This window comes from Gorilla gorilla, chromosome 4, assembly GCF_029281585.2.
Source record: "Gorilla gorilla gorilla isolate KB3781 chromosome 4, NHGRI_mGorGor1-v2.1_pri, whole genome shotgun sequence".
NCBI classification, from domain to species: Eukaryota; Metazoa; Chordata; class Mammalia; order Primates; family Hominidae; genus Gorilla; species Gorilla gorilla.
The window spans coordinates 38,269,460-38,341,548 of record NC_073228.2 but is presented as its reverse complement, the minus strand read 5'-3'; the positions used below and the strand labels follow the sequence as shown (position 1 = coordinate 38,341,548).

The window sequence follows — 72,089 nt, the reverse complement described above, 5'->3', positions numbered from 1 at the left end:
AGACGTGATGGCTGGAGCACAAGCAACCATTCTGGAGCATGGAAGCTTTGTGTTAATGGTAACAGAAGTCCAGCATAAAAAGAACCTGAAGGCCTGATGCTTTTGGGACGCTCCCTAACCAGTGTCTGCTTCTTTGAACTTATTTTACATGAAAGCTTCTGTCAGGTTTAATTCAGATTTTCATTTGTTTGGTTGGTTTTTCATTTGTTGTTATATACATCCATATTCAATGCTAAATAATACAGAAGAATGAGATGTTTCCAGATAGTAATATTCAAGTTTAACATTTTTGAAGGATACAATTATTGATAAATATAAAGGTCAAAAGTTATAACCATAAAATGGAAGAAAACATATCACTGAGCATGAAAAGGTCATGGAAAGGTCACAGGCTTTTTAGCCCAGGTATGAGGAAGATAATTCCAGTAGATGAGGAAATCACAGACTTAGAATTTAAGCAGAGAGGGCAAAATAATAAACTAGGTGCTAAAATCATCAATGAATGATGGAAAATGAGCCAGAATTTGTAGAGGGCAAAAAGAGAGGTGGTAGGTGATGGTTTGAGAGAAAAGTGGTTTATTGAAAAAAAAAAGTGGGGACCTAGAAGAGAAAAGTTTCTACAGGGTGCTTCCCATTTGAAGGAAGAGGTATTTGGTTCAAGCTGTAAAGTCAGAATGCAGAGCTACAATATTGATTACCACTTTCGAGTTAAGAACATTAGCAAAGGCCAGGCGCGGTGGCTCACGCCTGTAATCCCAACACTTTGGGAGGCCGAGGTGGGCGGATCACCTGAGGTCAGGAGATTAGGACCATTCTGGCTAACACAGTGAAACCCTGTCTCTACTAAAATACAAAAAATTAGCCGGGCGTGGTGGCGGGCGCCTGCAGTCCCAGGTACTAGGGAGGCTGAGGCAGGGGAATGGTGTGAACGCGGGAGGTGGAGCTTGCAGTGAGCCGAGATCTAGATGGCGCCACTGCACTCCAGCCTGGGTGACAGAGCAATACTCCGTTTCAAAATAAAATAAAATAAAATAAAAACCTTAGTCAAGTCATTTAACCTATCTATGCTTCAGTTTTATCATTGGTACAATGCAGATAATATTTTGTAAAAACAAGATTGTTTAAGAATTAAATGAGATAATTCATGTGAAGTTGTTAGTATATTATCTTACAAATTTTTAACACACAGCATATTAGCTGTGGTTTTGGTTGTTCTGCTCAAAACATACCAATTACATACCAATTCTAAAATATAACACAATAGATGAATGCTTAGCTCTTAGTCTTTAAGTTTCTAAATGGGGTCAGTTGCTTAATACACCTCATCTCAATGAGGAGCAGTGTTGTAGACACACAATGTGATACTTTGGACCCCTTCCTTGCTATTTCTTATGGAGTGTCTTATTTGATTAGTGAAAATAGAGAAATGTCTGAGCATACGCCATCCCATTTTAGACTCTTTATCTGTTAGAGACTTAACAACATGTGTTTCCTCCTCTTGCTCTCACTTCCATGAAAAACACAAACATCAGTGTAGGCCTGGGTTAAGCCTGGAGACTTGGGTGTACTCCTGGGGTCTGGGTCCTAATGCACTTGATGGGATTAATCCAGGCTGCAGTTTTCTTGTCTTTCTTTCTTTTTTTTTTTTGAGATGGAGTTTCATTCTTGTTGCCCAGGCTGGAGTGCAATGGAGCAATCTTGGCTCACCGGCTGCAGTTTTCTGGAAAAAATCACTGATAAGTATCTGCTCTCAAAATCCAACAATCCCCCAGGGCAGATGCCAAAGTGAATACGGGGAGTATCAAGAAGCCAAGAAGGCTGGGCGCGGTGGCTCATGCCTGTAATCCCAGCTCTTTGAGAGGCTGAGGCAGGTGGATCATCTGTGGTCAGGAGTTCGAGACCAGCCTTGCCAAGATGGCAAATCCCCGTCTCTACTAAAAATACAAAAATTGGCTAGCCATGGTGGTGCACACCTGTAATCCCAGCTACTCGGGAGGCTGAGGGAGGCAGAATTGCTTGAACTCGGGAGACAGAGGCTGCAGTGAGCCCAAATCGTGCCACTGTACTCCAACCTGGGTGACAGAGTGAGGCTTCATCTCAAAACAAAACAAAACAAAAAAAATAAATAAATAAACAAGAAGTTCTTCTAACACAATCTATTTAATAACAAAGCTCTTACTTAGCTATAACAGATACTTATAGCTATCTTTGATTGTTTTAAAATTTTGGGGGAAAGTGATTTATCACTTGAAATGTTCACTATACAAGAATCCCCACAGAGGAAGAGGCTTACACGGTTTGGACATTCAGAGGTGAGAGATGATGAGTCTCTCAAAACATGAAAGAGAAAAAGAGATACACAATCAGCAGTAAAAGAAAACTCTACAATGTGGAACCAGAAAAAAAAAAATCTGTGATAAAGTTCTCAAATGTAAATGACAGTCTACAAAGACTGAACTTTACTGTAATAAAATTAAAAAAACAAAACAAACCAATGAGCCAGGAATGCCAAGACAGATCACAGATAGGAAATGAACATTTACAAATGTTTGACATAACCTTGCTGAAGGGGGTGGAGAGGAAAAGACAAACTAAATAACTTTGGAAAAGTGTTTGACTAGATATTTAAAGGTTGATAATAAAAGTAACTTTCTCTAGTTGGAAAATTTGTTTCCCACAGAGTTAGCAATTCTGAAACTACTTTAAATGTATATAAGTTTAAATAAATAAGTAAATAAGTTATACAGAAGAGCCAGGTTTCTCACTGTAAGAGAACTAAATTATTAAATGAAGAAGGGTGGAAATGACAATGAAACTTTGTGGTGGCTGTAATATAATTGGAGATAGCAGTATGAACAATCATGTAAAGAAATAAAGATTTGTGTATATACATGGGTTAGTAGCGATGCACTTATTTTTGACCTCTGTCTACTGAAAGGGCCTAAAAACAATGATACCTCAGTAGTAACAAGCATATTCGGCAACTTAATTCTGGCTTCTAAATATTATTTCTCTGAGAACAGGAACTTAGACTTTTTGGAGAAATGGCTGATTCTAGAGTTGAGACAGGGAAAATACAAGATGAATCTGTCATATCTTTTAATTCCAGAAAGTGAACAACTGGGAAAAAAAAATGAGGACTTACTAAAAGGTGCAGAACCCAACCTGAAAGAGCACCCAAAGTCTAAAGTTGGAACAATTTGAGCAACAAGATAAGTAACAGTAATGTTGGATTATTAACCAAAGAATAAAAAAAAAATCACAAGATCATACTCATATAATTAAATAATTAAAGAAAGAAAGAAATGGGGCAGGGAGGAGAAAGGACAAATCTCCCATAAAGAAGAAGAATTTTAAATAATAAAAGTAGAAAGAATAAGGGAAAAGAAAATCACCATTGTAACAACAGTTCTAACTGTGGCAGGCAAAACCCATTGATAAATGCTGAATTTAATGGGTGACTCTTGAAGGAAAATAGGATGGTTACATAGCCTCTAAGCGTCTCTCTCTCTCAAGATATTAATTACTTCGAGGTTTTTAACATGCTTACAAATTCTTGATATTCCTTCTTTCAGAAGTAACAGAGTAATTATGATTCTCTTAAGTGTGGACTAGACATAATGACTCACTTTTAACACACAGAATATGAAAAGATTATAAAAGTAACTTTGCAATGGAAAAATAGGAAGATACTACTTTCCCCATATCACTAATTATAAAGATTAATATCACTAGTAATTGGTCATGTTGGTATCTTGTATCTCCTGATAAAATGCAATGAAAAGGTATTTCATCTCTTTGTTATTTTCCAGAAATATTCATAATTTCAGTCTAATCATAAAAAATCAGATAAACTCAAATTGAGAGTTGTTGTATAATATGCGTGCACAGTGCTTTTCTAACATGACACTAAAAATAAAGACAAACTGAAAAACTATTATAAATTGCAGGAGAAAAGGAGACATTGTTACTAAATGTAACATGGTATCCTGAATTGGATGCTGGAACAAAAAAAAACTATATTACTGGAAATACTAATAAAATCCAAATAAGGTCTGCAGCTTAATTAATAAAAATAAACCCCAATGTTAATTTTTTACTTTTTCTAATACTATCAAGATGATGTACATTGTCAGTATTAGAGGACGCTGGGGTACGGGCATATGGACATTCTCTGCACTATCTTTTCAACTCTACAATAAAATTAAAATTGTATATATAAATATTTTATGAGTAAGATATATCTTTTGTCTAGGCACCATATGACATAAAGATGTTGGAGATTTGAATCTGTGGCCATTCACCATGTTGGTTATTTTATTATGTCTTGGGCCATTTTCAAATTTGGTTTAGTGATTAAGAGTTCGGACCCTGGAGTTAGACTAATGAGTTGTGTAACCATGCATACATAACTAATTTCTCCAAAACTCAGAGGATAATGATAGTAACAATAATAATACCTAACTCATACAATTATGGTAAGGAAGCAATGAGACTGTACCTATAAATCAACTAGTACCGTAACTTTTTTTTTTTTTTTGACAGTCTCGCTCTGTGGCCCAGGCTGGAGTGCAGTGGCATGATCTCGGCTCACTGCAAGCTCCACCTCCCAGGTTCACGCCGTTCTCCTGCCTCAGCCTCCCAAGTAGCTGAGACTACAGGCGCCTTCCACCACGCTCGGCTAATTTTTTTGTATTTTTAGTAGAGACGGGATTTCACCGTGTTGGCCAGGATGGTCTCCATCTCCCGACCTCGTGATCTGCCCACCTCGTCCTCCCAAAGTGCTGGGATTACAAGCGTGAGCCACCCCGCCCGGCTGTAACTTTTACATGTGAAACATCAAAGGCATTTTAGCTACTATGAATATTGTTATGGCTATTATCATAATACTTACTGTTGTCAGGATTTAGTAGTAAAACCCCTTAAATACATAGGACCTCTATGCTTGTTTGGGTGACACTGAAATTTAGATTTCAGGGAAGTAAAGAAATCAAGAAATGGGAAAGTGGTGATGACTTTAAATCACAGTAAGTGGTAGAACACTTTCATCACTGGGGCCTGTGTAAAGGAAGACAAAGGTGTGTGTGGGTATAGAAGTTGAGGTGGAGCAAGAAGCACTGCCTCTGGTAGCAGGTGCGGCTTCCGTCATTTACTCAGCAAGCATTTATCATTCATTTTTTGATGTTTGCCTTCTATTAATTAAGTAAAAGAAAACTTATTAAATGTTCGGCGTCTTATTAGGTGCATAATAGATCCGTAAACTGGTAGCGGCCTCCCTTCCTTCTACTTTATCATTTTTAGAAGGAAATATTTATGAAAGTCTTCTTATGCATCATGCATGGATGTTGGTGGGAAAGAGGCCAAGCTGAAGAAGATATAGACCTTGTTAACAAGAAAGTTATGAACTTCTGTATGTGACCATACTAATAAGGGAAAGTACAGAAATCAACAGATATATTCCCCACCATTAGAGAACTAACAATTTATAAACCAGCCTGAAAAAAGATCAATTATTTCTTATTATTAACCCTTTTCAAATTAAACAAAAAAGACTAGCAATTAAACATGTAACTTTTTTCAAAGTATCCTTTGGGGTAAAGAGAAGGCCTGGGAAGATGATTTGACATGAGCTTTATTTAGAAAACTATCATCCCGGGTGTTAGGTTTTTATTCTATGACTACACATAAATATTTTATAAATATAAATAAAGTTTGCTAACCTGGAGTTTCCTTACCTAGTAGAGTCTGCACAAAAATCTTTTTGCTGTTCGGCAGTAAAGAGGGAGCTGCCAAAAGGGTCAGATTTTAGACTGGATATGGTAAGTCTTAATTGGGGCTTCCATGTGGGAAAGCTCACAGAAGAAAGGTATTATCATGTAAATACAGGGTCTTGAAGCCTCCATGATAATTCAAAATGTATTTGCCACATGTTAGTAATGGATGAGGTGTACCAATTTTGAAATTTAATCAACACTAACACTAACAATTGGTATTACTGATAACTTACTGTTAACTAGCAATTCATGATATGCTTTATCTGCAGTATCTCGTTGAACTCTGCCAACCACGTTTAACTTCATTATCTCCATTTAGAATGTGAAAACTGAGCTTTGAGAGGCAAAGTGTGTAGTAGACTCTGCTAATATCAATTCTTCCTTTCTTATTTATAATTGGAAGCCCAAATGATTAAGGAAAATAATGTTTACAGACCAAAAAAAATCACTTTTTTTGAATTGAACTTCCTTGTGTGGGTGACACTGCAATTTAGATTTCAGGGAAGTAAAGAAATCAATAAATGGGAAAGTGATGATGACTTTAAATCACAGTAAGTGGTAGAACACTGTCATCATTGGGGCCTGTGTAAAGGAAGACAAAGGTGTGTTTAGGCATGACCATGTCACTCATTTCTACCCAGTAAGGTGTAAGCAAAAGTTGCTTGGAGGGGCTTCCAGGAAAGCTTAAAAGAAAAAAGGATTCGGCTAATATATTTTCCTCAGTTTTTTGCCTTTTACCCTTTACCATTCCTTTTATTCTTGTCTGAAATATGGCTGTAATGCCTGAATATCCAGCAGCTACCTGATGATCATGAGAATAATGACCACATAATAAATATTGAGGAAAATCAAAATAAAAGAAACAATTTTTTAAATCATTTATGCTTTGTTTCATTGGTACTTTTACATAATATATGCAGGTACTGTTACTTTTATAATGTATTTTAAAAATTGTGCCAAGGTTATTTAAAGGAGAGTTTTCTTTCCTTTATTCTTCATTGGCAGATTGTGTCTTCTATGGTTGAGATTATTTTCTGGTTTTATGTGATTGTGTGTAGGAATATTGCACCTTCCCTTTTATTTCTTTTTTATTTTTACTTTGTTTTGTAAATCTTCAAAGATATTTATCGATAGCCTCTTTTTTGAACATCATATAATTTACATCAGGAAATGATAAAAAATAGGAGCTCCTTTGTCATCTTTCTAACAGGACTGTCAGGAAAATCATATTTGTGAATTTAATTTTAGTTCCTAATGTGTCCATCATTTAATTTTTAACTTAAGTTTTTTTCACTTTTATTTTAGGTTTAGGGGTTCATGTGCAAGTTTGTTATATACATAAATTGAGCATTCTGGGGGTTTGGTGTGCAGATTATTTTGTCCTGCAGGTAATCAGCATAGTACCCAAAGGTGGTGTTTCAGTCCTTATCCTCTTCCCACTCTCTACCCTCGAGTAGGACCTGACATCTGTTGCTCCCTTCTTTGTGCCCATATGTACTAAATGTTTAGCTCCCACTTATAAGTGAGAATATGTAATATTTGGTTTTCTGTTTCTATATGAGTTTGCTTAGTATAATGGCCTCCAGCTCCATCCATGTTGCTGCAAAGAACATGATCTCATTCTTTTTTATAGCTGCATAGTATTCCATGGTGCATATGTAACACAATTCCTTTATCCAGTCTACTGTTGATGGCATTTAGGTTTATTCCATGTCTTTACTATCGTGAAGAGTGCTGCGAACATACAAATGCCCATGTCTCTATGGTAGAACAATTAATATTTCTTTAATTATATACCCAATAATGGAATTGCTGGGTTAAATGGCAATTTCTGTTTTAAGTTCTTTGAGAAATCACAAAACCACTTTCCACAATGGCTGAACTAATTTACATTGCCACCAGCAGTGTATAACCATTCTTTTTTTCTCCACAACCTTGCCAGCATTTGTTAGTTTTTGACTTTTAAATAATAGCCATTCTGACTAATGTGAGATGGTATCTGTTTTAGTCCGTTCTGACACTGCTATAAAGGAATATCTGAGACTGGGTAATATATGAAGAAAAGAGATTTAATTGACTCACAATTCCACAGGCTATACAAGAAGCATGCCTGGGAGGCCTCAGGACTTTTAAAATCATGGTGGAAGATGAAGGTGAAGCAAGCACATCTTATCATGGTGGAGCAGGAGAGAGAGAATGAAGGAGTCGTGCTACACACTCTTAAACAATTAGATCTCATGAGAGCTCACTCACTATCATGAGAACAGCAAGAGGAAATCTGCCCCCCTGATCCAATCACCTCCCACCAGGCCCCACCTCCAACCCTCAGGATCACAATTCAACATGAGATTTGAGCTGGGACACAGAGCCAAACCACATCAGTATTTCATTTTGGTTTTTGATTTGCATTGTTCTAATGATTAGTGGTGTTGAGCATGTTTTCATATGCTTGTTGGCTGCATGTATGTCTTCTTTTGAAAAGTGTCTGTTCAATGTCCTTTGCTCACTTTTTAATGGGGTTGTGTTTTGCTTATAAATTTATTTAAATTCCTATGGATTCTGGATATCAGAACTTTGTCAGATGCATAATTTGCAAATATTTTCTTCCATTCTGTAGAGTGTCTACTCTGTTGATAATTTCTTTTGCTGTGTAAAAGTCTTTAATTGAATTAAGTCCCTTTTGTCAATATTTGCTTTTGTTGCAATTGATTTTGGAATCATCATCATGAAATCTTTGCCAGGTCGTATGTACAGAATGGTATCTCTTAGGTTATCTTCCAGAGTTTTCATAGTTTTAGGTTTTACATTTAAGTCTATCATCCTTTGTTAATTAATTTATATATATATAGTTTAAGGAAGGGGTCTGAATTGATTTTCATATATAGTTTAAGGAAGGGGTCCAGTTTCAATCTTCTGAATATGGCTAGCCAGTAATTTTTGCACCAATTATTTAATAGGGAGTCCTTTCCCCATTGCTTGTTTTTGTCAGATTTGTGGAGATCAGATGATTTTTGGGGGTGGCATTATTTCTGGGCTCTCTATTACATGGGTCTATGTGTCTGTTTTTATACCAGTACCATGCTGCTTTTGTTACTGTAGCCTTCTAGTATAGTTTAAAGTTTGGTAATGTGATTCCTCCAGCTTTGGTCTTTTTGCTTAGAATTGCCTTGGCTATCAGAGCTCCTTTTTGGTTCCATGTAAATTTTGAAATTTTTTTTCTAAATCTGTGAAGAATGTAATTGATAATTTTATAGGAATAGCATTGAGTCTGTAAATTGCTTTTGGACAGTATTCCCATTTTAACAATGTTGATTCTATTCATGAATATGAAATGTTTTTCCCTTTCTTCGTGTCATCTCTGATTTCTTTGAGCAGTGTTTTGTAGTTCTCATTGTAGAGATCTTTCACCTGTCTGGTTAGCTGTTAATAAAGTACCCGGTTAGGTATTTTATTCTTTTTTGTGGCTATTGTGAATGGGATTGCATTCTTGCTTTGGCTCTCAGATTAGATGTTGGTGTACAGGAATGCTAGTGATTTTTGTACAATGCTTTTATATCCTGAAACTTTGGGGAAGTTGTTTATCAGATCAAAGAGCTTTTGCACAAAGACTGACTACAGAATTTTCTAGGTAATAGTATCATATTGTCTACAAACAGAGATAGTTTGACTTCCTCTCTTCCTATTTGGGTGCCTTTTCTTTCTTTCTTTTGCCTGATTGCTCTGGCTAGGACTTCTAGTACTATGTTGAACAGGAGTGGTGAGAAAGGGTATCCTGTGTTGTGCTGGTTTTCAAGGGGAATGCTTCCAGCTTTTGCACATTCAGCATGATGCTGGCTGTGGGTTTTTTATAGATGGCTCTTATTATTTTGAAGTATGTTCCTACAATGCCTATTTTTTTGAGGGTTTTTATATGAAGGGATATTGAATTTTACATGAAGGGATGTTGAAATCCCTTTCTGCAGAAGCTACATTTCTTGATAACATTAGACTGTTTACCCTTGTTCTTTTTCTTGCATAGAACAAATAGGCATCTTATACATTAAAACCTCTGTGCTTATAGCCTTATAAAATCTTGCAAAAATCAGATATCTAGCACATGGAGATGACAGGATTAGAAGCCAGGCCTGTCTCACTCAAAGCCCACACAAATACGAAGCTACCTTGCCAATTTAGTTTGTTTTGTTGTTGTGTGCTTTCTCACTCTATTTTGACCAGTCCAACAAATCTTAAATTATTGAAGTTCTAATATGTTCAGACAATTTTAGAAACTCTCATTATTTCACAGCATGAATTTGGTTTGGAATTTCAATTATCTTAAAACAGAATGATTTGCATGTACAATTCCTGATTAAAATGGCATGAGATTATCAAATAGAGAAATGGAGAATATTTATAAGCATTCAAAAATTGATTGCTACAGTCTCTTTCTTTTCTAAGAATCAATGTCTTTGAGCTATTGTGAGAAAAAAGTTTGGGACTACAGTGTCCCCTACCAAACTGGGAAGAAGCCAAGAGACCAAACTATGATTCAGAAAAGTCTAACTTGATGAGTAGATGAATTTATTAAGACTTACATACACTCTTGGATAACATCAGTACAGCTGTAGAGATCTGTGCCACTTCCTGTCTCTAAATTGCTTTTAAGCTAATTTTCTGTGTCTGTCTCTGTCTCTTTGCCTACTGTGTTTGAGTGATGAGACTGTTTTCCTTGGTAGGTTCTCATATATTTTCTGGAATGTTTAGGTTCTCAGGGAAACCTGCTCCTCTATTGGACACCATGGCCTTGGCTCACTGCCAAGTCTTCAGGGTTCAGACAGCAGACATTCACTCGTAAGTAACCTGGTGGGAGACCCATCACACTACAATCCACCCTGTTCCCCAGCTCTTATATTTTTTTGCCAATCTTATGTGAGTGTCCCTGAACAGCATACAAGGGGAAGAACTATATGTGCCTATAATGTATACCCATGGCTTTTGTGTATAGGCTATACCTATATTCTATATAACAGCATTAAAAGCTGAAAATAACTACAATTATGATGCCTGTTAGCAAAACATAACTCCAATGAATAGGTAAGATGTGTAACTAATTTGAGAATGAGTCAAAGAGACCTAATTGGTTGTATCATGGATCTGAGTTGACAAATGATTTAAAGCATTTATGACATTATAATTTTCTTTATCTGGGATACAGGCACAACAGGTAGCACCTATAAGGGCACATGTTGTTTGTTCTCCATTGAGTTGCCTATCAGGCCTCCAGGTGGAAACAATCCCCAGTGAGCCCAGGTTGTATTTTAGGTGTTGTTTATCCAGTTATTCTAGCTCTGTAGAGAGAACGGCAGAATATTCTAAGGCATACCATCATCATTTGATAGGGGAAGGTATCTATATATGCAACAATCATACTGGTTGTTGACTGCTGCCATATTTGCAACCCAGTCCAGAAAAGGTGCTACCAGCTGCCATGAGTACCAGGAACAACAGCCTATGGGTATAAACCAAGTGTTTAGTGAGGACCATCATGGATATATTTATTTTAGCATCATTAGCATTGAATTTGTATCCATTGGCCCTATTAGGTGGCCACTGTGGGCTTGAGGCCTGGCTTACAGTACTAGCTTCCCTCCATAGAAGTGGGATAATAGCCAATTGATAAGTTTTGGGCCTTGTCCATGCTACCCGCATGATGATCACTCCCGCTGGTATTGGTACTGCTGCAAGTTGATAGTGTAAGGCTGTTGGATCTCCATCAATAAGCACAACTGGGGCCAGGTGTGGTGGCTCATGCTTGTAATCCCAGCACTTTGGGAGGCCAAGGTGGGTGGATCACCTGAGGTCTGGAGTTCAAGACCAGCTTGGCCAACATGGTGAAATCTCATCTCTACTAAAAATACAAAAATTAGCTGAGCGTGGTGGGGGGTGCCTGTAATCTCAGCTACTTGGGAAGCCGAGGCAGGAGAATTGCTGGATCCTGGGAGGCAGAGGTTTCAGTGAGCTGAGATTGTGCCATTGCACTCCAGCCCAGCTGATAACAGCGAGACTCCATCTAAAAAACAAACAAAAAAGAAGCACAACTGGGACCAGCTGCCCTCTGGCAGGCTTCACGGTACCCTCTGGTGCAACCATACCATGACAGATGGTGGGGCTGTACAGGTACCCTTGTGGTAGCACCTGGAAAGCCTATTGTTGGACCTTTTAAGTAAAAGCAAACTGGTCCTGTTACCTTTTTGCTAAAGGAAAACTGGAAAAGGCATTAGCCAAGACTTTCACAGTGTGGATATTATCCACCTTAAGGATCACCTGCTCTGTATTTTCCATTAATGATTTCAGAAGTGTCACCAATGCCCCATATCATAACCTTTTTAAAATTTGAAATGACCCAGACAGTTAATTAGTACTTAAAACAATTTTAAGATTTTTAAACCATACAAAAGTTCTACCTACTGGCATTTGTCTCATTTATATTTACTCAATTTATTTATATTTAGAAGTTTACCTCGATTACTCATGAGAACCAAGACAATGGACAAAGCTAGTCATCATTTCAAGTGATTTTACAGTTAGCCATTTTCATAGCCTGTGAATATCAGGTGTTTATTTAAGCAAGGTCCTTAAAGTTAAACACACAGGCATTTTGGCAGTAACTCAGAAACTTTAGCTAATTTAATTGGACTAAAAATATTGAATTAGTTTTACTTATCAAAAAATCACAAAAACGAAGACTATTCTGGTCTTGGATAATTATATTCATAACCTTTATTTCAAACTTTGACACTTTATAATATTTAGCTGAGGCTAATATAAAACTCTAATCAGTAAACCCAGAAAAAATTATGTTGACAATTCTAAAGACATTTTTCTTTTACTAATAATTTTAAAGCCAGATTATTTATTAAAAATTACTTAACATGTACTTTAAAAATTTGGACATAATTTATAGATACTCATGTACTTATAAGTCATTTGGTACCATGATAGATACAATATAGAACATAATACACATACAAAAACATAAAAATGTAATACTTGTATACAGACGCACAAACAAAAATCCAATAGCTTTTACCTTGGAACTCTAGACATGAGACACCACCACAAACTCTTTATTTTACAAAGATTTCTAGATCCAAATTATTTCTAACAAAATTGAGATCCGAAAATATGGTTAAACTTTGTTTGCTCTGATAGGTAATTCAATGAAGTCTGTGGACCAAAATTTTGGATAGAGCAGTTTCTATAGAAGTTTGATTATGAAAACCTGTTTTACTTTTTGTTTCCCTCGATTTCAAATGATTTTTAATGTCTACATTTCAGTGAGAATTGGCCAAACTGTATAAGAAAAATGAAATCCCAAAATGGCGTTGAATTAGTGAGTTTTTTCTCCACACAAGTAGCTTAATAATAGCATATTCAAATAAGGCAGGAAATGAAAGAGAGAAATAGAGAACTTTAGAAGAATCTACTTAACTCTATAGTTGCAGCTTAACCATTTGAGCTCCGAACTTTTCTTTTGCAATTTGCTCATCAGTTTTCAAATGTACACAAAAATGAGCCATAATATGTAACCAGCTGGAGTCCTAGAAAACCCGGCATGCCTTTGATCTTCTGCTGGAGTTTCAATCCTTTCTCCCATTTCTGCTCTGCTCTATTTCTCGGTAGCCAGACTAACTGCAACAACAGTGTGCTTGCTGTTCTTATCATACTTTAATATATTAGCTATTAAATATTTATAATACATGCTCAGTCCCCACTGGCATTTTCTGAGCATTCCCATACTCACATATCAGCTCACAGCAGTTGAGCAGTTGGGCGACTCATTTCACATGCATGTTGCTGACCACCTCAGGATTCCCTCCACACTGACTCATCTGTGGTTCTATTCGTGATGCCAGTTGTTACAAGAAAAGCTTAAGACTGTAATGTTCCCCACCAAACTGGGAAGGAGCCAAGAGACCAAAGACTGACTCAGACAAGTTCAGCTTGATGCATAGATGAGTTTATTAGGACTTACATTTGGGCACTCCTGGATGGTCACAGGACAGTTGTAGAGATCCACACTGACTCCCATCTCAAAATTGCTTTTAAGCTAATTTTCTAGATGTTTGCCTACTGTGTTTGACTGATGAGGCTGTTTTTTTGGTAGGTTCTCATATATTTTCTGGGATGTTTGGGTTCTCATGCATACCTGCTCCTTGGTTGAATAGCATAGCCTTAGCTCACTGCCCAAGCTTCAGAGTTCAAGGAGTGGACATACACCCTTAAGTAACCTAGTGGGTATCTTGCCACAATATAGGAGCTTAAGTAACATACATACACCCTTAAGTAACCTAGTAAGTATCATGCCACAATACATGAGCTTCAGATTTTTCTGTGTTATTTGACATGATACTAGAGGAAAAAGAAGCTCTTGGATAGAATGGCAATGATAACATTTCTCCAACCCTACATAAATCCTACAAAAAGTTAAGTGAGAAAGGTCCAGTTTCACACTCATTCCTAATACAAAGCCTGCTGAGTGAAAATGGTCATGAGAAGCTTGTTCACAGTAAAGACTATGGACAACAGTCAGTCTACCTCCATTAATAAAATATAGACTACCTTGGCCGTGAGCGGTGGCTCATGCCTGTAATCCCAGCACTTTGGGAGGCTGAGGCGGGCGGATCAGGAGGTCAGCAGATTGAGACCATCCTGGCTAACACGGTGAAACCCCGTCTCTACTAAAAATACAAAAATTAGCCAGGCGTGGTGGTGGGCGCCTGTAGTCCCAGCTACTCGGGAGGCTGAGGCAGGAGAATGGCGGGTGAACCCAGGAGGCAGAGCTTGCAGTGAGCCGAAATCATGCCACTGCACTCCAGGCTGGGTGACAGAGTCTCAAAATAAATAAATAAATAAAAATAAAAATGAAATAAATAAAATAAAATATAGACTACCTTGCAGTTTGGCCTATGTGCAGAGGACAGATGATAGCAGCTATTGTACATTTCTACAATTGGAAGAATGTGAGTGAGAAGGGGAAAAATTAATGCATCAACCATATCTTAAGCTCAAACTTATATGTAAGAAGTCCTCAATATAATGGTGGCCATAACCACGTTTTCAGAAAAAAAAAAATATGTCCAGTGAAAATGATTCTGAGAGCATCTACTTATTTTAGAAAATACATATTAAAAAGGGGGTATTTATACCTAAATTCAGGTCTTTTACTAATTTTTTTGTGTTTTTAAAAAATCATTATTGGATAATACATTCACAGGGTTCAAAATTCAAAAAGTACTACAGAATTTGCAGTGAAAAGCTTTTTTTCAGGTAATTTGTGTTAGCATTGACTTGTGTATCTTTTCAGAGATACCTGTGTATATTCAAGCACATAAGCACTAACTCTACTACCTCCACACTTTTTCGAGACTGGCATATTTTAATCCTTTTTTTTGCATTCTGGAATTATCATGTAAAACTTATTGTGGAGATTGCTCCATATTAGTACATTAAACATTCGCTCATTTTTATAACAACTTTTTGAAAATTTTAAAATGTAGCATATAGAGGTAAGACTACTTAACACATAAATTTATAGTTTCAAGAATAATAATAACACAAGCACTTACCACCCAGGTGAGTAAAATAGTAACCCAGGTTAAGAAATAGTATAATTCTAGGGATTTAGAACCCCCGGGTGATCCTCCTTAGTAGCATCTGTCTCCATTTGAAACCTCTCAGAGGCATTCACTGTCTTGAATTTTGTTACTTAATTTTTAAAATAAATTTGCCACCCACATATATATCCTTAAATAATATATTAAGAGGATGTCACCAAGATGGCAGAATAGGTCACATGCTCATATCCCCTCACAACAACAAGAATCCCGCACTCATCCACAGATGGAAGTCTCTCTGAGGGAGCTTGGAGATTCGGGTATGAGGCTGTGAAATCCCAGTGGAGCCCAAAACTTAGGAAGGCCATTTTGAGTGTGCAGACCAGCCCACGGGTAGCAGACCTGCTGATCTTGCTCCTGAGTTCAAACCCATAAATTTGCCCTGCTCCCTAAAGGGCATGGCTACAGTCATGTTTGGCCCTTAACCTGAAATCAAAACCATCTGCCAAAAGGTCCAGGAAGAATCTTTCACACTAGTGCCTTGGCAGAAAGGCTTGTCTGCCTGCTGACATCAGTCTCAGCAACAGACCTGAAAGTTACTCAGTAACTCAACCTCTGCTCCCCTCAGCCATGGTCCCAGCTTATTACTGCTCACGCAAGAATTTAGAGGAAGACTCACTCATATCTTGTAGCCTGGAAATTATTTACCCATCTGAGACTCCATGATAGGCACAGCAGCCTCTATCTCAAAGCAGATTATGAGAGGCTTCAGTCTCATCTCTGGCCTCTCTTGCTTCAGTTAGGAAGCTGTACCACCTATGTAGGGAGTTGCTAGGGATGCACCCCTGCTGGGGACACAGGAGTGTGCTTGCTGATCCCCATCCTACAGCAGATTCTGAGAGGGCCCAGTCCCAGCTCCAGCCTCTCTCACTACAGTTGGGGAACTGCTCCATCTTTGCAGAAAACTGCTTAGAAGTGCACACATCTAGGCTACTGAGAAGTCTCACCAACTTCTATCCCGCTGCATGTTCTGAGAAAGTCCAATCTTGACTACAACCCCTGTGACTTCAGTCAGAGGATTATCTTACCTGGGAAGAGAACTGCTGGGAAAATTACTTGTCTTTGCCAACAGGACAACCTTCCAGGCTCAGTTCCCTAGCCAGCTTTTCACACAGCCCAAGTATAACCCTGCCTTGGGTCTTCTCCAAGTACATACAGCCCAGGTCATCACACTAACCTTGGAGTTCTCACAAGATTTAAGGTGAATCTGGGTTTAGGTTTCCTTCTAGGGCTGAGAAAGTGGCAGCAGTCATGGGATTTGACAATATTCAGCCTCTGAGATTTCTGGACAAGCCCACAGAAGAAAGACAGGCACAAACAAACCAGACTGCATAGATTGGAGTAAATACCTAATTCTTCAACGCACCGACATCAGTGTATGGCTACAAGTATTACGAATAATTGGGAAATTATGACCTCATGAAAGGGACAAAATAAGTTGCCAGTGATTGAAGCTAAATAGATGGAGATGTGTTATATTCCAGATAAGAAATTTAAAACAATTCCATTAAGGAAGCTGTATTAGTCCGTTCTCACCCTGCTAATAAAGATGGACCCAAGACTGGGTAATTTATAAAGAAAAGAGGTTTAATTGATTCACAGTTCAGCAGGGCTGTAGAAGCCTCAGGAAACTTACAATCATGGTGGAAGCGGAAGCAAACATACCCTTCTTCACATGTTGGCAAGAGAGAGAGGTGCTGAACAAAGTGGGAAAAGCCCCTTATAAAACCATCAGATCTCATGAGAACTCACTCCCTACCATGAGAACAGCATAAGGGTAACTGCCCTCATGATTCAATTACTTCCCACCAGGTCCCTTCCACAACATGTGAGGATTATGGGAACTAAAATTCAAGATGAGATTTTGGTGGGGACACAGCCAAACCATATTGTTCTGATGCTGGCCCCTCCCAAATCTCATGTTCTCATATATTAAAACACAATAATGCCTTCCCAATAGTCCCCCAAAGTCTGAACTCATTCCATTATTAACTCACAAGTCTCCAAAGTGTCATCTGAGACAAGGAAAATTCCTTCTACCTATGAGCCTGTAAAATTGAAAGCAAGTTAGTTACTTCCTAGATACAACGAGGGTAATAGCATTGGGTAAATACACCCATTTCAAATGGGAGACATTGGCCGAAACAAAGGGGCTACCAGCCACATGCAAGTCCAAAATCCAATTGGGCAGCCATTAAACCTTAAAGTTCCAAAATGATCTCCTTTGACTCCATGTCTCACATCTAGGGTATGCTGATGCAAAAGATAGGCTCTCATGGCTTTGTGCAGCTCTGAGTATGTGGATTTGCAAGGTACAGCCACACTCCTAGCTGCTTTCACGGTCTGGCATTGAGTGTCTGGAGGCTTTTCCAGGTGCACAGTGCAGGCTTTCAGTGGATCTACCATTCTGGGATCTGGAGGATGGTGGCCCTCTTCTCACAGCTCCACTAGGCAGTACCCCAGTGGAGACTCAGTGTAGGGGCTCCCATCCCACATTTTCTTTCCACACTGCACTGGCAGAGGTTCTCCATGAAGGCTCCACCCCTGCAGCAAACTTCTGCCTGGGCATCCAGGCATTTCCGTACATCCTCTGAAATCTAGGCAGAGGTTTCCAAACCTCAATTCCGGACTTCTCTGCACTCGCAGGCCCAACACCATGTCTAAGCTACCAATGCTTGGGGCTTCCACCCTCTGAAGAAATGGTGTGAGCTGTAAGTTGGCTTGATTAAGCCACAGCTGGAGATGAAGCAGCTGGGATATAGAGCACTACGTCCCAAGGCTGCATAGAGCAGAAGGCTGTGGGCCCAGACCACAAAGCCATTTTTTTTCCTCTGAGGCCTCTGGACCTGTGATGGGAGGGGCTGCCATGAAGGTCTCTGACATGCCCTGGAGACATTTTCCCCATTGTCTTGGCAATTAACATTTGGCTCACTAGTTATGCAAATTTCTGCAGCCAGGTTGAACATCTCAGAAAATGGGTTTTTCTTTTTTATTGCATTGTCAGGCTCCAAGTTTTCCAAATTTTTATGCTCTGCTTCCTCTTGAATGCTTTGCCGCTTAGAAATTTCTTCCTCCAGATACCCTAAATCATCTCTCTCAAGTTCAAAGTTTCAAAGATTTCTAGGTCAGAGGCAAAATGCTGCCAGTCTCTTTGCTGAAGCATAACAAGAGTCACCTTTGCTCCAGTTCCCAAATTCTTCATCTCCATGTGATACCACCTCAGCTTGGACTTCATTGTTCATATTACTATCAGCATTTTACTGATATTACTATCAGACTTGTCAAAGCAATTTAACAAGTCTCTGGGAAGTTCAAAACTTTCCACATCTTCCTGTCTTCTGAGCCTTCCAAGTCTCTAGAAATTTCCAAACTTTTCCACATTTTTCTATCTCCTTCTGAGCCCTCCAAGCCATTCCACCCTCTTCCTGTTACCCAGTTCCAAAGTCATTTCCACATTTTGAGGTATTTTTACAGCAGCACCCCAGTCCCTGTGGTACCAATTTACTATTAGTCCATTCTCATGCTGCTAATAAAGGTGTACTCGAGACTGAGTAATTTTATAAAGAAAAGAGGTTTAATTGACTCATAGTTTAGCATGGCTAGGGAGGCCTCAGGAAACTTACAGTCATGGTAGAAGCATAAGCAAACATGTCCTTCATCACATGGCAGCAGGAAGGAGAAATGCCAAGTGAAGAAGGCAAAAGCCCCCTATAAAACCAACACATCTTGTGAGAACTCACTATCACTAGAACAGCATGGGGGTAACTGCCCCCATGATTCAATCACTTCCCACCGTCTCCCTCCCATGACACATGAGGATTTGGGGAACTCCAAATCAAGATGAGATTTGGGTGGGGACACAGATAAACCATATCAGAATCTCAGTGAACTTCAGTAAAACACAGAGAAACAATTCAGAAATTTATAAAAGAAATTACACAAATTTAAAAAATGAAAATAATCAAACAGATATTGTGGAGCTACAAAACACAATGAATAAAGTGAAAAATGCAGTAGAGAGAATCAACAGCAGAATTAATCAAGCAGAAGACAAAATCAGTAAGCTTGAAGTTGAGTTATTTGAAAATATACAGTCAGAGGAGGAAAAAGAAATATTAATGAAAAAGAATGAAGAAAACTTGTGAGATCTGGAGTATAGCATCAAGCAAGCAAATATTCAGGTCCCTGGAGTTCAAGAGGAAGTAAAAAAAAGAATAAGGAGTAGACAGATTATTGAAACAAATAATAACAGAAAACCAATCAAAAATGAAAAAAAAAGATGTAAATATTTAGGAAGAGGAAGGTCAAAGTTCACCAATCAAAATCAGCCCAAATATGATTATCCCAACACATTTTATAATTAAATTCTCAAGTTTCAAAAACAAGGAGAACCCTGAAGGCAACAAGAGAAATTAAATAACATCTGAGGCAGATCCAATATGCCTGGCAACAGGGTTCTCAGCAGAAAAATAGAGAAAAATTCAGGATACTATAGTACTGTAATCACGGTGTATAAACCACTTACAATTTTAATATGAGGACTAAAAGAAAACTATTTAAAAAATAGCTACAATAATTTAAGAAATAATATAAAAAGATGTAAATTATGACATCAAGAATTCAAAATGTGAGGAGAAGATTCAGTTAAGTGTACAGGTTTTTTTGTTTATTTTCTTTGGTAAGTTGTAATCAAGTTAAAATAACTTCTTCAAACTATAAGATACTATTGTAAGCTTCATGGCAATCACAAAGCAAAAATCTGTAAGAGATACATTAAAAATAAAAATAAAAAAATCAAAACATATTACCAGGGAAAATTACTTAACTATAAGTGAGGACAGTGAGAGAGGAAGAAAGGAGGAAAGGATCTAGAAAATAACTAGAAAACAAATGGCAAAATAGCAGTTGTAATTTCTTATCTACATATAATTACATTGAGTGTAAGCTGATTAAATTCTCCCATTAACAGACGTAGATTGGCTGAATGTTTTTCTGTTCTATTTTGTTTTGTTATATTTTAGAAAAAACAGTACCCAACTATATGCTGCCTAAAAAAGGCTCACTTTACCTGTAAGGACACAGATATATTGAAAGTTAAAGATTGAAAAAAGACAGTCTATGCACAAGAAAACCAAAAAGAGCGGGAGTGGCTATACCCATATTACGTAAAATGGACTTTATGTCATAAACTGTAATAAAAGAAAAAAGGCCATTATATAATGATAAAGGTGTCAATGTAGCAAGAGGATATAATAAATTTAAATATAAATGGATTCCACATCAGAGCACCTACATATATAAAGCAAATATTAATAGACATAGTGGGAGAGACAGACCATGATACAATAATAGTAGGGAATTTTGACATCCCAATTTCGGCAATAAACAGCTCATACAGACAGAAAATCAACAGAAAAAAAATTAAACTGTACTCTAGACCAAATAGGCCTAACAAACATTGCAGAACATTCTATCCAACAGCTGAAGAATACACATTCTTCTCAACAACATGTGGAACATTCTCTAGGATAGATCATATGCTAGGTTGCAAAATAAATCTTAACAATTTTTTAAAAATTAAAATCATATCAAGTATTTGTTATATCCACAATAAAATAAAATTAGAAATCAGTAACAGCAGGAACTTTGTGAACTGTACAAATACATGAAAATTAAACATCATGCTCATGAACAACCAACAGATCAATAAATATAGTTTTTAAAAAATTAAAAATTTTAGACACAATAAAAATGGAAACACAATTTATCAAAACCTGTGCAATATAGCCAAAGCAGTTCTAAGATGAGAATTTATATCAAACTAAATAAAAAAAGTAGAAAGATCTTAAACAATAACCTAACGCTTACCATTATCACTACTATTCAACACAATTCTGGAACTCCTAGCCAGAGAAATTAGGCAAGAGAAATAAATAAAGGGCATACAAATTGGAAAGGAGGAAGTTAAATTGTCCTCTAAAGATTCTACAAGAATTATTAAAACTAGTAAACAAATTCAGTAAAGTTGTAGGATATAAAATTAAAATACAAAGACCAGCAGTGTTTCTACACCCGGACAGCAACATATTTTTAAAGATCAAGAAAACGATGCCATTTATAATAGCTAGTGAATGAATGAATGAATGAATAAAATACTTAGGAATACATTTAAGCAAGGAGGTAAAAATATCTCTACAATGAAAACTATAAAACATTGATGAAAGAAATTGAAGAGAATACAAGTAAATGGAAAGATATCTCATGTTCATGAAGGAGGAGGATTAAGGTTAAAATGTCCATACTGCCCAAAGCAGTCAATACAGTCAATGCAATCTCTATCAATAGATGAATGACATTCTACACAGAAATAAAAGAAACAATCCTAAAATTTGCATAGAACCAGAAAAGACCCTGAATAGTCAACATAGTCTGGAGCAAAATGAGCAAAACTGGAGTCATCACATTATCTGACTTCAAAATAGACTATGAAGTTATAATAATCAAACCATTGTGGCATAGCCATTAAAACAGACACATAGACCAAGTGAACATATCAGAAAACCCAGAAATAGATCCATACATTTATATTACACTACTTTTCAACAAAGGTGCCAAAAACACATGTTGGAAAAGAGCAGTATCTTCAATGAATTATGCTGAGATAACTGGATGTTCACGTGCAGAAGAATAAAACTAGACTTCTGGCTTCCATCATATGCAAATATCAACTCAAAATAACTTAAAGCTCTAAATGTAAGACCTGAAACTACTAGAAGAAAATAGGTAAATACTTTATAACATTTGTCTGAGCAAGGAATTTTTGTATAAGACCTCAAAAGCACTGGCAACAAAAGCAAAAATAGAAAAATAGAATTCCACTAAACTAAAAAGCTTTTGTACAGCAAAGGAAACAATTAAGAGAGTGAAGAGATAACCTACAGAATGGGAGAAAATAATTACAAACTATGTGTCTGACAAGAGGTTAATATCCAAAATATATAAGAAACTCAAACAATTCAAAAGCAAACAAGCAGTCCCATTTTATAAATGGGGAAAATACCTTAGACATTTTTAGAAGAAGATATACAAATGGGCCAACAGTTATATTTCTTAAAATGCTCAAATCACTAATTATCACAGAAATGCAAATCAAAACCATAGAGAGATATTATCTCACCCCAGTTAAAATTGTTATTACCAAAAAAAAAAGACTGAAAATAACAAATGCCGACCAGAATATGGAAAGAGCGGAACTCACACACTGTTGGTGGGAATGTAAATTACTGCAGTCATCATGTACAACAGTATATGGGTTCCTCAAAAAATTAAAAATAAAACTACCATATGATTCTCTAATCCCAATGTTGGATACACATTCAAAGGAAATCAGTATGTAAAAGATATATCCATATTCCCATATTTATTGAAGCCCTATTCACAATAACCAAGACCTGGAATCAGTGTCCATTGATGGATAAATAGATACAAAAAAATGTGGTATCTATGCACAGTGGAAAACTAGTCATATAAAAGAATGAAATTCTGTTTTTACAACATGGAAGAGGCTAGAGATCATTATTACAAGTGAAATAAAACAAGCACAGAAGGACAAATACCACATGATATTGCTTGCGGAATTTGAAAAAGTTGATCTAATAAGAATTAAGTGCAAAATAGTATAACTTAGCAAAGTTACAGTTAAATAGGAGAAATAAGTTCTGGTATTCTATTACACAGTACAGTGACTGCAATTAATAATAATGTATTATATATTTCAAAATATCTAGAAAAGAGAATTTCAAATGTTCTCATCACAAAGAAATGACCAGTGTTTGAAGTGATGGATATGCTAATTACCCTGATTTGATCATTACACAATGTATAAATATATCAAAGCATCACACTGTACTATATAAATATGTACAAGTATGTGACAATTAAAAATAAAACAAAACAAAATAAAAAATAAAGAGTATGTTATTAGTTTTGAAACCCTAAGTGGTAAACACAGATTATCTTTGTAAGAAAAGGGCATCTCACAACTTTTTAGATGTGGACTCACAGGAGACTAGAATCTTTTAGGGGACGTCAGTGGCACCATCATGAGAGTCTTGAAAAATACGTAACTGACCACAGTCTAAGCATCTAGTGAGGCTGAAGGGTAAAACACGTACCGAGCCATCTGGCAGATACTTGATCAAAGAGAGTGAGCCGCTCTTATTTTTATATCCCGAGTTCAACACAGCCTATCTTGAGTGCTCAGAAGTTCTCAAAGAACACATCTGTGGGATGAAATAAGTGACCTAAACTGATTCAGCCTGCCTAACGTTGAAAAGGGGATCAGGAACTTCATCCGTACATTGTCAATAAGCACAGGTCAGTATTAAAGGCACTTAGTGCTACTGGCTTTTGAGCTTGTTGAGGATTCTGCCATTCTCAGATTTCTAGCTGGAGATTTCATTTTTGGGTGCCTGCTATATGGGTTATCCTTTGCCTGTCTGCTGTTCAGCTTCCAAAATTTTATGATCGTTATCTTCTCTCCCACCATCCTTATTCCTTTGTATTTTATATCTTTTTAAAAATGTCTTTATGGTAATTCTATTGAGTATTTGACTGATAGCAAGGTCAAACTGGAACATTTAATTTATAGGCTTTGCCAAGCAACCTATAAAACCTCTTTAAAGAAAATAGTACTGACATATTTATCAATAAATTTAACCTATGTATTGTGTAACATACCATTTTATAAAGTTGGTAAAATACAGCAAGTTAACATTGTAGTCAAATATACCCCAAACCATATTCAAAAGTATTTTATTCTTACCATAACTGTTTTTCTTGTTTTTGCTTTATTCTTTTTAAAATAAATCAAAAGGGTAAGTCAAATAAAAAATTTGATTTTTATTACAAAAATCATGGGATTGAGAAAGATTGCTTTGGGGAGATTTTGGGAGACTCATGAAGAGATTTGGTGTAACTCTGACTTCGTCAAAGAAACTCGAGGATATTTGCTCCCCTGACTGATTTTTTTCTCTTAATTGTAAATTTCTTCTAAAACAAGCAATAGTCTTAAAATACACCTCCCTAATTGTGAGTATGTAGTAGATAACTCTCAGGGGTATCACCCCAGCCCATGCCTCTCTTCTCCATGAACTGTTTCTGTAACTACAATGTCAAGTATATACGGATGTATTTTCTTGCCACTTCTCTGATCTAAAGGAAATGAGTATTCATCAAAACTATTCTGTTTGCAGGAATCTAGAAGCAGAAATCCCCTTCATAGTTCCTGAAAGTGTATGCTCTCAGTTCTGAAATTAGGACAAAATCAATGGCCTCACACTTTCTGAATGTCTGGGAGAATTTCTTTGTTCTCACTTGTGCCATTTACCCACCCTTGGTGAATGATTGTACTACAATATTAGGGGCCTCCCGCCAAGCCCCATGTTTATAGAACATTGAAAATTATAGAATACAGGATTCATTATAATTGAAAGACTTTCATTATTCAAAATGTAAATAAATAGTGAAAAACTGTGCTTATGGTCAGAAAGCTGGAATAATAATACATTGAAGTCACAGGAAAATAAATTTACAGGATGGGTTGATTGATAGTGTCAAAGAGCATAAAGGAAAATCAATTTGTTTGTTTATTTTCAAATGTGTAGTTTCGGGAGTTTGAAGAGAGCCTGAAATAATTATAGTATGTAAATAACAAACTAGGAGAGAAAGCATTTATAAACCAGAGGCCACAAGTTTACACTTTGCATTTTATACATTTGGCAGTGAAAGAAGGTAGAAAAAGAATTATGACCCATTTGTAAAATACTTCTTGTTTTCAGTGTTGCAAACATTAATACTCCGATGGATTTTTAATGTGTTTTAAAATCAACAGTAAAATTATTAAAGACTTATCATTTTTGAGGAAAACTGCATTATAACATCATCCATGTAGAAGGGTTTGGTAAAATGCAGATCCAATGCTTGCTCACGCTTATGAAGGATTACCAAAAGGCTCTCACATATAAAATGATGCCAGAGAGAACTGGATGAATAATGTAATTAGATTTGTTGAATACCTCCAAGTGGGTTAGCTTCTTTCTTACATTTAAGGTTAAGTCAGAGTCAAAATGAGATTTAAGATAGATTGCTGTTAGGAATTAACTGTGGCACAGATCAGAATGACTGCATTATTATGTGTTGAGTGTCTCAGGCGTCTTTGATTGTAAACATCAGAAATGAGCTCTGGCTTATTCGAATAAAAGTTTACTTGTTAGAAGGATAGTAAGGTAATTCACAGAATCAAAGGAAAGCTGAACTAGCTAATGGAAGCCTTAAGAGCTAGACTGGCTTTGAGAGACTCAGCAGCAGAAACCCAGGGACCATCTTTCCAGAGGCTCACTGTATGGTAATCTGCCCCGACAGCCTTACATTCCTCCTTTCCATTTAAGACTTTTACTTCCTGGGAGATAAAATTGAATTGACTAAGTCTGGATCAGGAGTCTCTCTCTATGTCAGGATTAGTATCTCACGGCCAGAAGATACTGTAAGAACAATTGTAGGTTTGAAGCCCCTTCTGTCTTTCAGAGCTTTCAATTTTCTATCCAGCCTGTTGGCTAAGACAGACCCTTTCCGTTGGAATCTTGGTACATACAGGACATCTATGTTTGGCCTATGCTGTGGAAGAATAAGGGTTCAAAAAACAGCAAGTCTCTGCTAATTCCCTGCTTGTAAGATCATCTCCCATAAGCTCCATATCTGTGCCATGTGGCACTAGTGGTATGTCAGTGATCCTCTTGTTTGACAGATTCCTTCCTGTCTCTTATATTCTTCACCTTATCTGTAGGCAAATTGTATCAGCTCTGCCTTTAACATAGATTCGGAATTTGACCACTTCTCATCATGTCCCCTATTACCACAGACTAGGTGGCTTAGACAACAGTAATTTATTTTCTCACAGTTCTGAAGGCTAGAAGTTTGAGGTCAAGGTTTCAGTATAGGATTAGGGCCCAGCCTAATAAACTCATTTATACTTAACTAACTCTTTAAAGACCTTGTTTCCAAATAAAGTGGCACTCTGACATACTGGGTGTTAAAATATCACCATATGAATTTATGGAGGGACAAAATTTAGCCTGTAACATTCACTCTGCCCAGGCCCACTGGCCTCTATGCAGGTCCCAGGACTTAAGCCTGGCTGGAGGGTTCCTGCATGAGGGCAAGAACTGGATGTTTCTATCTGCTTGGACAATGCTTCCTCCAGATATCTCCATGTCTCTATTATTAACTTCGGTAAGGCTTTATAAATATACCACCTTCTCCGCATGGATTTGTCTGCCCAACGTGTTTAAAGATGCAACCATTAAGCTCAGCACCTCTGTCACACTCCCTCATTCATTTCCCTGCATAACACATTATTTTGTTTATTGTCTATCTCCCCATTAGAACATAAGCTCTATGAGGAGCTGTTTTAACTGCTGAATCTTAGCAGTCTATAATAATAGTGCCTAACACATAGCCAGCATTCAGTAAATATTAATTATAATTTAATTCATCAATGTCTGAATTAGTTGGTTTTTGAATATGACCTAGATGTGCAAAAGTCACTCATTTCCAAACCCAATTAAAAATAAGTTATTTCTAAAAATTCTGAGTTCCCATAGATATATGATGCCATTAAAAATTAAAAAAATGTTTCATGTAGAAATGTATAGTATAACATAGAATGATAAATTGAAACTTCCATTACATTTTATCTTTTCAAACCCAGTTTCTATGGAATGCTATAAAAGTAAGCTTGAATTAACGTTATCATTTCCTAAGCTTAAAAAAGGATTTTCTCTCCAAATGGGTAAGTACTAATACTACTACTTAAAAAAAAAAAAAAGGCTTCTTTGCAAACAGCAAGCACTGTTGACCAGGCATGAGAGCAGGTGTGGGAATCCTGAATCAAGATTCTGAATCACCTCTCTGCTTAAGCCAGGGAGAAGGCGCTGCTGGAAAGACAGAGCCCACAGTCCTGCCAACGGCAAGTGCAGAGGCAATTCCCTGTTGAGTTTTGCTTCTGCCTTATGCTTCTAGGAAGCAGAGTGTGGTTGTTAATACATCAGAAAGACTGGGGACTGCAAAAAGGAAGAAGAGCTGGAGCACTACTCAGTAAATACTTTAAAGTACCCCCGGGATTGAAGTAAGTGTTTGGAGTGAGTGAGACTGTTTACCAAAGAAAGCTTATATTATCACATTTCATATTTTGCCTGGCTCCAATGATGTGAGCCACATAAAAATGCATTCAACTGTGGCATTCCCCTGCTTCGCTGGCTTTAATTAAACTTGCTTTGTGCTTAGGAAATTTGCAAACTCTTTGCAGTGGAGGAAAGAAAAACACGGGTTATTCACATGGGTAGGTTTTTCCCTTTAACTCACACAGCTCAGAAGTTTTGTCATATTCAGTGACTCTGGTGGTTACAGCACAGTGCCAAAATTCATTAACAGACTCTGCTCACCATTCCTGGGAATGGAATTGCCACCTAACTCTAGTACACATGATTGATAGCATCAGAGAAGAAGGTCACTAGATTCTGGCCCTTATCAGAGATCTGTCACTCTGTGAAATGGCTTCACAGAAATGAACAGAAAACGATGGAGCTCCTTGCTGTGCCAGCAGAGGCATCGGCTTGGGTATTTCCTGGACTTTCTAGCACACACTACTCCACTTCACCTGGGAATGACTGGCTGGTGGTGAAGGGCTAAGCCCATAGCAAACTACCTTTCAGTTGTTACAAAGAAATAACTATATGACAAATCTTCAGGCAAGAAAAATTAATTCTTTAGTAGCAACAGTGCTCAGTATTTCAGCTGAGAGGTAACAGAAATCTGGGAGTGAAAAGAAAGCAAAGCTCTTCTTGCAGTAATTGGGGGATAATTTCACTTTATTTCAGGGGGAAACACAAAACTGTTAAGAAGTAATTAAGGCAAATAAAATTGATCCTAGAGAAAAAATTTGAAAATTCCATAAGCCTCAAATTTGTTTGAGGTCAAAAATGATATGGTATGGTGACATATGTCCTTAAAGCCACAGAAACTACGAATTGTCCTTATGCTGCCCGATAGATTTGCCCATGACCACTGAAGATAATAGTCCACTTAATGGAATTCCAAAGCTTCCAGAAAAAAACAACCATCCCTTAATGCTTTCCTTTTCATGTACTGCTTCTTGGATTCCTTGAATAATGTTAATTATACTCTCTCCTCTCGAGTCTCCTCTTCCTGGAATGTTCCAATGCCTTCCTGCCTTTGCATGTGCTACTTCTCATAGAAGGTTTCCCAAGCTGGGAAGCAAGCCCCTTTGTGGTATTTGGAGACTTCAAATGAGCCTCATTCTATACTCATGTAAAACCACTGTTTTCCATACCTAGAAATAAATCAAGCAGTTTAGGGTGCATCATAGACCTGATTGATTAATACATCATATCGTTCATCTTGGAGGTTCATAGAGTAGTACCTAGAAGGTGCTGGACTCAGGGTACAAGTTCTGACATTCCAGTTTGAATTCACTTACATGCCTTGACTTTGTATTGATCTTCCTACTATTTGACATGTTCATTTCCTTACATCTGGACTCCAGTTCCTGAGAAGGTGATGTGTTGTATTCCCAATTTTGGGAACAGACGACACAAAAAATGTCATACTTTACCTCCCCTCAAAGCTCCGGTAAGAGACAGATATTCAACTTTGAGGTGGATGCAAACTGCCCCTCTCCAAGGAAGGGATTTATGGCCTTAGACACACACTTATGAGAAATGAATGCAGGCTGGTATTCATTGTTCAAGAGGCTCTTATCTCAATTGTTGCTATGCCTTAAATGTGCTTCTCTCTATCCTTCATACCCTCCTTCACCTGAAGAACATTTATATCCGTTTTAACTCACAACCTAAGTATTACTTCCTCAAGATGGCGTTCTCTGGCTACTATGTCAAGAATAGGATTCCACCCCCATCACCCACTGCTAAATTTGACTAGCCTTAAGAGAAAAAAATTGAAAGAAACTCATATTGTTTCCTTTTATATTACTTTGATTTTTTCCCCTTTGTAGTCTTCTCTTTTGTGGTTTTTTCCTCTATTGTCATTGTGGATTTTCAACACTTAACATGGGCAAAAACCTGCCTGTTTTGTTTACTGGTATACTCCTGCAGCTGTGATGGTAGGTTTTCATGATGAACGAAAAATGTTTGCTGCATAAACAAACTAAAAGAGTAAAATATAACTATCAAAAAAATAAAACCATCTCTTACAGGGAACACATAGATATTTAAAGCAATATTAGCACTTACCCTAAGACCAGGTTATGATGGAAAGAAAGTACTATCTCTAAGCATGGAGGATGAGAACCATGCTCAGTGGCCAACTCGAGCTCAGTGGCTAGAGTTGTACACCCCTAAGACTACCTATTTATCTATTAACTATGGTTTTTAGAAAATTGATGTTAACAAATGTGTGAAGTATTGTACATTGTCATGAATCCGTTGTTATTAGGGTGCCTCTTTACTTTGACTATTGGCTCTTATTTCCCCAAAGTGCTGGGGTCTGAATGATTAGCCTCCAAAGACTAATACAGGTATCAAAGGATCGTAGAAGCTACAAGGAGACAGGTTGCAAAATATAAGCGTCCTTCTCTATGATTGTCTGAATTCAATATACGGGAGGTCTCTAATTGAGAGTGGGGAGCTAAATGTGCCATCACTGAAAATGGTTGAAGTTGATGTCACGAGGGAAATAGTTCCTAAGAAGTAAAGACATTGAAAGTTTGACCACAAAACCTTGAAAAGATGAAGCTAAAAAAAAGCTTGAATCCAAAGTTAGGTATGCGATAAAGAAGCAGAGAGCAGCAATTCATCAGAAAGGCAGGCAGAACGCAATCAACTTTTAGAGCATTTCTGTTGTGCCGCAGAAAATGTTTCTGAGGTCCAGGTCACAAGGTGTCCTTGTTAAAATGATAGATACCCTGTCCCAGGCTGCAAGCAGTTTACCTAGTCCTTATTCCCAATGGCTCAAAACCTGCACTTAACTGCCTGGGGAGGGGGCATCTCAATACCAAATATTAAGATAAAGAACTAACAAGAATGAGGAATGCCTTCTAATGCTTTTCCTCAGATTTCATCAAATTAAACATTCAATTCTCACTGCTGAAACTAACCTAAGCTGGCTTTCAGGTTATGGCCACCACATTTATTTCTGTGTTCCTAAAACTTGATTTGAAATTGTATAGAATAGGGCCAGATCTTACTGGAGACAAGGGTGATATAGAGGCTAACAGTGTAAGGTTACTCTGAAACTTTGGACCACAATTTGTTAAGTATTTGACTGAGTTTTGTTCATATATATTTGGTGAACAGACTGAGTTGAGGAATCTCTGCAAACAACGCAAGTCAATCATTTACCAGTCAAGAGCTGGACAATAGATTTTTCCAGGAATCTCATAGTTCTCCTTAAGGCTGTTAATATTGGCATTTCCACACTATGTCAAAAGGGATTATATTCTTCTATTAAGATTATTTATTTTTGACTTGATTTTCATATATATTAAGGTAATTTAGAATAATTAGTGAAAATACATGTAATTAACTAACAATAGTATAATACGTATAAGTGAAGAAGAGCAGAATGGTAATATTCTTGCTGGAAGAATGGAATATTACCATTTAGTTTCATCCTTTTAAGTTGCCACTCATACTTGTTATACTAGAGCTCCATCTTTAAAAAATCAAAATCAGTGTAAGAAAGATGACTCATCAAATGTAGTTTTATTTTTAAAAAAAAGAAAGAGAAAAGTGTTGGCTCCCCTGCATTCTCTCCTTTGATGGCTACCCCCAAGCTCAACACTTAGAGTTCTCACTTGCCTTTAAAAAGCTTCCTGTGGTCATGATTAGTTGACATTGTAGATGTTTTCTTTCATTTTCCTTTCCTATCTTTTCCATCAAATCCTGTCTCTCAAGTATATCCCCTTTCCACTCCTCTTATTCATAGAAACCCAACTTCCTAGAGACACCCTGCTATTAATTAATGGTTACATTTCAACCAGGTACCTTTGCGGAACAACTCAGAGGAATAGATAAATCAGTAAATACAATAAGTAAATTGAAGTTGTATAGAAAGATGGTGTATTCATAATGCTATTTTTCTTCAATTGCAATTAACAAATATGATTAAAGTGTAAAAATGGGATTCTGAGCCAAAACAAATAAAAAAAGAAAATGTGTTATCTGTAGAATACTTCCAAGGCGGCAACAAGTTGTAATCATGGAAAAGAGAGCTCTGGAATTAGATAGACCTGGGTTTGATTCTCACACTACCATTACTGCTGTTACCTTTAGCAAATTTAAAAATTCTCTGAGCCTTAGCACTCTAACTTACAAAATGGGAATAGTAATGATTACCTCCAAAGCTATATGCAAAAATTAAATGAGATTTAATGTGCAGTGTGCATTTATTCAGTGTTACATTTTTTTCAGCCCTACTACATAAAGACCCAACTTTAGAGCCCCTTCCAAGTCTTAGATATAGGAAACACAATCTGATGCACTTAGAAGCAGCTGTTTCTATAGCTCCTGTCCTTCCTTTACCATTTTATCCCATGGAAAGGAAGCAGATTAAGAGCAGCCATAATAAGCATCAAGGAAAGAACAGTGGACCATGCCAGGAGTCAAATAAGATAATGAAGAAAACACAGGTATTGGCATCTCATCTGTGCTCAAGTCCTATTGTAACCATTTGATGGATTCTGACCTTCATTCAATCCTTCAATCATTTATCAAATATGTGTTAAGTTATTGCTAGATACTGGACATTTTGGTAGATACTGGAGGAATAGGCGAAGCAGACATTTGCTGTTTTAGGAAGGAGGAAGGGGTAAAGACAACTTTGTAATCTCTATAATGGGGAATGCAGAGTATACCCTAGGGGGAAATCAGTAAATTGCCTAATATAGCCTTAAGGGATTGAGGGAATAGTGATGTATATGCTGGGCCTGATGCATGTGTTGGAGTTATGGGGGAAAGAAGGGTAATTTCATTCAAAAACATGTACTAACCAACTATGTACATACATCTGAAAGTACTAAAAACACAGAGGTGAAATATCAGAGAGATTTCTGTCTTCAAGGAGCTTAGCTTCTGCAAATGTTAGATAAACAAATAGGTAAGTAAAATAGAGTACATGTCAGCGGTAAGGAGACAAGAAAGAGGAGTGGAGAGTGCTTAGGGGAGATCTGAACAGCGTGTTCAGTGTAAACCTCACAGAGGTGACATTTATTTGAGTGGAAGGATCCCTAAGCCAGGAAAACACAATGTGCAAAAACACAAGCATGAGGCCCCCAGATTTAGGTCTAAATGGAGCAGAGTTCAGTGAGAGGGGAAGAGATGGAGAATGATGAGTCTAGAAAGATAAAGTCCTCATAGGAATGTATAAAAGGGATTATGTTTTAAAATATCCACTCCAAAATATTGACACCCAGAATCAAATAAATAATAACTGAAAGCACTTTGCAAAGCAACAAGAATGTTCAGTATGATTATTATTATTATTTGAGACGGAGTCTTGCTCTTGTTGCCTAGGCTGGAGTGCAATGGCATGATCTCGTCTCACTGCAACCTTTGCCTCCTGGGTTCAAGCCATTCTTCTGCCTCAGCCTCCTGAGTAGCTGGGATTACAGGCGCCAGCCACCACGCTGGCTAATTTTTGTATTTTTAGTAGAGACGGGGTTTCACCGTGTTGGCCAGGCTGGTCTCAAATTCCTGACCTCATGATCTGCCCGCCTCAGCCTCCCAAAATGCTGGGGTAACAGACTTTAGCCACTCCACACCCGGCCGTATCATTATTATTTATAGCGCATATTATTATTAGGGCAAGTTAATCCATTCTCTCTAATCCTCAGTTTTGCTCATTTGTACCATGGATAAAATAATGACTCTTTAGTCTTCCTTGAGAACAGCATGGGTACAAATGAGGTATTTAAGCATTATAAAATACTTTGAAAATCCATACTGCTTTTCATATGTATGATACTATTTGTCTTAGGAAAAAATAGATACAGCATAAGTAAATGCTTGTCAGCATACGTTTAAACTCTTTCAGCTCTTAGAGGGTTCCCAGAGGGGAGAAATATATCAGTTTTCTATATATTTCAAGCTCATCTCTTTTAGGAATATATATATTTAAAAGAAACAACAACAACAAAAACATCAAGGAAAGAACTTTGTCAGCAGAGGCTCCAAATTCAGCACAGGTTTGCAAAGGTCCTGATCCAGCAGGATATGGATGGATGCTCTGGATATCAAATAGACTCCTAATGTGGAGGGTGTAGTTCAAAGTTCCTTTTCAGTATTGCACAGGTACCAGACTCACATCAGATTATGGGGAGGAATCTCCAGCAACCTTCATGACCAACAGCTACCAAGCTATAGACCTTTCCCAGATTGCTGTCATGGACTTTGCACTGATGTACTAATCCAGAAAACATTCGTAACCACATGGTACTGTCTTTGAAATGACCCCAAGGCAGTTCTTCAAATTTGTTAACTCTGCCTTTCATTTGTGTATTTTGTTTACACATTTAGGAAGACTCAATGCCAGTATTTGAATGTATTGTTTAAATGGCAGGCATATCTAAAAAATATTGTCATTTCTGTGCCTCTGCTTTCCATTTTATTTTGAAACAAACAAAAACAATTGTTTAGTCCGGAAGAGAATAGTTCAGAGAAACTGAAGCTTTTGGGGAGACGAGAGAGATTTATTAAGCATTTACCATGTTAGTTCTACAACAGTAAAGGTGATCCCAAACATTCTCGGAGGTGTTTTGCTGGAGAAACCAAAATTATACTCTTGTATTTAAAAGTCCTATGAGTTCTCAAAAATAATAATTACTCTTTACTAAGCACTGATTATATACTTAGCACTATCAACAGCCATCATATGTCTGTGTATACATACATATATTCTGACTTACTTTTTACATTAAAACTGTGACATAAACATTATTATCCTCATTTTAAACACGGAGAAATTTAGTAACTTCCAAGGTCACATAGCCAGTTATGTGATAAAGATGACAATTCATCTCAGTTCTGGCCTCCCCAAATTTCATACTCTTAACCACCAGACTAAATAGCATCTGTCAAAGAAAAAATATAAGTAAATAAGGAATTCTACTGCCAATCAGTCTGGTGCTTCACATGAATGTAGAGAGAAAAGCTGTATATCTACAACATCATATGGCTTGCAGGAGAAAATTTTGAGTAGAGAGGTTATTTACCAGGTTTCCTGGAGTTAAGACTAGCATAGACAATATTTGTATTTGGTTTAATTGCTACATGTGCTTAAAACAACAGATCCGGCCAGATGCGGTCGCTTATGCCTGTAATCTCAGCATTTTGGGATGCCGAGGCAGGCGGATCGCCTGAGGTTGGGAGTGTGAGACCAGTCTGACCAACATGGAGAAATCCCGTCCCTAGGAAAAATACAAAATTAGGCAGGTGTGGTGGCAAATGCCTCTAATCCCAGCTACATGGGAGGCTGAGTCAGGAGAATCTCTTGAATCCAGGAGACAGAGATTGCGGTGAGCCAAAATCATGCCACTGAACTCCAGCCTGGGCAACAAGAGCAAAACACTCCGTCTCAAAAAAAATAAAAATAAAAAAAAAAAATCCACCAGCACCAACAAAAAAAACACAGATCTATCCATACATGTGAACTAAAGGATCTGAAATTCAATCTAATGATTTAAGGGTAACCAAACTTTGACTTATCCAGGAGATCATCCTTCTCCATTAGCATAAAGGATTCCAAATTGAATTTTTTAGTAAGTGCTTTTAAAGCCAGGTCCAAAAATTTCTCTTTTAAAACTTGCCAAATATTTCAGAAATAATTAAGTCATTAGACTATTTATCAAAATAAAAAATGCATATTTTCTTATATCCAGCAATTATATTTCTAGGAATTTATTTTACAAAAAATGTCACACATCTACTTATAGATACATAGACAGATGTTCATTGAAGCATTGTTTAAACAGTAAAGGACAAGAAACGAAGTTAAGACCCATCAGTGGAGACTGACTGAAACCATTCTTTATTCAATTAATATTCCTCATGCATTCTGTGTGTCAGGGATTGCTTGGTCAATGTGATTTGGATTTACAAATCACAATGACATGGAAATTTTATAGCACTAAGAGACAGAATATTCAAAGGGTTTCATGAACTCTTTAGTTTATCTCAAATGCAGAGAGCAAAAATAGATAAGTAATCCAAACTCTAATTTTAGGCCTCTTCCTATAGGTAAGAAGAGTTTTGAATCATTGATTGATGCTGAGCCTTAACCTTGATACTCACCCCTGTCTGACAAATGACAGAACAGTGCCCATAGCTTATAACCAAATCAAGTCACCCAAAGGGTTGACTAAAGCTGATCCCAGCATGATGGAGGTAGGGAATGCAGGTGGCTGATTGTCCTGACAATGTCTTGAATTTCCCAGGGATTGGAGTAGGTGGCCCCTGTTAACATTCAATCACAAGAATTGCCTATGCTGAATTCTATTACAACGTGTGCTTTTTTTATTTTGCATTCAAATGGGGTGAGTTTTTTCCTAACCTATTTAATTAGACATAAATATAAAAAAAAAAACAAAAAAGCAGAATTCCTAAAAAAACAAAATAAATAAACCTTTAGGGACTCAAAAATATGCTTTTATCTTCTTAAGTGCAGTTAAAAGACAACTTGGAGGAAAGGGCCCAACAAGCTTGTCTGGCATATCTTACTTTAAAGAAGTGATCATAATCTACCTTCCTCTCATCATTGTTCACAAGAAGTAAAAATAATTATGTGGCTGTTTGGCAATAAAAGAGGGGTGGTTCCTTAGAGCTCTTTTGGGAATTTTCCTGAAGATTATCACTTCACTCTGTGTGTGTGTGTGTGTGTGTGTTTGTGTGTTGATGGAAATATTTAGTAGTTACCTTTGAGCAGGGTGCCTGGAGATTTTTAGTTTTGGTTGGGAAGAAGACTTTTTTAAAAAATTAGTGTTTTATATAGAATAATGTCAGATTTAGAGAAAAGTTGCAAAAATCATACAGAGTTTCCATACATTCCTCATCCAAGTCCTCCTATTTTTAATAGTATATATCTCTATAGTACACTTGTCACGAATAAGAAGCCAACATTGGTACATTACTCTGAACTCTAAACTTAGATTTCGCTAGGTTTTCTTCGCTAATGTCTTTTTACAATGGGACTTCATGAAAATCTTAAAATATAAAAAAATCCCATATACATATGTAATTTATAATTTCTTTTCATAATCCAAAATATGATGCTTATTTATCAGGAACTTACAATATGATTAAGATGCTCTAAGGAATTGAGAGGAGTAGTTGCAAAGAAAATGTATTCCTCTCCTTTAATTTGCTTATAATATGTATATTTTTTAATTATAATGAATATTTTACCAAGAATTATCTGTAATCAAATGATAAGGATTGCTAAAAATTATGTTATATTGTTTAAAGAGCCATTGACACTTTATATTTTAGGCACTGTGCAAGGCATTTTACATGCTTTACGTGCATTATCTTGCTTAAGCCTCACAATAACTGCAAACAAACAAGTGGGTATTACACCTACTTATCTATGAAAGCCAGAATAACCAAAGAGACAACTTGTGTAAGGAAAAACAGTATGTGACAGAGCTAGAATTTGAAACTCTTTTTTATGACTTCAAAGCATCTGTCTCTTTTCACTATACCATGCAGTTCCTATTAACAAGTTAAACTTGACCATTATAAGGTCAAATAAGTTGACTTTCTATTTCTGAACTCAAGCTAACTGACAGGATAGGGAAATTAAGGCAAGAAGGTAGAGGGCATTAAAATAAAAAAGGAGACTCACCAAAAGTAAAATCGTTGCACATTAATTTTGCACATTTTGCATAATCTTTAATAGCTATTTTAAATCACAGTGTGCTCAAGACATTAGGAATATAAAGCACACTCGACTTCAATGTTCCTTAATGTGCTTGTAGCTCATACATGAAACTGCATTCTACTATGATTTGTTCCCATTTTCATTAAATCTTGGGCTTTTAAAAAATTTTATTTCTTCCTCCTGTAGATTCACCTATAAAATATGTTGAGGAATCATATCTTCTCTTGAGGCCTTTTTTTCCAGATACTGTGTATTTCAAAGTGATGGCCCAGAGGTGGAATAGAGATTAAGTGGAGGAAGATGCATAGAGAGGGAGGCTGCATCTGTGGTTAGAAGAATAAAGCAGAGAGAGATTCGAAGAGGGAATAGGCTCTTGGCTTAAAGTATCATCCTCTCTTAACATGGGTAAGGGCTGGCACTTTTCACCAGAGTTGTATTTTCATGACATCATATTTATTCACAGGTCTTAAAGCTTAGAAAATAAGGACTCAGCAAGAAATTTTTAAAACTTATTGAAATTCAGACTTCTCTAGAAGTTTAGCTTTTTTCTGGATAGACTCTACACTCAAAATTAGGAAAGTACTTAGATTAGGTTTATTCAGTATTTCTGAGACTTACAGGATTAAGACAGAATAAAAACCTTGCATGCAACTGTGCCTCATTACCAAGGAGGAAAGTAGTAACCCATTAAAATCAAACACTAATGATTAAACAGTATTAAATCAGTCTTCTCAGTCTTATTAATGCAGACTATCATTTCTTGAAAAAAAAAAAGCTACCCAAATAAAGATATGAGATTACTCATGGTGTAAGTGAACACAAAAATAAATACAACTAAGACAAATCAAATTGCTATCTTCATTACACTGTAAGCTCTTTGACAGCAAGGAACATGCTCTCTTTTTCATGTATTATCCAGCTTACCTTGAAACCTTTGAACATGTTCTTCACTGGTGAACCCATTATTTGTGATACAATAACTACAACAGAAAATAACTTTCATTAATTTGCATCATGACTTAGAGAAACAATTCAAGAGTTTGAATTAAAACACACTGGCTATCACTGGCTCTATGACTTTTGAAAAGCAATTTACAGTACAGAATTTTTCTGACATATGAGAAAGTAATTTTAAAAGTAAAGGTGTATATATAATGTTTTACTATGAATAGTATAATATATAGTTAAATAACTTAGCTGGCCCCTGATTATTTGTATGATTCTTACCCAGAGTATGTTTGACATTACAATGATTGTATAATAGGTTACACCAGAACACAGGATGTGCCATTCATCAAATCTTATTCTAGGTCCCCAAACAGATACATATTTCAGTGCAAACGCTGTAGGGAGATGCCCTGAAACTATTGCTATGGAATAAAAGATGAAATGCTCCTGATTATTGTAAATACAAAATTGCATGCAGGATTGTGTAAAGACAATGCCAGGTTGGGCTGCCAGAATGAGCCAACAGCGCATGATGTGCTTCCCCCTGCAGAGAGCCTATAAATGAACGTGCAGTCAGGGAGGTTTCACATCACCAAGATTCCTATCCCAGAAAAGTAGATATTCATAGCTCTGGGAATGGAATGCGACCCTTGTGGAGAGCCTATAAGCAGACACATGCGGGGCGCCTGTTCATATGGATAAGATAGGGCTATAAAAGCCCTTATCTTGCCACAGCTCTTCTAGGTCTCTTTAGGGTTAAGGCACACTCCCTTCTGAGAATTTGTGGTCTAACCAGTTGTCTAGCTTAACTTCCTGTTTCTATTGATTGTTCGCAACCAGCTTTTGCTGCAACTGTTACTGCTGATTAATATCTTGCTAATCATAGGTTATGGATAGACTGTGTTTCTGTTTTAAGACTCTGTTAGAAATTGCTGACACACACACTATATTGAAAATTCTTATCTCTGTATACTGTACTTCTGCATACTGATGTTATGTTAAAGAATTACTTCATCCCCATGTGACCATCTCACCTCATAATCAAACGACCCTAAATCCCTCACTAACCTACCCCGCCCTCACTAAACTTAATAATAAATGCTGGTATACCCAGTGCATTGGCGGCATCACAGGACCAGAAGGCGGTGACCCCCCTGGACCCAGCTTTCACTATCTTGTGTGTGTCCATTATTTCTCGTCCTGCCGATCTGCCTGGGAACAAAGAAAGAGTCCCATTTCATTGTGGGCTACTGGCCAGATCCCGCAATAAAACATGCCATATCATTTCCTTATTAGTAAGAAGACTAGCTGATATTTAACATATCAGATTTAATTTGATTTTCCAATAATGCAGAATTATACCTGGCAGCTCATTTACTTTACTGTGTACAAGTACTCTCTTCCTAGCGTTTGCAGGATGAACCATTGTCTTAGGTGGAATTATCGCAGATACAGACTAGTAGCCAAGGATCTGAGTGCAATTGATTTATAAGGTAAATGTTCCTAGAAGTAACTGGTAAGGGAGAGGAAGAAGCTGGACAGAAAAGAGAAATAAACCGAGCAAGGGTACAATTTCAGAAGTTCCAGCCTCAGTCTGATCTCACAGGGAGCTACGGACTGTACATTATAACCCAAAATTTGTGGTCCCAGGAGGCAAGGGAACAGCAGCCAGTCTTTGGCTCTTGGCAGCAGTTCTGGGGTGTGGGTTGGGGAGAGTGACTCAGAGGGAGGCAAGCTGACTCAGCAGAAGCACCTGCTGTCTTTCACAGTTTATTATCTGCCTGCCTGAGTCAAGGATCCTTTGGTCACAAGTAATAAAGGGTACCTCAAGCTTGTTTAAGCAAAAAGAAATTTATTAAACTAATATCTGACTATGTCATAAATTACTAGATAGGAATAATAGCCTGGGACACCAGGGACTGAATGTGGAAACCAGAAAGCCAAAAGGGACCAAAGAAGTCTTTCATTTTCTATCTCTTTCCCCAATGTGTCTCTTGCCTCTGTTTCTTTCTAAAGAAACCCTCTCTCTGATGCTCTTTTGTATATTATGCCCTCCAGTTCCTGAATTTTCATGAACTTTCAGTTGCAGAGAAAATGTAGACTGACTCAGAGCTTCTATCTCTTAGTTCTAGACCTTGTAAGAGGGAATCTGGTTCAGGTAGCAATCTTTTTCCATGAGATTGCTGGGAAGGAGAAAGCCAGCATCATAAAATTTGCCTGGAAGAACCCATCCTTGGCAACTCACAAAGAATCAGTGTGGACTAGACAAGGACCCTGAAAGCATTTCTAATATACTACATAAAACCTACTCTTCCAACATGTAGAGGAGTGTGTAGGAGGTGGCAGTTAAATGTTTTGCTTTTAAATGTACAGTCTACCTTTGAACAACATGGGTTTGAATTGCCCTAGTCCACTTTTGTGTAAATTTTCTTCTGCCAACCCTGACACAGAAAGATGAACCCCTCCTCTTCCTTTTCCTTTTCAGCCTACTCAATGTGAAGATGACAAGGAGGAAGATGATTATGATGATCCACTTGCACTTAGTAAATAGTAAATATGTTAATATATTCTTTTCCTTATAATTTTATTTATTTATTTATTTATTTTACTTTAAGTTCTGGGATACGTGTGCTGAAGGTGCAAGTTTGTTACATAGGTATACATATGCCATGGTGGTTTGCTGCAACTATCAACCTGTCATTGAGGTTTTAAGTCCCGCATACATTAGGTATTTGTCCTAATGCTCTCCCTCCCTTTTCCCCCAACCGTCTAAGCCCCCGACAGGCCCCACTGCATGATGTTCCCCTCCCTGTGTCCGTGTGTTCTCATTGTTCAACTCCCACTTATGAGTGAGAACATGCATTGTTTTGTTTTCTGTTCCTGTGTTAGTTTGTTGAGGGTGATGGTTTTCAGCTTCATCCATGTCCCTGCAAGGGACATGAACTCATTCTTTTTTATGGCTGTGTAGTATTCCATCGTGCATATGTGCCATATTTTCTTTATCCAGTCTATCATTGATGGGCATTTGGGTTGGTTCCAATTCTTTGCTATTGTAAATAGTGCAGCAATAAACATACATGTGCATGTGTCTTAATTGTAGAATAATTTATGATCCTTTGGGGATATGCCCAGTAATGGGATTGCTGGGTCAAATGGTATTTCTGGTTCTAGATCCTTAAGGATTCACCACACTGTCTTCCACAATGGTTGAACTACTTTACACTCCCACCAACAGTGTAAAAGCATTCCTATTTCTCCACATCCTTGCCAGCAGCTGTTGTTTCCAGACTTTTTAATAATCGCCATTCTAACTGGTGTGAGATGGTATCTCATTGTAGTTTTGATGCACATTTCTCTAATGACGAGTGATGATGAGCTTTTTTTCATGTTTCTTGGCCGCATAAATGTCTTCTTTTGAAAAGTGTCTGTTCATATCCTTGGTGCACGTTTTGATGGGGTTGTTTTTTTCTTGTAAATTTGTTTAAGTTCCTTGTAGATTCTGGACATGCGACTTTTGTCAGATGGATAAATTGCAAAAATTTTCTCCCTTTCTGTAGGCTGCCTGTTCACTCTAATGATAGTTAGATTTTGATAGTTACATTTTGCTGAGCAGCAGCTCTTTAGTTTAATGAGATCCCATTTGTCAATGTTGGCTTTCATTGCAATTGCTTTTGGTGTTTTAGTCATGAAGTCTTAGCCCATGTCTATGTCCTGAATGGTATTGCCTAGGTTTTCTTCTAGGGTTTTTATGGTTTTAGATTTTATACTTAAGTCTTTAATCCATCTTGAGTTAATTTTTGTGTAAGATATAAGGAAGGGGTCCAGTTTCCATTTTCTGCATATGGCTAGCCCGTTTTCCCAGCACCATTTATTAAATAGGGAATCCTTTCCCCATTGCTTGTTTTTGTCAGGTTTGTTGAAGATCAGATGGTTGTAGATGTGTGGTGTTATTTCTGAGGGCTCTGTTCTGTTCCATTGGTCTATATATCTGTTTCGGTACCAATACCATGCTGTTTGGGTTACTGTAGCCTTATAGTATAGTTTGAAGTCAGGTAGCGTGATGCCTCCAGCTTTGTTCTTTTTGCTTAGGATTATCTTGGCTCTATGGGCTCTTTTTTGGTTCCATATGAAATTTAAAGTAGCTTTTTTTAGTTCCATGAAGAAATTCAATGATAGCTTGATGGGGATAGCATTGAATCTATAAATTACTTTGGGCAGTATGGATATTGATTCTTAATATCCATGAGCATGGAATGTTTTTCCATTTGTTTGTGTCCTCTCTTATTTCCTTGAGCAGTGGTTTGTCTCTGCATTGGTCTTGCTGATTGCTGCAGACTGGAGCTGTTCCTTTTCAGCCATCTTGCCAGTGAAAAAAAAGCTATAATTTTCTTAACAACATTTTCTTTTCTCTAGCTTACTTCATTGTAAGAATACAGTAGGTAATACATATAGCATACACATTACTTGTTAATCAACAGTCTGTGTTATCAGTAAGGCTTTTAGTTAACAGTAATCTATTATTAGGTAAGTTCTTGGGAGTCAAAAGTTATACAAGGACTTTCAAGTGCAGGAGGAGCTGGTGTGCCTAACCCCCAAAATGTTCAAGGGTCAACTGTATTTACTATACAGATTTGGTGGGAAACAAAAGCAGATTGTGTGGTCTGTTTACTAATATCCTAATTATTCCCTATTACAGATAATGCCATTAAAAACTGGAAATACAGAAATGCATAAACTAGCATCATTGAGAATTGCCTAAATTTAAGATGGCCCTAAATGACTGATTTTCATATGTAGTTAGTAGCACTGTAAATTGGTACAACCTCTTAGAAAGCAATTTGATTATAAGCATTAAGAGCCATAAAAGTGTTCATGTCCATTGACCCTGTAATCTTACTTACAAGAAACTATTATAAAGAGTTCAAAATGTGGGGAAAACTTTTATATACCATATGTTTATTACAGAAGTACTTGCAGAGAAAAAATAGAAAATAATCTTAAAATGCTTCAAAAAGGGAATAATTAAATAAACCACTGGAATATTCTTCAGTCGTTAAACTTATGTTCATGGGAAATACGAAACACCATGGAAAAATGTTTATGTGCTCTTAAGTGAAACAGCAGAATGCCACACTGGAAGGAAATTCAGAGAGAGAGAAGTGTAAAAATGCGTTGAGGATGAAAATTATCCTAAGACACTAATCATTATTGAATTCAAGTGGTAAAATTACATGCTTTTAAAAAATATCCAGAATTGTTTCCAATGTGTTTATTTAATAAAATAGCTTACAAAATTGCTAAAATATTACCATCACCTTATATATTGGATACAGTTTACATTCTCTAGAGCTGCTTCTTACTACTCTTCGATGGGCTACAAACTCTCTTGAAACCTATTACTTTTTGAAAGGATTTTATAAGTTAAAGACTATATCTCTAAGCACTTGAAAACTACTGAGAGGAAAATAGACAAGCCAGCTTAAGTAACTACTGTGAAGAAACTTTAGAAGAGTCTGAAGAAGTGGCTCTATTTAGAAAAAAATAAATAGTAGAGGAGGAGGGGACCTGTAAATCCTTAGAAGTCTCTGAAACTGTCAAAAATAAAGCAGCAATATAGTAGAAGAATCTACAGCTTTCAGTATAGATTTTATAAAGTATCCAGTAAGGCAGCAAAAGAAATAGCAATTAGCACATGCTCAAGAAACCATTAGCCATGTAGATTTTCTTTTCCCAGTGATTATTAGCTTGATTCTCCTGCCTGTTTATAGGAGGATGGAGTATTACAAAATCACACAGAAATGAAAGAATTTACATCTCCCATTCTCAGAGTAAGTAAATGGTGGCTCTCTTATTGAAACTGCTTTGAGGACATAATGCTACGCCTATACAGCATGAAAGGAGAATTAATAAGGCCATCATAATGGGTCAAAAGATGCAATGCAATACTTTCCAAATTATGTTCTGCAGCAAAGAGTCCCCCAAAACATTTCTTTTAAGAAAATATTTTGGAGGCGAAATGTATTTGTTACATGTTGTGTATGTGTCCTCTGTAACAATCAGTATATTCCTAAAAATATTTCAATAAAGAACACTATTTTATCAGAATTTCCCAAACTTTGCTCATGAAACCTCACCCTAAACACTCCTCAATAGACTAACTATCGGAATTGAGTAAAATAAGTGTTCTATAAAATATAGTTTGTTAAATATCTTTGTAATGTTGGCAGATTTCAGAACCTACTAGTCCTAGGATCAAATCCAATTTCTGCCACATGGTAGCTTCAAGAATCTGAGTAATTAGTTGAACTGTCTTGTTTAACTAAAGATCTTTAAGCAGTTTTAGCCCACTGAAAATATACAAGCCATATTGCCATAAACAAGCAAGAATTCATTAGGAACAGGCATCCCTTATATCTGGTAATTTCTGAGATATTTCTCTCACTTACTCCTCTAGAACATACTATTTGTTATCCTAGCTCTTCCTTCTCTGGGCCATTCTTCCTAGACCTCAGTAGTTTTCTCAGCCTCCCTTATCATCATTCCTGATTTTGACACACATTTCTAGGTCTGCTTAGAGATGACAAAGTCTGGACTCGAGGCTGGAGCGGAGCAGCACAGGATGGCCACGCAACTGTACCACTGAGCAACTGTGCAGCAGCTAGAACCAGCAAGAGAAGCCCCTTCCTCCGGCAGTGTATGCCCTCTACTGAGTATGGTTAGCATTCTGCTCACCGTAAAAAAAGAATGTTTAAGATAGCCAGTCCAATATCACAGCTGGTGCTGAAGGGCAAATGTGCAGCTGAAAAGCAATAAATTAATACTGGCCCAGTAGTAGTGTCTAATTATGGTTTTAACTTGCATTTCTCTAATGACTAATAATATTGAACAACTTTTCTTGTGTCATTTGTATATCTTCATTTAAGCATCCAAATCTTTTGTTACCCTCCATTTTTTAATGATTTTTCTTCATATTTTCTAGTAGTAAGGCTTTTTCATATTTTCTTTATATATTCTTTGTATATATTCTCTGTATATTTTGTATATTCTTTGTACATTTCTTTATATATTCTTGGTATTTTTGTGTGTGTATATACATACATATTGCATGTGTGTGTGTGTATATATATATATAGCATATATATGTGTGTGTATATATATTGCAATTCTTTCTCCCAGCCTGTGATTTGCATTTTAATTATCTTAACTATATCTTTTGAAGACCATTAAAAAAATTCAATGAGTTTTAATTTATCCATTTTCTTGTTTATAGTCCATGCTTTTAATGCTCTATTAAATAACTCTTTACCAAAGTCACTATTTTTTACTGTTATATTCTAGAAGTTTTATGGTTTTAATCCTTTCATGTAAATCTATGATCCATTTGAAGTTAATATTTATATAGGGTGTGAAGTAAAGGGCAAGGTTTATATTTTGCATAAAAGACAAGAAAAGACAGTTTCCACGATGAAGGTCAAAGCTGGTCCCAGGAGGGGCTGCACAGGAGCTAATCCATCCAGTGTAAGGCAAATGGTAGAGGACTCCAGGAATGACAGTTCCACTGGAAAATCAATAGAATTAGTAGAATATCTGATGTATTTGATTATGTGGAAATGAGTGTTACATTTTTGGTAAAAAATTTGAGAGAAGAATAGGCATGGTGGTGCACACCTGTAGTCCCAGCTACCTGGGAGTCTCAGAAAAGAGAATTGCTTGGGCCCAGGAGTTTGAGGCTGCAATGAGCTATGATCACACCATTGCACTCTAGACTGGATGACAGAGTGAGACCCCATCTCCTAAAAATAAATAAATAAATATGTGTTAAGAATTTAAGAGAAGAATCAATGATAGATATATGGAAATAGCTATGAATAGACAATTATTAATGCTAAAGGAAACAACATTTACAAGAAACACTGTGTGATCTTAGTATACAATATGATACAACTGAGTATAATGTCTTCTTAGTGAAGAGAAGACTATTGATTAAACCACAGACTCTCATATAACTATATTGAGGAAATGGAAAAAGGGAAATACCTCTGTATGGACAACAGTGAATAATGTTATTATGTGTATGTTAAATCATTTTTTTCATGGAAGAATGGGAAGAGATATTATCTAATTGAAAAAAATAAGAAATATTAATGTGACTTTTTTTTTTAGAAAATATAGACATAAATAGTAAAAATTACCATAAAAAAGAAGAGAGTGTTTGTTAGGGTGTGGGTAGACATTGGTGCATGTAAGGGGTAGACCAAGAATGTGATTTTGTTTTTGTTTCTGTTTTCGTGGTTTTTTTTTGTTTTTTTTTTTGTAAGTCACATAATAGTATTAGGTTGGTGTAAAGTAATTGCAGCTTTTGCTCTCACTTTTAAGCCATTTATATGAATACATTTAACACAAAAAATTTAAAACTATGAGCAAATATAAATTAGAAACTTTTAAAAAATCCCAACAGAAATACTTGATAATAAAGGAGATTCTTTCCATGCTTGTATGTGTTTTTCTATAAATAAAAGAAAACAGATGGGTGAGATACAAACCTAAAATAATTACATGCTTATACAAAACTGATTGTCAAAGAATGCTAAAGAGCTAGTTTTTAAACAACAGTTTCTAACATTTTAAGTTGGTGCAGACTCTGTACAAAACAACAGTAAGATTCTGAGATTTATTTTTTGTGCTCAGCGACAACAAGCCTCAATATTTTTCAGGGTTCAAAAGATCACCGAAATGTTTATTATTATTTCACTATAACTTGACGGGAATACTGTTCAACAGAGAAATCTAATATGGAAAATAACTTTTGATGATTATTATACTAGTAACAAGAAACTTTTCACTACTATAATTTTCAGATTTTTTCCCTATCTACAAATATATATTGGCAACGTTTGGTAAAACTGTTAAGTCTTAATTTCGAAGCAAACTTTTTACATCATAAGGGATTGATTCTATGTGAAAAGAGACATTAAATGTTACTATCATTAAAATAGTTAATAAGACATTTGAATTTACATTTGACGTAGCTAGTATTCTCACTGAAATAAATCACATGAAAATACTAAATGGATTAGAGGGTACAGATTCCTCCTATCATCAGTTAAGTTATTGAACCTAATTACACGGAAGAGTCTTTGGAAAAAAATCAAACTTCTGCATTTTCACATTAGCAAATTATTTCTGAAACTTTATGGTAATGCTGTTAAAATCCGTTTATATATTTGTAATTTGAAAATATTGAACTGTTTCAATGAGACCAGTATTTTTGCAATTTTTTTTTTCAGGCTTAATTCACTTTATTTTTCTTGTATAAAAACCCTATGTTGTAGCCACAGCTGGAGCCTGGGTCCACTGCACGAAGAGTCTGGTGTGGGTCTTGACGAGGTGGTCAGTGAATTCCTGATAGGGAGACTTGGTAAATACAGTCTCCTTCCAGAGGTCGGGGGTCAGGTAGCTGTAGGTCTTAGAGATGGCGTCAAAGGTGGCCTTGGCGAAGTTGCCCAGGGTGGCAGTGCAGCCCCGGGCTGAGGTGTAGCAGTCATCGGTACCAGCCATCATGAGCAGCTTCTTGGGCACAGGTGCAGAGACAATGCCAGTGCCCCTGGGTGCAGGGATGAGGCGCACCAGCACAGAGCCGCAGCGGCCTGTCACCTTGCAAGGGGCGGTGTGGGGCTTGCCGATCTTGTTCCTTCAGTAGCCTATGCGCACGGGGACAATGGAGAGCTTGGCCAGGATGATGGCCCCACGGATGGCGGTGGCCACCTCCTTGGAGCACTTAACACCCAGGCCGACGTGGCCATTGTAGTCCCCGATAGCAACAAACGCCTTGAACCTGGTGCGCTGGCCAGCACGGGTCTGCTTCTGCACCGGCATAATCTTCAAAACCTCGTTCTTAAGAGAGGCCCCCCAGGAAAAAGTCAATGATCTCAGATTCCTTAATGGGCAGGGAGAAGGGATAGATCTCCTCCAGGGACTTGATCTTCATTTCCTTGACCAAGCGGCCCAGCTTGGTGACGGGTATCCACTCCTTATCCTCGGCCTTGCCTCCGCGAGTTCCGCGGCCTTGGCCCCGGCCCAGTCCACGGCCGCTACCCCGGCCCCGGATGCCACTGCCGAAACCTCCGCGGAAGCCACCGCGGTTCCCCATCCCAGGGCCCCGACGGCCACTAGGGCCTCCGGGTTCCAAGCTGCACCTGCGTCATCCGCCATTTGGTGTTTTCTCGGAGAAGAAGCTAGTTTTGCAATTTTTAAAGCCTCAAATATCTTGCATTTTTTCTGAGAAACAGGTGAGAGTATTAAAACACTATTTCATTTGTATGTTCAGAATTAATTTGGCTACTTTGTTGCAATCAATAGAGATATGTCAAGGTCAGAAAATCAAGAAAATGGGAAAAATTCTGAAGTACCACATAGTCAGTCCTCCTGGGGAAGTGAAACGTTATTTAGGACCAAGGCTTCTTCTCAAGTCCTGCCTGGTCAGTCCCTAAAAAAAGGCATCCAGGCCCGGCGCGGTGGCTCACGTCTGTAATCCCAGCACTTTGGGAGGCCGAGGCAGGAGGATCACCTGAGGTCAGGAGTTCAAGACCAACCTGACCAATATGATGAAACCCCGTCTCTACTAAAAAAACAAAAATTAGCCCGGCGTGGTGGCATGTGCCTGTAATACCGGCTACTCGGGAGGCTGAGACAGTAGAATCACTTGAACCCGGGAGGCAGAGGTTGCAGTGAGCTGAGATCATGCCACTGCACACCATTATGGGCAACAAGAGTGAAACTCCGTGTCAAAAAAGACAAAAAAAAAAAAAAAAAAAAAAAAGCATCCAATCGTCCTCACCCTAGAACTCCACCATTAAAATAATTGAGCTATTTGTTTTTGATGTGCTGCTGGATTCGGTTTGCCAGTATTTTATTGAGGATTTTTGCATCAATGATCATCAAGGATATTGGTCTAAAATTCTCTTTTTTGGTTGTGTCTCTGCCCGGCTTTGGTATCAGGATGATGCTGGCCTCATAAAATGAGTTAGGGAGGATTCCCTCTTTTTCTATTGATTGGAATAGTTTCAGAAGGAATGGTACCAGTTCCTCCTTGTACCTTTGGTAGAATTCGGCTGTGAATCCATCTCGTCCTGGACTCTTTTTGGTTGGTAAGCTATTGATTATTGCCACAATTTCAAAGCCTGTTATTGGTCTATTCAGAGATTCAACTTCTTCCTGGTTTAGTCTTGGGAGAGTGTATGTGTCGAGGAATTTATCCATTGCTTCTAGATTTTCTAGTTTATTTGTGTAGAGGTGTTTGTAGTATTCTCTGATGGTAGTTTGTATTTCTGTGGGATCGGTGGTGATATCCCCTTTATCATTTTTTATTGCGTCTATTTGATTCTTCTCTCTTTTCTTCTTTCTTAGTCTTGCTAGCGGTCTATCAATTTTGTTGATCCTTTCAAAAAACCAGCTCCTGGATTCATTAATTTTTTGAAGGGTTTTTTGTGTCTTTATTTATTTCCTTCAGTTCTGCTCTGATTTTAGTTATTTCTTGCCTTCTGCTAGCTTTTGAATGTGTTTGTTTTTGCTTTTCTAGTTCTTTTAATTGTGATGTCAGGGTGTCAATTTTGGATCTTTCCTGCTTTCTCTTGTGGGCATTTAGTGCTATAAATTTCCCTCTGCACACTGCTTTGAATGTGTCCCAGAGATTCTGGTATGTTGTGTCTTTGTTCTCGTTGGTTTCAAAGAACATCTTTATTTCTGCCTTCATTTCGTTATGTACCCAGTAGTCATTCAGGAGCAGGTTGTTCAGTTTCCATGTAGTTGAGCAGTTTTGAGCGAGTTTCTTAATCCTGAATTCTAGTTTGATTGCACTGTGGTCTGAGAGACAGTTTGTTCTAATTTCTGTTCTTTTACATTTGCTGAGGAGAGCTTTACTTCCAATTATGTGGTCAATTTTGGAATAGGTGTGGTGTGGTGCTGAAAAAAATGTATATTCTGTTGATTTGGGGTGGAGAGTTCTGTAGATGTCTATTAGATCCGCTTGGTGTGGAGCTGAGTTCAATTCCTGGGTATCCTTGTTAACTTTCTGTCTCATTGATCTGTCTAATGTTGACAGTGGGGTGTTAAAGTCTCCCATTATTATTGTGTGGCAGTCTAAGTCTCTTTGTAGGTCACTCAGGACTTGCTTTATGAATCTGGGTGCTCCTGTATTGGGTGCATATATATTTAGGATAGTTAGCTCTTCTTGTTGAATTGATCCCTTTACCATTATGTAGTGGCCTTCTTTGTCTCTTTTGGTGGGCTTCATCCCTGGGCTGCAAGGCTGGTTCAATATATGCAAATCAATGAATGTAATCCAGCATATAAACAGAACCAAAGACCAAAACCACATGATTATCTCAATAGATGCACAAAAGGACTTTGACAAAATTCAACAACCCTTCATGATAAAAACTCTCAACAAATTAGGTATTGATGGGACGTATCTCAAAATAATAAGAGCTATCGATGACAAACCCACAGCCGATATCATCCCGAATGGGCAAAAACTGGAAGCATTCCCTTTGAAAACTGGCACAAGACAGGGATACCCTCTCTCACCACTCCTATTCAACATAGTGTCGGAAGTTCTGGCCAGGGCAATTAGGCAGGAGAAGCAAATAAAGGGTTTTCAATTAGGAAAAGAGGAAGTCAAATTATCCCTGTTCACAGACGACATGATTGTATATCTAGAAAACCCCATTGTCTCAGCCCAAAATCTCCTTAAGCTGATAAGCAAGTTCAGCAAAGTCTCAGGATACAAAATCAATGTACAAAAATCACAAGCATTCTTATACACCAATAACAGACAAACAGAGAGCCAAATCATGAGTGAATTCCCATTCACAATTGCTTCAAAGAGAATAAAATACCTAGGAATCCAACTTACAAGGGATGTGAAGGACCTCTTCAAGGAGAACTACAAACCACTGCTCAATGAAATTAAAGAGGATACAAACAAATGGAAGAAGATTCCATGCTCATGGGTAGGAAGAATCAATATCGTGAAAATGGCCATACTGCCCAAGGTAATTTATAGACACAATGCCATCACCATCAAGCTACCAATGACTTTCTTCACAGAATTGGAAAAAACTACTTTAAAGTTCATACAGAACCAAAAAAGAGCCCGCATCGCCAAGTCAATCCTAATCCAAAAGAACAAAGCTGGAGGCATCACACTACCTGACTTCAAACTATACTACAAGGCTACAGTAACCAAAAAAGCATGGTACTGGTACCAAAACAGAGATACAGATCAATGGAACAGAACAGAGCCCTCAGAAATACTGCCACATATCTACAACTATCTGATCTTTGACAAACCTGGGAAAAACAAGCAATGGGGAAAGGATTCCCTATTTAATAAATGGTGCTGGGAAAACTGGCTAGCCATATGTAGAAAGCTGAAACTGGATCCCTTCCTTACAGCTTATATAAAAATTAATTCAAGATGGATTAAAGACTTAAACGTTAGACCTAAAACCATAAAAACCCTAGAAGAAAACCTAGGCATTACCTTTCAGGACATAGGCATGGGCAAGGACTTCATGTCTAAAACACCAAAAGCAATGGCAACAAAAGCCAAAACTGACAAATGGGATCTAATTAAACTAAAGAGCTTCTGCACAGCAAAAGAAACTACCATCAGAATGAACAGGCAACCTACAGAATGGGAGAAAATTTTCACAACCTACTCATCTGACAAAGGGCTAATATCCAGAATCTACAATGAACTCAAACAAATTTACAAGAAAAAAACAAACAACCCCATCAAAAAGTGGGCGAAGGACATGAACAGACACTTCTCAAAAGAAGACATTTATGCAGCCAAAAAACACATGAAAAAATGCTCATCATCGCTGGCCATCAGAGAAATGCAAATCAAAACCACAGTGAGATACCATCTCACACCAGTTAGAAAGGTGATCATTAAAAAGTCAGGAAACAACAGGTGCTGGAGAGGATGTGGAGAAATAGGAACACTTTTACACTGTCGCTGGGACTGTAAACTAGTTCAACCATTGTGGTAGTCAGTGTGGCAATTCCTCAGAGATCTAGAACTAGAAATACCATTTGACCCAGCCATCCCATTACTGGGTATATACCCAAAGGACTATAAATCATGCTGTTATAAAGACACATGCACACGTATGTTTATTGCGGCACTATTCACAATAGCAAAAACTTGGAACCAATCCAAATGTCCAACAATGATAGACTGGATTAAGAAAATGTGGCACATATACACCATGGAATACTATGCAGCCATAAAAATGATGAGTTCATGTCCTTTGTAGGGACATGGATGAAACTGGAAATCATCATTCTCAGTAAACTATCGCAAGGACAAAAAACCAAGCACCGCATGTTCTCACTCATAGGTGGGAATTGAACAATGGGAACACATGGACACAGGAAGGGGAACAGCACACTCTGGGGACTGTTGTGGGGTGGGGGGAGGGGGAGGGATAGCATTAGGAGATATACCTAATGCTAAATGACGAGTTAATGGGTGCAGCACACCAGCATGGCACATGTATACATATGTAACTAACCTGCACATTGTGCACATGTACCCTAAAACTTAAAGAATAATAATAAAAAAAAATAAAATGATTGAGCTATTTCTACGCTGCTTCTATTTTCTAGCCAGCTAATTAAGTTAGCGTGATTGATAAAGACAGTCTTTATGCAAAAATAGACAGACCTGTGGCACCTGACCAGATTGTATGCTTTTAGCCAGACACTCTAAGTAAACCATTACAGGCAGCCTTTGAGTCATGCTCTTGGATATGGTTAGCAGTGGTTAAGGTAGGAGGATTACAGGATGCTAAGCATGGTGACCTATGGGCAAAAAAGGGAGCGAACAAAATGGCAGATGCTTTCTCATAAACTAAGAGTTTAAGAGAAAGGAACATTTAAGACAGACATTTTGCTCATCTTGCCTAGTATGGAACTTCTATAGCCTTTAAAGACCAGTTCAAATGCAAATGCTTTCTAGAATTTCTCCTTATGCCAGGCATAGTGGCTTATGCCTGTAATACCAGCCATTTGGGGGGTCAAGGCAGGAGGATTCTTTGAGCCCAGCAGTCAGAGACCAGCCTGGGCAACATAGGGAGACCTGCATCTCTACAAAAGTTTTCTTTAAATATTAGCTGGATGTGATTCCAGCTACCTCATGAGGGCTGAATTGGGAGGATTGCTTGAGCTTGGGAGGCTGAGGCTGTAATGAGCTAAGATGTGGTGCCACTGCAGCCTGGGTGACAGAAGGAGACCCTGTCTCAAAAGAACAAAAAAACACACACACATCCCCAAAAAGCAACTCTCCTTGATCCCTGTCAGAATCAAGAATCAATGAGTTAGTCCTGAGTACATCTACCACGTTTTTATGCCTCTATCTCCATCTTCAGAATTGTTTATTATTTATATTGTAACTATTTGTAGGTTAAAGTATGATGCTCCAAAGCACAAATCTGTAGAGACCCTGGGAATTTCTCCCAGGTCATCAACAAATTGTCCCAAATGCTTCCTGAATCTCCTTTTACTTGTATACTTTTCTTTACATCCATTGTGACATTTGGATTGACATTATGTTAATTCAAAATGCCATTACATCTTTTTTTATCATGTATTAATTTAATGCAATATCTCCTAGCCATTCTATTTTCCTCTAGAAGCCATTCTACTCTCCTTACACTAAAGGGCTCATTGTAATAAGCAAATCAAACATAATGCCACTGCTTTCTTAAAGCTTTTCAATTATTCCAAGATACATTTCTTTACCGTATCGTCTAGGTCTGTGTAGAGACGGGTCTTTACTTTTTCCAGTCTCAGCTCTCACCACAATCTTGCTCATACTTGTCTAGCTACAGAAATTTCCTCTTTTACTAAAAACAATTTTATTGTGGTTAGAACACTTAGAGATCTAACCTCTTAATAGATTTTAAGGTGTAAAATACAGTACTGTTGACTATAAGCAAAGTGTTGTACAACAAGTCTCTAGAACTTACTCATCTTGCGTAACTGAAACTTTACACCCTTTGATTAGTAACTTTTCATTTCCTCCTTCCCACTGGCCCTAGCAACCAACACTCTAATCTCTGCTTCTATGAATTCAACTATTTTAGATATCTCATAAGAGTGGAATTTTATGCATTTGTCTGTATGTGCTTGGCTTATTTCACTTAGCATCATTTCCTCAAAGTTTTTCCAGTTCATCATATATTGCAGGATTTCCTTCCTTAAAAGGCTGAATAATATTTCACTGTTTATATGGTCCAAGTTTGCTTTATTAACTAATAAATTTATGAATTTGTTTATCATTTCTAGAGCATTCCTCATTAGAGAGACCCTCTTCCATTACACTACCTTTCACAGAGCCCCTGAAAGAAGAATTATATGGGGGTGTGTGAGTGTGTGCGCATGTGCGTGTATATGTATATATGTGTGTATGTGTGTGTATATATATACATGGATACATATATGTGACCACTGATGGAAAACCTTTATATATGTATGTTTTTCAAAATATATAAGGAACTTCTACAATTCAGTAGCAAAAAAAGCCCTAATATTTCAACAAAAAAATGGCTGAGGACTTGCATAGACATTTCTCCAAGTATGACATATAATTGGGAAGCGGATATATGAAAAAATGGTTGACTTCACTATTCATCAGGGAACTGAAAATCAAAACACATTATCACTTTATATTTGTTAGGATAGCTATTATAAAAAAAGATAAGTATAGGTGACAATGTGAAGAAATCATAACTCTTGTACACTGCTGGTAGAAATGCAAAACGATGACTCTGCTATGGAAAGCAATATAAGGATTCCTCAAAAAATTAAAAATAAAACTATCATATAATCCACGATCCCACCTTTGGGCATTTATCCAAAAAAAATGAAATCACATTAACCTTGTTTTCACCACTCATTCTTACCATGGTCCCTCCTGCAATGGGACCTGTGCACATTATATGTTCCTACCGGTAATGTGATTTTTCTCTCATATTAACAAAGTAAATTCCTCTTATCCTTTTGGTCTCAGCGCCACCATTACTTCTTTTGGAGGCTCTGTGAAATGTAGTGTGCCAAGAGAGGTCTCTGTAACCAGAAACACTGTGGAAATGATAAAGTAATTCATGGATTTATTAGTTAATAAAGCAAACGTGGACCAGCTGCATAACTTCTCAAAGCATCCACTTCCTCGTCTATAAGACTAGAATAATATCTACTTTATAGGATTGCTTTGAAAGTTATAAATGGTCATTGCCTAGCAGAGTTCTAGCATATGGCATGGCTCAATAAATGCAGCACACATTATTTTTTTTAATGATGACACTACTCTTGACAACATAATTCAGAACAAAACTGCTGTTAAAATTGTGTTCTATTGTGTTTGTGGGGATAGAACCTACACTACTCTAACAAGAACCTGCCAAATAAACTGCTTCATCAAGATGAAAGTCAATTTCATTCTTAAATCTAACCAGTTTGGAAGGCATCGCAGGGTGGTTAGGACAATTTTATAGTGTTGAAGATCCAGAATGTTTGCTCAGTAATCTTTGGGGTGTTACCCTTGTCTGCACAAAGACGACCACACCCACACGGACACCTCCCGCTTATGGGCATAAATCAAAAAGTTGCACATACTGCTTTCACTAACATTTCCCTGGCCCAAACTTAAACTCAGTCATTTGGTCATGGCTACCAGCAAGGAAGAGTGGGGCATGTCTTTACCTGGGCAGCCATGAGCCAACAGAATAATTCTATTACTATAGGGAAAAACTGGAGAAGAAATATTGAGAAAACAGATAGTAGTTTCCTTCACAGCTTCTGAATTTAAAGGCTTTAAGGTAAAATAATGTCCTACCAAAATGTAAAAAAAAAAAAAAAAAAAAAAAAAAAAAAAAAAAAAAAAATTAGAGTTGAGTTTAAGAAGCAAGACAGCAAGACAGAGGCAAACAAAACATTATATTTTTAAGTTAAGTCCTCATATACCACAATTTTGCCAACAAAATGAAACATAATAAAAACAGAATCACATTAAGCTTGTGAATGAAAGGACTCCAAGGTTCAGAATATCTAGTCTTATTCCCACTGGGGCACCTGAGAGAAATTTAAGCTGTATGCCATAAGAGATGAGTCACAGTAGATGGCGTAATAAGCAATATTGAGAAAAAAAATGCAAGCAAAAGAAATAGAGACTTTTTAGGAGGAAGATTGTAATTTTAAATAGAGTGGTCTTGAAAGGTCTCACTGAGAAAAGGACATGTGAGTAAATACCTAAAGAAAGTTAAGGAGCATGAACCGTGGATATACAAGAGAAGACTATTTCAGGATAAAAGCAGCAAGTGCAGATGCCTTGGTCTAGGAGTGTGCCTGACCTTGTTGAGAAACTGCAGGGAGACCTGTGTGGCCAGAGAAGTGAGTGAGGAAGGAATACAACGAGATGACCCCAAATGCCATCAGAGAATAGAAGGATCGGGGGTGGGGGAGAGCCAGAGTGTAAATGACCTCCTAGGCCATCCTTGGGACTTTGGCATTTAATCTTTGAGATATGGGCACCCTTAGAAGCTTTTGAGCAAAAGAGTGACATGATTGAATTTTTATTTTAACAGAGTAATAATACCACTATTAATAGAGCCTCAATTTATTGAACGTTCTATTCTTGGCACTATAACAAGTTCCTTATTTACATCACCTCACTTCATTCTCACAGCACTGCAAAATCATAATTTATACCCCCATTTTACCAGATAAAGAAACTGAGTCTTGCAATGGTTGAATAAATTAATCAGATTAATAAATGACATTCTTGGGATTTTTGATCTTAAGTATATCTGCCTGCAATGTCCTTACTGTTATTTATACTGTTTTATTTCTATCGGTATTGTGATAGCTCACTTGAAAGGTTTATATGTTATTGTCTCACCATAAAATTGTTTCTCATTATATTCTGTCCACTAATATCCTAAATAGATGTGATAAAGAGGTATTCTGCTGTGTCATTATGAAGAGTAGTGTTACTTATGATAGCAATTATTACTCATTAGCATTTGATAAAAACGAGCTCTGTGCCACTGCACTCCTAATCTAAATGGAGCATCATAAATAATAAACCCTCACAATCAGAGTAGAGCTTCTGAACTTGTCTCCTTTTTAATCCCAATAACGAGGCATTTAAATTTATAATTAATTTCCATAGTTTTATGAGCTTTTCTCAACTCTCTTCTCTCCCTCCCCTCCAAATCTTACTCTTTTTTTTTTTTTTGAAGCTTCCCTCCACAGAAGTTGACTTTCCTGATTTTCATCTGTCCCCACTTGTATGGCCCCCACACAAGTCAGGCACAGCAGTCAGTGTACATGGGAGTGCCAGTCACCAGTGAATATTCAGAATGATCCTATTCTCTTTACCATCACCACCACTCTCCTAGCTGAAGATCCACCATTAACTTCTGTGGGGCTCAAAACAAGAGTACCAATGGAGGCCCACATACCTTACATCTATCAGATTGGTGCAAAAGAAATTGCAGTTTTAGACCATGAACTAGGCTCAAACACATTTTTATGAATCAAAATAAGAACCATTAAAATCAACACACTTTTGCCAATGAGTAATGAATTTGTTTATTTCCATAGTGTGAAAATCTGTGCTTTGGGAATCAAGCAACTCTTGGAAAGCATTTTCTACATCCTGATGGTTGTGGAAGTGTTTTCCCTGCAAAACGTTGTCGAGATGCTTGAAGAAGTGGTAGTCGGTTGGCAAGAGGTCAGGTGAACATAGCAGATGAGGCAAAACTTCATCACCCAATTCATTCAACTTTTGAAGCGTTGGTTGTGTGACGTGCAGTCGGGCGTTGTGGAGAAGAATTGGGCCATTTCTGTAGACCAATGCCATCTGCAAGCATTGCAGTTTTTGGTGCATCTCATCGATTTGCTGAGCATATTTCTCAGATGTAATGGTTTTGCCAGGATTCAGAGAGCTGTAGTGGATCAGACCAGCAGCAGACCACCAAAGAGTGACCATGACCTTTTTGGTGCAAGTTTGGCTTTGGGAAGTGTTTTGGAGCTTCTTCCCAGCTCAACCACTGAGCTAGTCATTGCTGGTTGTCATAAAAAATCCACTTTTCATTTCGTATCACAATCCAATCAAGAAATGGTTCATTGTTGCATAGAATAAGAAAATACAATACTTCAAAACAGCAATTTTTAAAAATTTTCACTCAGCTCAAAAGGCACCCATTTATTAAGCTTTTTCACCTTTCCAATTTGCTTCAAATGCCAAATGACCATAGAATGGTTGAAGTTGAGTTCTTCGGCAACTTCTCATGTAGTTGTAAGAGGGTCAGCTTACATGATTGCTCTCAATTGTTTGTTGTCAACTTCCGATGGCTGGCCACTATGCTGCTCATCTTCAAGGCTCTTGTCTCCTTTACAAAACTTTTTGAACCACCACTGCACTGTACGTTCATTAGCAGTTCCTGGGCCAAATGCATTGTTGATGTTGCAAAGTTGTCTCTGCTGCTTTACGACCCATTTTGAACTCGAAAAAGAAAATTGCGGCTGGGCACAGTGGCTCACGCCTGTAATCCCAGCACTTTGGGAGGCTGAGGAGGACGGATCACGAGGTCAGGAGATCAAGACCATCCTGGCCAACATGGTGAAACCCTGTCTCTATTAAAAATACAAAAATTAGCTGGTCGTGGTGGCACACACCTGTAATCCCAGCTACTCGGGAGGCTGAGGCAGAAGAATCGCTAGAACCAGGGAATCAGGGATTGCAGTGAGCCGAGACTGAGTCACTGCACTCCAGCTTGGCAACAGAGCTAGACTCCATCTCAAAAAAAAAAAAAAAAAAGAAAGAAAGAAAAAAAATGCTCGAATTTGCTTTTTGTCCAACATCATTTCAATAGTCTAAAATAAACATAAACAGCAAGTAGTGTCGTTGGCAAAAAACCATAAATCAAGAAATGCCCATTAAAATGATGGGCATAACTACATTTATTTAAGAATGTATTTCAATATCAAACAGCAAAATCAACAATGCAAAAACTGCAATTACTTTTGCACCAATAAATGTTACAGATCATGCAAACAAATTGTTAAGTAAAATATATTAAATATGTCCACCTTAACAATTGTAAGAATTTATCTTCAGTCCTTTAAAATTTTTTCTGGGCCTATCTTTTGTTTGTATTTGAGTGTTTTATTTATTTTAATCTTGATCTCAGACTATATACATTCTCAGTGTTAGATAAGAAATTAAAAAAATAAAATGGAATTATATTCAAAGCATACGTATTTTATTATATATTTTATTAAAATATGACTTAAGGCCACAAAAATGCCCTAATAATGGAACCGTATGGAGAAATGAGGATCCACTATGTTATAGAGATTTTAAAAATAAATAAATTCATCAATAAATAAAATGCAAGTTAAAATAAATGAATAAAATACCTAAGGTATTTTCATAAATTTTCTTTTCTTTTGTTTTTTGAGACGGAGTCTTGCTCTGTCACCCAGGCTGCAGTGCAGTGGCTCAATCTTGGCTCACTGCAACCTCTGCCTCCAGGGTTCATGCCATTCTCCTGCCTCAGCCTCCTGAGTAGCTGGGACTTCAGGCGCCTGCCACCACGCCTAATTTTTTTGTATTTTTAGTAGAGACAGGATTTCACTGTGTTAGTCAGGATGGTCTCAGTCTCCTGACCTCGTGATCCGCCCACCTCAGCCTCCCAAAGTGCTGGCATTACAGGCATGAGCCACTGCACCTGGCCCATAAATTTTCATATAGACCTTCTAAAAAGTTATTTTATCTAAATATTCAAATGTATTCAAATTAAAAGACAAAATACAAATTATAACATGACAGATACATATTTTATATCTTAATTCTATTATAACACAAACTGCCAATAAATACCAGTGTCTTAAAATTATGTTAATTAAACTAAAATTTTAGTTGATTAATTTATCAACATTAAATAGTCTAGAAAACTAAAGCCATTGACAATTGTAGCCCTCAATGTCCATCTGGTTGTGAATATAAATATAGTCAATCCTCATTATTTGAGGATTCCATGTTTGCAAATTCTCCTACTTGCTAAAATCTATCTGTTGCCCTGAAATCAACACTGCTTTTGCGGTCATTCCCAGACTTGCCTATATATAAAAACGCTAGCTTCCTAAGATGCAAGTTCCCAACTGAGCTCAAACAAATCAAAGCTCTGCCTTCTTGTTAAAGCCCTCATATGTAAATAAGAATCCTTTTGGTGATCTATGTAGTATCACATTTTTTGCATTTTGTACTTTCAGTTGGTGATTTTTTGCTATTTAAAATGGCCCACTCCCAAACGTAATGTTGAGTGCTCTCTAGTGTGCCCAAGCACAAGAAGGCTGAGATGGTCCTTCTTAGCTCCTATCAGGACAAAATACGCGTATCAGATTAACTTTGTTCAGGCATGAGTTACAGTGCATTTAGCTATAAGTTTAATGTTAATGAACAGAGAATATACATTAAGTAAGGTGTGTTTAAACAAAATCACATAAAACAAGGCTATGTATTGATTAGTTGATGAAAATGCTGTGACCAGAGGCTCTTGAGGACCTTACCTCAGATTTACGTAGGACCCATTATTCAGCATTTGCTTGTTCAGTGCTGAAGGCAACTTTATGGGACAGAAATACTGTAGATAACAATAATTAAATATAATCAGTATCACATGTTACACATTATGTCTATACCTGCCTATATACAAATTTAAAAGTAATTTGAAATATGTGATACTGCAAAATGTGCCTCAGTCAGCCACTATGTGAAACTGTTGCTAATACTACATTTAGTTTTATATATTTCTGGAGCCATGAATCAAAGCATGAAAAGCAGTGTAAAAGTAGACATGCAATGTGAGAGGAAGAATTTGAAAAGTAACTTGTCTTTTTTCTTACATAAGTATTTCTGCTCAGATCCTCTTCAAACTCAAAAGAGATCCCATCTCTGGCAATAGTAGTGGCCTGGATTAAAAATCTTTACAGTATTCCAAAACTATCACCTTTGGTTTTGATGACACAAGGCAAGAGATAAATACATGTTTTCCTGAGGTCTGGAAGGGTATTTATCATAAGAACTAACAGTAACATTTACAAGTCCCTTTCTGTCAATAGTAGGATCTAAAGTTAAGTGATAAAGATGTCCAGATCTTTAATACTTTTCTTTAGAGACAGGCGGTGGCTTTCTAAACTGTGGGACCCGGAAAAAAATCCATCTTGTCCGAAAGGTGAAAATACCTACAGGACTATTCTAACTTCATATACTTGCGTACACAACAGGGCACTAAGTGACTTCCAGAATCATAGACTCTGTTAGGTCTCTCTCCCCATTCCTGAGTATCAGGCATGCGTTGTGTCTTACATAAAATGTAAACTCTTTAGCACCTAAGAGACTTAATGAAATAGGTTCCAACCCCTTTCTCAATCACACTTTACAAAACTCCCATAATGTCTACTCCCAATCCTTCATGCATGCCTTGAATTTCCTTACCTTCTTGGTTTGATTTTGCTCTCCAGGTTTGCCAGCCCAGAATCTTTGTCCACTCTTTTTCCCAATGTCCAATCCTACCCCTTCTGAAGGCCCATTGAGAATATTGTTTCAGGACAACTTTTCCATTTTCTATCAGCTATAAGGAGTCATTCCTGCTTCAAAAATCCCATGCCAATACTTCAACACTTTCCTTATAGCCATGAACAGTGTCTACATAGATCATTGTGCTTTTTTTTTTTTTTTTGCAAAATGTAAATTCCTTTAAGACAGAGTCCTGTCTGGTTTATTCCCATAGCCCCATAGCACAGTACTTTTTCAGTTAATGTTTGTTGATAGAAAAAGAAATGACAAAAGTAATGAGAGAATGACTTTCAGTTGTTGTTTAAATGAATAGACTTCTGCCAGGCTCTGACATCATTTTATATTGGAAATATGTAAATGGCAGAGGATTTCCTATTATCAGATCCCGCTCAGAGTACTTTGCAGCATCTTGAGCTGTTGTGCCCATTCTTGTTCCATCCCATCTTCAACATGTGGGTAAAATGCCTGACTTCATAACTGTTTTAGAAGGCACTTTGACAGCTATCAGAGGCCAGTAAGCATTTCACATGTTGACCAAATATTTTCACATCGGAAAATCTATCTTAAGGTAATCCAGTATAAACAAAAAGCCTTCTATAAGGCATAAATATTTAACATTATGTCTAACAGACTGCATGTCTAAAATTAAGGGCAGAATTAGGAAAATTGTAATAATTCTACATGACAGAAATAAATGTGGATTTACAATGGATGAGAGTAAACTGAAAAGCTTAATAAAAGTACACAAAACTATCTGCAAAATAATGTTAAATGACAAAAAATAAGATATTTATTTTTAAAAGTATGATTATGGCAATGTAAATTCCATTGATAAAAGAAAGTGTGAAAGGATATATACAGTGGTTTTATTAGTTGAAAGAGGAGGGAATTTTTTTCCTTTCTTATTTTTTGAATTTTGAGAAGCTTTATATAAAATTAAATCAACTTACTGTGACTCAAAAATTTTTCTATGACTAACAATATGAATGAAGTTAGCACTGAAGAACTGCTCTGCACATTCTTATGAAATAAAATAGTAAACTATATTTTGTGCTTATTTTGGATTTATAATGTAACTTATAACAATGGTCATGGAAGGGTCTAATAAAAGATTATACAAAATGTGACAATTAGAAATCAAAACCAAAGTAGAAGTATCGTAAAAGTTGCTAAAAAGTTAACGCCTCAATACCCTTGAAATAAATTTTATTTTTAATAATCCAACTTGAAATCAAGTCAAACCTGGGGTAGAAAAGGAAATATGCCCAGTTACATAGATTTTCTTACCACTGTTTTATAAAAATTGTGGTAAAGTATACAAAACATGAAATTTACTATTTCCGCCATTTTTAAGTGTACAGTTCAATGACATTAAATAAATTCACATTGTTGTGCAACCCTCATAACCATCATCACCATTCATATCTAAACCTCTTTTATCTTCTTCAACTGAAATCTTGTACCCATTGAACACTAACTCTCCATTCATTTGAACCCCCAGACCTTGGAAGTCACCATTCTACTTTTTGTCTCTATGAATTCTATTCTAGGTACCTAATATAAGTATAATCATACAATATTTTTCTATTGGGTTACTGATTTATTTCACTTGGCATAAAATCTTCAAGATTGAGCCCAGTTGAAGCACATGTAACAATTTCCTGCCTTTTAAAGGCTGAATAATATTTCATTGTATGCACATACCATATTTTATGTATCCTTTCATCCACTGATGGACATGTGGGGAGCTCCCACTTTTTGGCTATTGTGAATAATGCTCCGTGAACAAGGGTGTGCAAATATCTGTTTGAGTTCTGCTTTCAGCTATTTTTGGTACGCACTCAGAAGTGGAATTTTTGTACCATATGATAATTTTATCTCTAATTTTTTGATGAACTGCCATAACATTTTCCATTCCCACCAGCAACACACAAGCATTGCAGCTTCTTCACATCCACACAAACATTTGTTATTTTAATTTTTTGATAATAGTAATCCTAATGGGTGTGAAGTCATATGTCATTGTGCTTCGGTTTGGATTTCCCTAATTATTAGTAATGTTAAGCATCTTTTCATGTACTTGTTGGACATTTGCATATTTTTTTAACAAATATCTATTCAAGTTCTTTGCCCATTTTTAAGTTGGGTTGTTAGTTTATTTGTTGTTGAATTATAGGAATTCTTTATATATTCTGGATATCAATTCCTTATCAGATGTACAATTTGCAAATATTTTCCGCAGTTCCATGGGTTAACTTTTCACTCTATTGTTATTGTCCTTTGATACACAAATGTTTTTAATTTTGAGGAAGTTCAACTTACCTATTTTGTTTTTAGTCACCTGTACTTTAGGTATCATATTTTAAAAATTAATTGCCCAATTCAATGTTATGAAGTTTTCCCTTGTTTTATTAAGTTTAGGTATTTGGTTAATTTTGAGTATTTTTTAAAATATGGTATAAGGTAAGAGCCACCACCACCATCTTCTTCCTCCTCTTTTTTCTTCTGTTACTTCTCCCTCACTTTTCTTCTGCCTTTCTGTTTCTCTTCCTTTTTCTTCATGTGTATATGCAGTTTCACCAACAACATTTCTTTGTCCATTCTTCATTGACTGGTCTTAGCACTGTTGTTAAAAATTATTTAGCCATATACACAAGGGTTTATTTCTGGGCTAATTATTCTATTCCATTGGTCTTTATGTATCTTTTTATGCCAGTAAAACAGTATTTTTATTATCATGGCTTGGTAGTAAGCTTTGAAATTAGGATGTGTGAGACCTATACGTTTGTTCTTTTTCAAGCCTGTTTTGGCTATTCAGGGTCCCTTGAGATTCCATATGAATTTTAGGATGGATTTTTCATTTCTGAAAATAAAGCCATTGAAATTTTGATAAGGATTGCATTGAATCTGTAAATCACCTTGGGTAGTAATGATGTTTTAACAATATGAAATTTTCCAAACTATGAACATAGAAGGGGAAAATGGCCATACTGCCCAAGGTAATTTATACATTCAATGCCATCCCCATCAAGCTACCAATGACTTTCTTCACAGAATTGGAAAAAACTACTTTAAAGTTCATATGGAACCAAAAAAGAGCCCACATTGCCAAGACAATCTTAAGCCAAAAGAACAAAGCTGGAGGCATCATGCTACCTGACCTCAAACTCTACTACAAGGCTACAGTAACTAAAATAGCATGGTACTGGTACCAAAACAGAGATATAGACTAATGGAACAGAACAGAGCCCTCAGAAATAACGCCGCATAGCTACAACTATCTGATCTTTGATAAACCTGAGAAAAACAAGCATCTTATCTTTGACAAACCTGACAAAAACAAGAAATGGGGAAAGAATTCCCTATTTAATAAATGGTGCTGGGAAAACTGGCTAGCCATATGTAGAAAGCTGAAACTGGATCCTTTCCTTACACATTATACAAAAATTAATTCAAGATGGATTAAAGACTTAAACGTGAGGCCTAAAACCATAAAAACCCTAGAAGAAAACCTAGGCAATACCGGTAATTCAGCACATAGGCATGGGCAAGGACTTCATGTCTAAAACGCCAAAAGCAATGGCAACAAAAGCCAAAAATGACAAATGATCTAATTAAACTAAAGAGCTTCTGCACAGCAAAAGAAACTACCATCAGAGTGAACAGGCAACCTACAGAATGGGAGAAAATTTTTGCAATCTACTCTTCTGACAAAGGGCTAATATCCAGAATCTACAATGAACTCAAACAAATTTACAAGAAAAAAACCAAACAACCCATCAAAAAATGGGCAAAGGATATGAACAGACACTTCTCAAAGGAAGACGTTTATGCAGCCAACAGACACATGAAAAAATGCTCATCATCACTGGCCATCAGAGAAATGCAAACCAAAACCACAGTGAGATACCATCTCACACCAGTTAGAATGGCGATCATTAAAAAGTCAGGAAACAACAGGTGCTGGAGAGGATGTGGAGAAATAGGAACACTTTTACACTGTTGGTGGGACTGTAAACTGGTTCAACCACTGTGGAAGACAGTGTGGCGATTCCTCAAGGATCTAGAACCAGAAATACCATTTGACCCAGCCATCCCATTACTGGGTATATACCCAAAGGATTATAAATCATGCTGCTATAAAGACACATGCACTTGTATGTTTATTGTGGCACTATTCACAACAGCAAAGACTTGGAACCAACACAAATGGCCATCAATAATAGACTGGATTAAGAAAATGTGGCACATATACACCGTGGAAAACTATACAGCCATAAAAAAAGATGAGTTCATGTCCTTTGTAGGGACGTGGATGAAGCTGGAAAACATCATTCTCAGCAAACTTATCGCCAGGAAAAAAAACCAAATACTGCATGTTCTCACTCATAAGTGGGAATTGAACAATGAGAACACTTGGACACAGGAAGGGGAACATCACACAGCGGGGCCTGTCCTGGGGTTGGGGGAGTGGGTAGGGAAAGCATTAGGAGCTATACCTAATGTGAATGACGAGTGAATGGGTGCAGCACATCAACATGGCACATGTATACATATGTAACAAACCTCCACGTTGTGCACATGTACTCTAGAACTTAAAGTATATATATAAAAAAAAATTAGTTGGGACCTGGTAAATTGATTTCATGACTCACTAATGGTTTGTGACCCAAAGTTTGAAAATCACTGAGTAACAGGACAAAAAAAAAATTAAAATGTAAAAAATAAATCCTGGGACTAGTGAAAAAATGAAAAGGATATGTTTTCATTTATTTGTGTCTCCTTTCATCTCTTTCAGTAATATTTTGTAGTTTTAGTGTATAAGTTTTTTGCCTTCTTAGTTAAGTTTATTTCTAAGTATTTTTTCATACATGTTTAAGGTGTACAGCATGATGTTTTAATATACATATGCCTTGTGAAATGATTACTATGGTCAAGCAAATTAACATATCCATCTCCTCATATTGTTACCTTTTATTTTTTCTGTAAGTCGTGTATGTGATAAGAGCCCCTGAAATCTACTCTTGGCAGATGTCCATTATGCAATGCAATAGTATTAACTAGTCATCATGCTGTACATTGGATCTCTGGAGACTTATTCATTCTATATCCTACATCACTACAACTTTGTACTCTTTGGCCAACATCTCCCCATGCCCATCTCACCCCTGGTAAGCATAATTCTAGCCTCTGTTTCTATGTATTTGAATTTTTTAGACTTTCTATATAAGTACATTTATGCAATATTTTTATTTCTGTGTCTGGCTTATTTCACTTAGCATAATACCCTGGTTCATCCATGTTATCTTTTTTACACTGAATATCTCACAATTTTCTTCTGTTCATTCATCCATTAGTAGAGCCACCAGCATCTTTTAGTTTCTATTTGCATAGAATATCTTTTTCCATCTTTTCACTTTCAAACTGTTCGTGTCCTTCAATCTAAAGTAAGTTTCCTGCGGAAAGCATATAGTTGTATTCTTATATTTATTTTTAAATGTAACTATACCTATCTATTTTTATATAAAGGACAAACAGATATTTTGGAAATTGGAGTCGACTCACTGTGTAACCACAGGGTATAAAAATAAGACTAGTGTAGAAAAGCTAGGAACCACTGGCTTGAAATTCTCACTGCCAGATCAGCAGTGTAGAAAGGATTGAGGGGCACACATCAATCTCAATATTTGAAAAAATTTTCTAATGTTCTGTTTTATCTAGCAAAGAGCAGGTAGGCGTGTGATGTGTTAAAGCAGATGTTGGATATACATGAACACCTATCACACACACAAATTTGGATTGTGTGAAAAAATATACTAGAAGAACTCTTAGTTTTCTTATATTTAATTAAAGATGGCAGCATATGGATTGTAGATAAAGATAGAAGGGTTAAGCATAATAATTCTATTTAAAAATAAATAAAAATAGTTAAACTCAGCAAAGTTATTTACTAGTAGCTGTGAAACAAGAAAAGGAATTCAGCCTTATGCCATTAATTTAGGAAAGTGATAACCAAAGAAAGAAACAGGAGATTCTAATCAAGTTTCCTAATGCTTTTCCCACAGTCCAAATCTGAGACCAAAAAAAAAAAAACAAAAAACCAAAAACCAACTGTGAGAATACAAACTACTGGCCATCAATTTCAAAGTAATACAAGAAATAGGAAAAATAAATGCCCACCATTTTTCTAGAAACCACTTTGAAGTGATAAACTATCAGAAGCCCAACTATCCCTGCCTCCTGAAGTAAAGTAAAGCCACAATTGCAGAGTGACAAAGACTGAACTGAGGTATAGAATGTTTCACAAAATATCAGGGTCCACCTCTGGTTCTTTCTTCCCCTTAACAACATTGTCTCCCATGACACACTGAAGTTACAAGAAAGTGAATAGAAAGCAATACTCAATCTTACAACTGTATATCTGAGGAGAATATAAATTAATCTGAAACAAAGTGGAAAAAATTTCAAAGAGTTTCCACTAACAAAACATCAAAGCAAAGAAATGATCTGAACAAAGTTGATCATATTAAAGAGAAACAGAGTGGCTTCTGCTGCCAGAGTCACAAAATAACTAGAATGTGCCCAGAAAATATAGCTCCTTTATTGTTTATAACTAAGCTGTTCATTCTCATAAGTCCCATGCACTAAATAGCTTGCGTTGGAGTGGGGAAGGTAGTAAGGATCTCATAGAATTTAGTGCTTCATCAGATCCAAAATTGTAATAGTCTGTATCAGGTAGTATTCAGTCTTTGAGACATAAATCTCTCCAGTGGCCTCCCCATTCCCATCTTCCGATGAAGAAAGAAGAAGGATGTGATTTTTTTGACTGTATGGCACTAAGGGAGAGTTGGCATACTCAGGCCTGATATCTTCTATATTTTCTGGTTTAGAGTCAGTTTCTCTTATTCACCTTGATATTGCTTGCCCTGATGATGCTGGCAGCTTTATGAAGTCTACAGTTGTTGTAACCTACAACTTAGTATTTTTAGACTTTATTAAGACCTAGTAGAATTGAATTACTAATTTGGTAGTTATTTTAATGGCTTTACTTGTTAATTTCATTAACCATGTCATTTCTGGATCCGTTTCCGTTGGTGGATTTTTCTTTTGGTTATAGGTTATACTTTTTTATTTCTTTTAATGCTGATAACTTTTGGTTGAATGCAGATATTGTGAATTTTACATTTTGGGTCCTGAATTTATAAATATATATATATATTTATAACATATATGTATAAATGTATACATATTTGTGTGTGTATATATATACGTGTGTGTGTGTGTGTGTGTGTGTGCGCGTGCCCTTTTCCTTTCTGGAATGCAATTATTTCCAATCTGCTGGATCATTTGGAGGATTGTTTTCAGCTCTGTTAGAACAGCTCCAGAGTAGTTCTTAGTCCGTGGCTAATTTAACCCTATTACTAAGCAATATCCTTATGAGAACTCTGTCTGACGTTCCATATATTAGGATTAGGAGTTCTTTCCACTGTGGATGATGAGAATAGGAACTATTCCCAGCTTTGCGTGAGCTCTGGGACTGTTCCACTCACAAGTGTACATTGGTATTCAAACAAAGCCTCAAGGGGAACCCTCCGTGGATCTCCAATTCTCTCTCTCTCTTTCTCTCTCTCTTCTCTCTCTTTCCCTCTGGGGATCTTAGCACTTTTTATCTGGTTATTTCACCTACAAACTTTGTTTCTTTGGCCTCCTCCAACTCCAAACTTTGTTTTCTTAGTCCAGCAAGGACACCAAGCTATAAAGTCTTCCCGCTCTCTGTACTGTGCCCAGAAAACTCCAGGCAGTAGGTTAGGGCAATCACAGATCCTACCTTCTTTATGTCCTCCCTCTCAGGGACCCATCTCTTAAAATGTCTGTTGTTCTATGTCTGAAGACAATTGTTTCATATATTTGCCTAGTTTTCTAATTGTTGAACAGAAAGAGTAAGTTTATTTCCTTACTCCTTAATAGCTAGAAGAGAAATTTAAGCCTTATTTCTAATTATGGAATAAAACTGGATTTCCTCTAGAAAATAAATTTCAGGAGGCCATGGGCAGATGAGAAAAGTAATATTTGATTTTTGGTTGTTCTTTTACCCCAATTTTTATAGATTGTTAGTTGTATAGGGTTTCATATAAATATCAGCCTAGTTTGTCTTCCAGCAGGGCCATCCTTCTGTTCTGTTCCTTACAGTTACTGAAACATTGTGTATGGATTACTGACCATCTTAGTTTGTGGTCTTCTGTAACTGAGATGACTCATTATTGTGCTATTGAACAAGAGAGATCTGAATGCTATAATTTGGTTCTAATTTTCGTCATGTTTGTTAATTGATCTGCTTCAGAAGTGCAAAATAGAATCACTTGGTCAACATTTTTTTTAAAAAAGACATGCAGATAGGAAGGGCCAAGATGGCTTAATAGGAACAGCTCCTATTCAGGAGCTAATAGGTCTGCAGCTCCTAGAGAGACCAACGCAGAAGGTGAATGATTTCTGCATTTCTAACTGAGGTACCCAGTTCATCTCACTGGGATTGTTTAGGAAGTGGGTCCAACCCACAGAGGGCGAGCAGAAGCAGGGTGGGGCTTGGCTTCACCTGGGAACTGCAAGAAGCCAGGGGACCTCCCTCCCCCAGGCAAGGGAAGCCATGAAGGACTGTGCTACCTGGCTGGGTTACTATGCGTTTCCCACAGTTTTTGCAATCTGCAGATCAGGAGATTCTCTCGTGTGCCTACACCACTAGGGTTCTGGGTTTCAAGCACAAAACTGGGTGGCTGTTTGGGCAGACACTGAGCTAGCTGCAAGAGTTTTTTTCATACTCCAGTGGCACTTGTAACCCCAGTGAGACAGAACCATTCACTCTCTTGGAAAGGGAGCTAAAGCCAGAGAGCTAAGTGGTCTCACTCAGCAGTTCCCACTCCCACGGAGCCCATGAAGCTAGGAACCACTGGCTTGAAATTCTTGCTGACAGCTCAGCAGTCTGAAATCCACCGGGGATGATCGAGCTTGGTGGGGGAAGGGACATTCGCCATTATTGCGGCTTTAGTAGGCGGTTTTCCCCTGACAGTGCTAAGGAGGATGGAAGGTTTCGACTGGGCAGAATTCACCACAGCACAGCAAAGCAAAGTGGCTGTGGTCAGACTGCTTTTCTAGATTCCTCCTCACTGGGCAGGGCATCTCTGAAAGAAAGCTAACAGCCCCAGTCAGAGGTTTACAGATAAACTTCCATCTCCCTGGGACAGGGCACCTGGGGAAAGGGGCAGCTGTTCACACAGCTTCAGCGAATGTAATCGTTCCTGCCTGCCAGCTCTGAACAGAGCAGCTGATCCTGGCAAGATGGATTCTCCCAGCACTGAGCACCAGCTCTGCTAAGAAACAGACTGCCTCCTCAAGTGGGTCCCTGAGCCCCGTGCCTCCTGACTGGGATAGACTTCCCAACAGGGGTTGACAGACACCTCATACAGGAGAGCTCCGGCTGGCAACTGGCCGGTGCCCCTCTGGGATGAAGCTTCCAGAGGAAGGAGCAGGCAGCGATCTTTGCTATTCTATAGCCTCCACAGGTGATACCCTGGTGAACAGGGTCTGGAGTGGACCTCCAGCAAACTGCAGCAGACCTGCAGAAGAGGGGCCTGACTGTTAGAAGAAAAACTAGCAAACAGAAAGCAACAACATCAACATCAACATAAAGAACCCCCACACTAAAACCCCATCCAAAAGTCACCAGTCACAAAGATCAAAGGTAGATAAATCTACGAAGATGACAAAGAAACAGTGCAAAAATGCTGAAAATTCCAAAAAACCCCAGAATGCTTCTTCTCCTCCATATGATCGCAACTCCTCTCCAACAAGGACACAAAACTGGCTGGAGAATGAGATTGACCAATTGACAGAAGTAAGATTCAGAAGGTGGGTAATAACAAACTCTGAGCTAAAGGAGCATGTTCTAACCCAACGCAAGGAAGCTAAGAACCTTGATAAAATGTTACGGGAACTGCTAACTGGAATAACCCCTTTAAAGATGAATGTAAATGACCTGATGGAACTGAAAAACATAGCACGAGAACTTTGTAAAGCATAAACAAGTATCAATAG

General features: G+C 37.2%; 1 pseudogene; it reads right to left on the bottom strand.

Annotated features, from left to right (window-relative positions):
- Positions 1-47,632: 47,632 nt before the first annotated feature.
- LOC101126866 (small ribosomal subunit protein uS5-like) lies at positions 47,633-48,556 on the bottom strand (annotated as a pseudogene).
- Between the last annotated feature and the right edge of the window lie 23,533 nt (positions 48,557-72,089).